Source organism: Lissotriton helveticus, chromosome 11, assembly GCF_964261635.1.
Source record: "Lissotriton helveticus chromosome 11, aLisHel1.1, whole genome shotgun sequence".
In the NCBI taxonomy this organism is placed as follows: domain Eukaryota; kingdom Metazoa; phylum Chordata; class Amphibia; order Caudata; family Salamandridae; genus Lissotriton; species Lissotriton helveticus.
The window spans coordinates 577,370,698-577,442,786 of record NC_136072.1 but is presented as its reverse complement, the minus strand read 5'-3'; positions in this window follow the sequence as shown (position 1 = coordinate 577,442,786).

Below are 72,089 nucleotides of genomic sequence, written 5' to 3'. Positions count from 1 at the left end.
ATTTGCATAGATAAACATGGTCTGTAAAGCCCACACAGACCCATTAAAAGAAAAAGGCAAAGCCAAATATGGCATAGCTTTATCTGTCGTATGAGGCATAAGACCACAAACCCAACAATTAGTGGTATTTACTACTAACTGATGCTGATGCAACAACTGTATGAATGAGTTGTTGACTAATTCTGATGTCCTTGTTTGCTCATGTTCAGGCAACGTATAAAACTGATGCAAAGAAACAGTAGTGAAAGAAAGCATGGTTTGGGAGGTGGGTGCAGAGGTCTGTTGTGTAACATAGACAATCCAACCCACACAAGCTAATGTGATACTTAAAAACATCAAAAAGCACAATATTATAAAACATTTGCTAAATATCAATGTACAAAATCTTATCTTAAGATCTATTCTCTCAACATCTCTTTCAGTTACAACAGACTCCATCCTCTAACGTGCTGCTCGCTGCAATTTTCCTTCTTCACTGAAGTGTGCGTCCAGGCGTCCTAGACGTCCCTAGAACCGCAGACCTTTCATCAATACGCGGGCCACCCCTTAAGTCTTATACCGCGACCCTGCAGCTGAACCCGGATGGTGGCTCAAAAAAGAAAAAGAAAATAGTCTCTTGTCTGAAAGAGTGTAATTCACAAAAAAATTAAAATTTTATTTGTCCTTTTTAGACCTTAAGTTGTATCGTTCTTTACCTGGCACAGTTTGATCCTGAAAGAGTGTCTCTGGATAGGTAGTATCAAGTCTCAAACACGGCGGCACAGCTTCTTGCAAGACTTCATTATCCGCACGTTCTGACTGAGTCCATTCCAGATGTGCATCGCTAATAGGTACAAATCTTGGAACCCTTTCACTCTCGGAATCGGCAACACCTTCCCGGACCCACTTATCGTACGGTAAGGGCAAAGGTATTTTCTTGCAATGGGTACCATGTACCCAGTTTTTCTTGCCGAACACCTTAATAACAGGACTTGGTATGGACCGGTTCATCTTGGTTCCAAGTTCTTTGACCTCTGAAAATTCCTGGTTAGAATCCAGTCGCCAGGTTGAATCGTGTGGCTTGCGTCTACAGAAACTGAAGGCAAAGTGTCATGGACCTGTTGGTGAAGAACACGCAATTTAGCAGTCAAATCATGTAAGTAGTTAACCAACATAGGGTACTCGATATCACTGTACTTCTTAGGCCTCGGCACACCCCAGACATTCGCGGGGCATCCAAAAACAATCTCGTATGGGCTAAGTGCCTCGCGAGAATGTACTGTCATCCTCGTGGACAAAAGTGCCAATGGTAAGGCATCGGGCCATGTAAGACCAGAGCTCGCTTGCACCTTGGCCAACTTCAGCTTCAGCGTGCCATTATAGCACTCGACCAGGCCTGCTGACTGGGGGTGATTTGCAGCGTGAAATTTCTGTTTAATACCCAGACCCGCACATACTTTCTTCATAATCTGACCCACAAATTCACTTCCATTATCACTCCATACCATACTCGGCAAGCCATATCTTGGAAAAAATTCTTTGAGCAAAACCTTGGCTGTAGACAAGGCAGTATTATCCTTTAGGGGGTAGGCCTCTATCAATCTGGAAAAGGCACAAACAACCACAAGGACATACTTCAAGTTATTGCATCTTTCCATATGAATGTAGTCTATCTGAAGCACCTCGAACGGATACGTTGGAGGAGCAAAATGACCCGCTGGAATTGGGGTTCCGTTTCCAGGATTATGCATCAAGCAAATCATGCAGTGTTTAACCAAATTCTCAGCACACTTAGGAATTCCACCATTCTGCCATACCGGAGCCAACAACTTACATATCACTTTTGAACTAATGTGAGCCAGCCCATGAGCCATAGTAACCACCGGGAGCACATATGCATCCGGCAACGACCATCGCCGGTGCTCTGACAACTCAACCCAACAGCCTGTTGAATCCAACATTCCCGTACTCTCTTTCCACATACTCAATTCATTCTCAGTAGCTTCTGCCTGAATCATCTTAACACTTTCTGTTGTATCTTCACACATTCCTCCTTCCACAACCCATCTGGCAGGACCTGCAACATACATCCGACTCGTCACATCTTTCGCTGTTTCTCTCGCTACTTCATCTGCAAACGCATTCCCTCGACCCACAACATCCGTAACCTTCTTATGCGCACTACACTTTACTATCGCAATTTGGGTCGGCAAAGTAAGTGATTCAAGAAGTTCACTCACTAATTGTCCATGCTGAATTTTCGTGCCATGGGAAGTAAGAAATCCTCTCTCTTTCCACAAACGACCAAAGCTGTGAGCCACGCCAAATGCATATTGGCTATCAGTAAAAACATTCACTCTCTTTCCTTTTGATAACACACACGCTCTAGTCAATGCTATCAACTCCGCTGCCTGTGCTGAATTCTGTGCAATACGTGCTGTTTCAACAATCGTGTGCAAAGTTGTGACAGCATATGCTGCAGTCGTCTCTCCATTCAGAAGCTTAAAGCATGAACCATCTACCCATAGGGTACCATCAGGATTCGTAAGAGGAGTATCTTTCAGATCAACTCTACCCTTCGTTTCCGCCTCTGTCCGGAGAAAACAGTCATGCTGTTCCTGAGCATCTGTCTCTTCAAAAATTGGCAACAATGTAGCAGGATTCAATGTGTTGCACCGCTTGATGTGCACATGACTACCCAAAAGCATCAACTCATAACCTGACAAACATGCACTGGTAAGATGTTGAGTCTTCGTTCTGTTCAATAGGGTATCCACTGCATGTGGAACCATCACAATCAATGTATTATCCAATACCAAACCAGCAGACTGTCGTATAGAAACAACCGCTGCCGCTGTAGCTCTTAGACAACTAGGCAATGCCCTAGCTACCGGATCTAAAGTGGCTGAAAAATACGCACATGTGCGCTGCTTGTCTCCAAATTATTGCGTCAACACTGACAATGCACAACCTTCTCTCTCGTGTACATAAAGTGTAAAAGGTTTACTATAGTCGAGGGTACCCCACACTGGAGCAGAACACAATGCATCACGCAATTCAGAAAAACTCTTCTGACATTTGTCAGACCAAGGAGGAGGGTGTGGTGTGTCCTTAAGAGTAAGTGCCAACAAAGGTTTCGCTAACAAAGAAAAATTTGGAATCCACTGTCTACAATACGAGGTGATGCCTAAGAAGGCACGCACCTCTCTCTGTGTGAATGGCACAGTCATTTGGGCAATCGCTTGAATACGTTCTGGGTCAATCGTCTTCCCTCCTTTGACAAGAGATGACCTAAGTAGGTCACTTCTTGTCGGCAATACTGCAACTTCGAAGGTGACACTTTATGATGAAGGTCAGAGAGGTGTCGCAACAAAGAAAGAGTAACCTCTTTACAAATCCCTTCATCATCAGCAGCAACCAACAGATCATCCACATACTGGATAAGAGTAGCACCAGAAGGCAATGCAAAAGTATCAAGCTGAGTTTTCAAAGCCTGACTATAAATGGAGGGACTCTCACAATAACCTTGAGGAGCGCGTTTAAACCAGAAACTGCGGCCTCCTAAAGAGAAGCCAAAAGTATCCCTACTTTCCTCAGCAATCGGAATACTGAAGAAAGCGTTCTTCAGATCAATAACAGAAAACCAAGCAGCTGAGGCAGGAATGATAGTCAATAAAGCAGTAATGTCTGAAACAACAGGAAACTGTGGCGCAACAATCTTATTGACCTCTCGAAGGTCAATCACAAACCAATACACAGGTTGCTGAGAAGAGTCAGTACGCTTAAGGACAGGCAGAACAGGACTATTACACACATTGCCTCTCGTTTCTTCAACCACACCTTTCTCAACCAAATCGTAGATAATCGCTAAAAGAGCTCTTTCGCCATCACTGGAAATTATGTACTGAGGAATGCGAGGTAATTTAGCATTCGACTTAAGGGTAACAACGTAAGGTGGAATCTGCAAGAGACCAACATCATTTGGACCTGTAGCCCAAAGTGTATCAGGGAGAGAACACAGTTCCAGTGGAAGGTGATCCTTAGACAGATACATCGGGGAAATCACTTTCTTACCCACTGTAAGATGTTTTCCCAAAGGAGAACAATGTAATGTTGCATGCAATCTTTTCAATAAGTCCAAACCCAACAAATTCTCGCCACAGCCAGTCGTTAGAATAAGGGGAGCCTCTAATTCACAAGGACCAATAGAAAGGGGCAAAGGACAAGAAACTGGGTTAAGAACTGGGGCGCCAGAAAATCCTACCGAAACATTAGTCAAGCCAGACAAGGGTGCGCCAGGGGAATGTCTGACAAAATATCGAGATTCACAATATCGACGTACAAAAATATTGGAGCAAAAATATCGAAATCAAAAATATCGGGTTCCTATACTTAACTAGATATATACACAAATAGCGATTTTTTAATATCGATATACAAAAACATCGTTTACTTTTATATCGACTACATTAACATCGGAAAACAAAAATATCGCTATCTACAAAAAATAATGACATTAACTATAATATCGACATCAAAAATATCGTGCACTTCAATATCGGATTATCAGCTATATCGACTTTTTATATGCATCTGTTTGCATAATTAATTAACGTTTTATATGTGTTCACATCTAAATAAACACACAATACTTAAATTAATACTATAGACACACTATTAATTTGTCAAAAATGTCCTATTGGTATAATTATATCACCTACACATATAAAAATATTCTACACTACTTTGTATAATTTTATAATTTGTTTTTGTTTTTCACTTCTATTACAAAGTAATCACAACTGAAATTCAAATATACTAACTAACCAATCACAAACCTAATTTTTTAAATAAACCAATAGCAAAGTAATTACTACTGACACTCCCCTATATAAACAATTAAAATCTAAGCACAAACTACTTGCCAAAAGTCACTGAAGGAGATTCATCTCTATCCGAATTGCTGCACAACAACTAGAAGAACCAGACTATCAACCTACTATCACATCTTCTAAGTAAGTAAATAAAATAGAAAGTGCATTATTTGCTAATACTACTTACTTACCTGCTAAATACCCAGTGCCCCTTTGCTATTCATACTACTTAACATGCTAAATAATTATATGAAACTATTTTTTTTAGATACAACGAGTACTGAATATTCTACTCAAAATAACTGTGAACAAACCCTAGGAATACAGATTCTAATAACTATGTAAGTAATTTCACATTGATTCATTATGTGCACATAAATGTAAACACACAGAAATAATGACTTTTGCCCCACATATTTCTTTTTTTCTGTAGATTCTACTACTGAAAACTGCACTACTAATGAACTAAGGACATCAGTACTATTTCTCCAATACATTTTACTACGTAAGTATTATGCAACTGAAATAAATGTGGAAAAACAATACTAACATTTAGAACTGTTCTAATTATGTTCTATTATATATTGTTTATTTACAGAGCAAACACAACGAATAGATATACAGACATAATACAGAACTCCACATTCTGAATAATACAGATAATAGTCACAAAGTAAGTATATTAAAGAACATAATTACCAGATAATCTATTAAAAAACATACCAACATGGTGATTATTCTAATACATATGTTCCTTTTTTATTTAAGATAACACTACAAACTACTCTCCAGAAGCTGAAGAAACAACTATACTGGCAAAGACCAACCTAAAAAAATATGTAAGTATCTTCACAATGTGAATCATGAAGATACACTTTTGTAGTAGAAATGAGCTCTAACATTGCAAATGTACCGAAACATTAATTAATAATATACTACTTTCATGTTTTTCATAACAGCTACAACAACATCACAAACAATTATCCCCAACTAAAGAAGCAAGCAGCTCCTAATTTTGCTGTAAATTCAAAAACACGTAAGTATAAACATTCCTACTTATCACTAACATAGATTATTTATCACATTTAATTTGACATTAACTATTATATATACATTTTATAGATATACAAAGTACAAAATGACCGAAGGAGCCGAATTTGTGACCAGCCAGAAAGGAAAACTATTACTATGCTACATGGGTTACACTTATACACAAGAAAAGCAATATGGCATGCAAGTTAATTGGAAATGTTGTAAATATTATTCTAACAAGTGCTATGGCAGAGCAACAACTAAAGAAGCTACAGTACTGTATACGAGGGAACACAATCATCCACCTAATGTTACTGAAATAGAAGTTATAACAGCTTTGGAAAATATAAAAGAAGCTAGTACAGGTTCCCAAAAGCAAACAAATGTCATTTTAAAAGAAGCCATTCCTAAAATCCCAAAAACTGCCACAACTCAAATGCCAAATATCCTCTCCTTAAAAAGAACTATAGCACGAACTAAAAAAGCTACTACTTCTACAACACCATCTCCCAGAACATATCAGGATATAAATTTAACTGCTAACCAAATAATAACTTTAAATAAACAACCATTTATAGTTTACGACAACGAAAACAATGACAAAAGGCTTATAATTTTTGGTACCAGTATGAATTTAGTTAAACTGCAGCAAAGCCAATATTGGATGATGGATGGAACATTTAACATCTGTCCCAAACCATTTTTCCAATTATACACAATACATGGCCTCTACCACAACTGCAACATACCTTTGCTATATGCACTATTACCAAACAAAAATAATTCCACATATATGGAGTTAATAAATATAATTAAACAAAAAACTAATGATTTTTCTCCTGAAAGTATCATTCTTGATTTTGAGCAAGCAATGCTCTCAACTATCATAAAAATCCACCCCCATACCTGCATTCAAGGCTGCTATTATCATTTAAACCAGTGTTTATGGAGACACCTTCAAAAAACTACCCTAAGTGTCGAATATGCTACAAACTCATCTTTTGCTTTCCAAATTAAAAAACTCATTGCACTTGCTTATGTACCTGAAACAGACGTAGCTGAACACTACAACATTCTTATAGACAGCCCCTTCTACAAACAAAATGAAGCTAAATTAAGTCCATTTCTGGACTACTTTGAAGACACCTGGGTAGGCAGACTCCACAGATCTGGCCACAGACGAAATCCCAAATTCCTCATAACCTGGTGGAACGTTTACAGAAGTACCCTTAACGGAGATTCAAAAACTAACAATGCAGTGGAAGGTTGGCACAATGCATTTGTACAATCAACTGGCAGAACCAAACCTACTCTAGAACATTTCATTAAATGCCTACAGAAAGAACAGAGCTACCAGGAATTTAGAATGGACCAATCTGTCACTGAACTTGTCCCTAAAACATCAAAGCAAAATAAACAAATGCACAAGTACCTGGAAGAACAAGTTAAACTTTACCCTAGTACAAAAGGCATAGAATACCTAAATATCATTGCCAAAACACTACTCTAATTAATTCCCAAAATGTTATAAAACACTAAAAGTATCACCTAAGTATGGAAAAATATGTAACGTGAGCTTCTAAAGTATTTAATGTATGCAATATATAGAGATATTATTATAATATATGCACACATTAAAACTAAATAACAAGTAAAAAACTATTCCATAATAAAAATAACATTACCCACCCACACAAAATAAGAAAGCAAGGACTTACCAATCATGTTGTCAATCCAATAACCTCCTTGTCCACCAAAGTAATCCAGGTAGTGCCAAATTAACCCAAAAAAAAATGTAAAAATACAACTGTTCCAAAATTAAGACATCCACGTTATCCAGAGCCATCGAATAAGCATAAAAAACCCGAAAAAATTGAAAAATAGAAAGAATCGCTCCAGCAAAACCGAAAAATGTAAAGAAGTGTTTGTAAAGCAGTGTTGAATTAAACAAACAAACACTTCCTTTAAAAAAAAACGGAACTTCCGATGTAGCGTACACCTATGACAAAAACATAGAAAACAGACATTCCCACCCACATTAATTAGCTAGTAATTAGGTACAAACATATTAAAATAGATTATTTCACTTGTAGATATACCGTAAAAGACTAAAATTCACTCTATATATAATGAGTTAACTAACTAACACTACGTGTATATACCATAAGTAATTATCTGTTTTCGAAATCTAAAACATACCTCCCTCACATTCAACAACACAAAATATAAGGTCACTAATCTCAAAACATCATTAAAATACACATAAAACATATAAAATAAACCTTACCTGAAGCGACGTGAAGTGTCTCCCAACCGCGATCAGCCCTTCTTCCAAATAACCCAAAACGACCTAACCCGGTTACAAAATAAAGCACCCAAATGCAATAAAATAGTCCCAAGTATAAAATATAATATATATACTTCACTAAATATGCAAAAATGAACAATAATTTTATATTATTGTAAAGAAATATTTACTTTAATCCTACAATGATTTGATTAACAAATATGTAAATGAATGTAATAAATACATATTATGAAAAGAATAATATTTATATTAACAATGTCTAGAAATATAACTACATTGTCAAAAATTATAATAATAGAAAAATGTGTTAAAAATATGTGACTTACATAATAAATATTTTATGTATTGAAATAAAGTGTAAAAAATACTTTTGTTATTTCTACATTTCTTTATGAAATTACAATATGTAAAAGAGATAATAAATAATATTCATTTTTGTACAAAAAGTATGAAAATAATAATGCTTCTGTATAGTTGCTTATCATTGTGTTTATAAAATATGTTTATAAAACCAAATGTAATAAAAAGAATTTTGTAATGAAATAACATTTTATTTGTGAAACATAAATATAAATAATGTTTCTACAATCATGTTGAACTATTTGTATCATTATCTTACTATAATGTAACAATCTTATCAGAAATTTTGCACTGTATATTAAATGTGAGTATATGTTGGTCTCTAATAATTTAATTATTACTATACCAAATCCAGCGTACATTAAATTAAAACTGACCCTGAACCCAAAAAATACCCCTTTACCCAAAAACCCAAAACTGACCCTGAACCCTAAAAATACCCCTTTACCCAAAAACTGAAAACTGACCCTGAACCCTAAAAATACCCCTTTACCCAAAAACCCAAAACTGACCCTGAACACTAAAAATACCCCTTTACCCAAAAACTGAAAACTGACCCTGAACCCAAAAAATACCCCTTTACCCAAAAACCCAAAACTGACCCTGAACCCTAAAAATAGCCCTTTACCCAAAAACTGAAAACTGACCCTGAACCCTAAAAATACCCCTTTACCCAAAAACCCAAAACTGACCCTGAACCCTAAAAATACCCCTTTACCCAAAAACCCAAAACTGACCCTGAACCCTAAAAATACCCCTTTACCCAAAAACTGAAAACTGACCCTGAACCCTAAAAATACCCCTTTACCCAAAAACCCAAAACTGACCCTGAACCCTAAAAATACCCCTTAACCCAAAAACTGAAAACTGACCCTGAACCCAAAAAATACCCCTTTACCCAAAAACTGAAAATGGACCCTGACCCCTAAAAATACCCCTTTACCCAAAAACTAAAAACTGACCCAGAACCCAAAAAATACCCCTTTACCCAAAACTGAAAACTGACCCTGAACCCTAAAAATACCCCTTTACCCAAAAACTGAAAACTGACCCTGAACCCAAGAAATACCCCTTTACCCAAAAACTGAAAACTGACCCTGAACCCTAAAAATACCCCTTTACCCAAAAACTGAAAACTGACCCTGAACCCAAGAAATACCCCTTTACCCAAAAACTGAAAACTGACCCTGAACCCAAGAAATACCCCTTTACCCAAAAACTGAAAACTGACCCTGAACCCAAGAAATACCCCTTTACCCAAAAACTGAAAACTGACCCTGAACCCAAAAACTACACCTTTACCCAAAAACTGTAAACTAACCCTGAACCCAAGAAATACCCCTTTACCCAAAAACTGAAAACTGACCATGAACCCTAAAAATACCCCTTTAACCAAGAACTGAAAACTGACCCTGAACTCTAACAATACTCCTTTACCCAAAAATAATTATTATTATGTAATTACAAAATAATTATTAATTAACAATAACAATAAAGTTAATATATTAGCACATTAGCTGTAAAGAAATAAATGTAATTATTAATATTATTTTTTCCAAATTAATTTACAATAAGTAAAAAATATATATTAAACTAAATGAAGCTAATTAATATAATTAACTAATTTATATTAATTAATTACCAATTAATTATTATTTAAAAATATGAAAAAATATATATTAATTAATTAACTAATTAATAATAATTAATTAACAATTATTTATTATTTAAAAATATATACAAAATTATATTAATTAATTAACTAGTTAATATTAATTAATTACCAATTAATTATTATTATTTAATTACCAATTATTTATTATTTAAAATTATGTCCAAAATTATATTAATTAATTTACTAATTAATAATAATTAATTACCAATTATTAATTGTGTACTATTATGTACGATAATATATTAATTAATTAACTAATTAATATTCATTAATTACCAATTAATTATTATATAAAATAATGTACTAAATTATATTAATTAATTAACTAATTAATATTAATTATTTACCAATTAATTATTAATAAAAAGTTTTTTACAAATATATATTAATTTATTATTTATTTTAAAATTACTTCCCACCCTTATCCCCTATAAACCCAATAACCCGCTCCTAAAACTATATATGTTTTTTAAAAATATTTTTATATTAAATATATTGTAATTTTTTAATATAGACCTTTTTATCAAATTTTTATTTACAATTATTATATTTTTTCCTACACTATTTATTTTTTCCATTACTACACGATATTTTGTATTGTCGATATTTTGTCATACGATATTATTTTTTTCGATATTTCTACTTACTTACCTATTACGATATTTTTGTATCCGATATATTTGCTTCCCAATATTTTTTAACTTCGATATTTTAACTTCGATATTTTGTCTTTCCGATATTTTATTTTCGATATTTTGTCTGTGTACCGCGCCAGGGAGTTTAGAGTGCATGATAGAACTCTTTGCTGCACCAGTATCCAAAAGAAAAGGTTCTGCCACACCTGATGTAATCACTTCAACATAAGGTCCACACTGGTCTACTGGAACTGACACTACTCCCTCCTTTTGTCCATGGCTGTCCTAACTATCATTAAAACCAGCACTCTCACTTCCAACATAATAATCATCAGTGTAGTACTGAGCGGACTGAACGGTCGGAACATTCTGTTGGTCAAAATAATTTATAGAATTCTGAGGGGAAAAGGAACGTTCATTCTGGGGAAACGTACCACGTCCCCTACCCCAAGGTACTTGTTGGAAACCACCACGACCTCTCAAACCAGACATACCATTCGCACACTGTAGCAAGATCGGGCAACTATTCTTGAAGTGACCTTACTCTTTACAATAAGCACACTGATTAGGGCCTAGCAGGAGTCGCGAAGCAAAAGACTCAGGCTTCTGCAACAGTTTCTGAAACTGTGGGGGTTGCTGAAACTGACGCTGATTAGGGCGAGAAGGATAAGCCTGCTGCAGAAGAACTTTCGTTTTTAATTCTCTAGTCTTCTTCTCTACTTCATCCTTCTCATCTTTATCTCTATTCTCATAGTATTGTGCAGTAGCCAATATCTGGGCCGAAGAGGAAACATCCCATGAACTCTCAGAATCTTTTAACTTAGTAGAAAGTTCAGCAAGTAAATTCAAAACAAACTTATCTACAAACAACCTCTGACCACCTTCTGTACTCATGTCCTGACCACTATGATCAATGAATGTTTCCTCGAACCTAGTGAAGAAATCAGGCACACTCTCATCTTTCTTTTGTTTGCATGCTGCTAACTTGTCCCAAATCACCCGCAAAGGAGGCATCATAGTTTTCATTAAATTAATAATCCTACCAGGTAGTTCTGCAACTAAGGGTTCAGGTTTGGCACCTCCTACCTGCCGACAATCTGCAGCAGTAATATTAACCCATGTATCTCCTAACTCTGGCACTTGATCCTCATGACGGATCTTCGCCCACAAGTGTTGAGGAACTACATTACCCATCAACATATCTATGTCAGCTAAATTCATAACACATGCATCAACTGTCTGAGACAACTCCTTGTAATAACCAGCAGGATTTTTATGGGGGTCAGGCAAGGTCTGCTCTTCCAAGGGACATGCACCCACACTCACTGAAAATGAGCCGGTGCAGCCACAATACCATGAGCGGCATCAGCCAAAACTGCCTCTCTCCATACAGGGGGGACCTCTCTCATAGGATACTGCTTCACTTTTCTCCTAACAGAAGGGTCAGGTTCGAACAATGACTGAGGTGGAAGTCTAGACCTAAAAGTGAGTAGTGTCTCTACCGCTTCCTCAACATCGGAACCCACTATCGTTCCTTTAACAAATTCAGACTGAACATTAATCAATTCCAATGGAATTGAACCCAACTCATTATCTTCCCACTCCTGACGAAGGAAGGTACACATGACATCAATAACATACTTTTGTTTTGGTGCCTCCCACTGTAGGAAGATATTCATAACCACTTGTGGACCGTACTTGGAGGCATTCGAAACCCATCTACGAGCAAGGAGATCTAACACTGCCCGCTCTTCGGGACCAGTAAGCTGACTACGTCTCTGCTAATGTTCAGAAACAGGGGTCATATTTAGTGACCCAAAGAGAGGAGACAAAAGACTAGTGACAGTCTCAGTTATTCGTTGCCGAGCAGAAGGAGAAGAAGTTGACATGAGGACAGGAGACAAAGTGTTTTGAGGCAAAAGAGACGTAGGGACAGAAATAAGAGAAGTCGAAGATAAAGGAGTGTAAGGCAAAGGAGTTTGAGGCAAGGCTGGTGGCAAAGCTGGCGGCCCTGGAGGGGGCTGCGCCGCAGAAGGAAGAGCCACCTGTGAAGCAACAGGTGGCGGAACAACAACAGGGGGTTGAACGACAACAAGGGGTGCAACAATTGGAGGTAACGGAGGTGCAGTAGCACCCTGCACATGAGGGGGTGGTATTCTCCGTAAATGTGACATCAAATTATCCTTTTCAGGGTCTTCAGTCACATTTGAAAGGGGAGGTGGCAAAGCCGGGTAACATTTGTCAATGGCCATGCAATGTTGTCTATCTGACACTTCAATCGCACGATCTTCTTCATCTTCCTTAAACTGCCTAGCAGCTTGCATTACCGACATATTCCTTTCCTTCCTATCTCTCTTAGCTTGCTTAATTTCTCACTGTTTGGCTTCCTTACGCCAAAGGCGAAAAGAGTCAAACATCGCCGGCCGGGCTTTCTTCTTAAATAGCGCAACTTCTAGGTTATCTAAAACACCTGATTCAAAACTACCATGTTGGGGCCATCGTAAAACACCATCTTTCCTTGTATAACGGACCCATACTTCATTATAGGTAATGGGACCCACACCATGCTTTGAATAGAGCTCATAGGTTGGAGTTCCAACCGGAGGTATCAGACACGAGTCCTCCAATCGGGAATCCTTATTACAACTACAACAAAACCATTTCCTAATTTTGCCAAAACAAGGCATTTTGAGCTCGCTAGTCTTGCTTCAAACTTCAAGGGGTTATCCAAAATGATACTCTCATAAATATACGAACCCCTCGGCTTCGACTATTGCAATGGCCGAATCAAAACCAAGAAACAAAACAAAGTTGTGGGAGCGACCCACTTATACTTAACCAAAATGTCTGTCACGCCACCAGAAGACCGTCTAACGTCTCGCCTTACAAGAGGGTCCAAGACAGGGCGACAGTCAGGGCAGCAGTCCTTCGCAGCCGTCGGAATGGGGAAGCCTCGCAGAAAAAACCTTCGGTCCACGTCGACATGCAGGGGTCAATGAAGTGGCGGCCGTCCTCCAGAATTTCCTCACGGGGCTCCTCACAATCTTCGGGCTTGGACCAGTAGCGCTGAAGTCGCCCCACGTTGGGCGCCAGTTGAAGAACCGGGGTTTAACCCAGCGGCGTCAGGGACACGCCTAAGATCTTCGAGTTCACCTGTCTTGGTATTCACAGACACGGAATACTTCTGGATGGCGTCAGAGACCAAGTTTATTAGCTGCAGCTAGTAACAGCGATCCTAGAAATACATCACGGTGTAAATTCTCAGGAGACTGCTCATTTTACTAAGGCAAGACGTCTCCTTTTATACCCAATATTCACATTATTAATGTACACCCACTGCACAAAATTCTAGCCAATAAGATACATTTTCAAACAAAGTATCACATAGCAAAAACTCAATTTATAGTTTCCCAACCCAAAAGTTAATTATTAGGAATGTCCCGAATTCAATCTCCACAAGCCGGACAAACCTATAATTGAAAGCATAACCCATGTAATGAAGAAACATAAAAAAAAGAAACAGTAACAGATGCTGAACAAGATAAAGCACGTGCAAGGAAACTAAAAAGTTAACGGTGTCCTGAACATTGATTGGCAATCTCAGATAAAGATCGATCAGGGAAATTGGCTTTGCGAGGTCAGTTTCAGGTGAAGAGGTCAGTTTCTTATAGTTCATTTCAGAGTCAAAAAGAAATCTAGTTAATGTATACATGAACTAAGAAGGCCAGGCCACTTCGTTCGCCAGGTTATCTTTACAGGCCTACGTGAGGGCAACACAAAATGGTGGCACAGAACAAAATGGAGTCAGACTCGAGAATTACAGAACCTCAATGTGAGTGGCCATATGGGTGTGTGAGTGGGAGTGTGAATGGATCTCTGGGTGTGTAAGTGGGTGTGTGAGTGTGTGGTCTGTGTGTGAGTGCATGTGTTACTGGCTGTGTCGGTCTCTGTGTGGGTGTGTGAGTGGTTTTGTAGGTCTCAGAGTTGAACAGAGTATAGGCCTCTATTATGAAACAGCCAATCAGAAGTTAGCCAAAATGCCTACATGTCAAGAATGAGCAACAGTAAATAGAATGCTACAATGAATGTCCTCAATTTTTTGAGGACAGACCACTATTCTGCCATTGATGAACTAAAAACATACAGAAACTCCGGCGGCAGACCGTATGGGCTGCACCTCAACCGCCGATCACAAAAAGTAAATGGTGTCTCATGCACAATCCTTCCGCCACTTACCGCCGTTTCGTGCCACTGTAATCCAGATCACAAACATATACGCTATAGGAAGGTGCACAAGGAATAATTCCACATCCAATGTAATTTTCAGAATGTCTTCTTTATTGTTATTATTGACAATAAGCAGTAACATCAGCCAACGTGTTTTGTTCCATACACTCTTGGAGCTTAAAAAAGGTTCACAATAGTGTATAGAGAAGTTTTTCTAGAATATAGTTTTCAAATTGAGTATCCTCAATATCATACATGGAACGTCCTCCACATTGGATTTCACAGTTATTTAATGGGCTACCGCAAACAACATCTGGCTTCATCTGGCCCTATGTTCAATACCATAATACGTACCCATTTCTTATTGCCTTGCGGTCTGGTTCTTTTTTAAGTAAGAAGCACTGATGAAGTTCCAAGCGTATATGGAACGAAATGCGTTGTCTGATTTTGTATTAATGTTTATATTGAATAATAACAAACAAGAAGACAATCTGTAAATTACATTGGATGTGGACTTATTCCTGGTGCACCTTCCTATAGCGTATACGTTTATGATCTAAAAACATGTCAGGCATGCCCACATTGGGTCATGAATGTACCACAATAATGCCTCAAGTAGCAAGAAAGTCACCATGATACCGTGAATGCCCAACATATATCAGGGACGAACCATTTTCTTGCCAGGGATAGCAATGATGTTTTCAGGAATGTCAAAAATATGTCCAAGATGTGTTGTAACATCACCTCTTGCCTAAACCATTAGCCCAGATTTCTGAGCAACCCTGAAGTGGAACACACATACACATACTGAGCCCAAAATATGTAATGGATTGACTACTAAAATCCCTCAGGGGTGGGGGTAGGGGTGCATGCAGGAGTCAGATGACCGAAGCGGTCACAAGCCAATGCTTGTGTTCATTTTGCTTGCCAGCTTCCTACCAACCAAACATAACATCAAGTGGGAAATACTGACAGGCTAAGTAATTCCCAAGAAAAGGCTTCTGGTTAGCCACATCCAGGAGTAATTTTGTCAACCAATTGATTACATTCCTCTGGGCCTGATCTTGTAAATTATGTTTACGCCTTACCGGTGGAAATAAATGTCGCCCAATAAATCATGTTCCTGGAAACCAGCCTGCATACAAACCTCCGTCCACTCATTTATTGCTAAAACACAGGTCAAATGGAATGCGTTGTTCTCAGTAAAGACTAATGAAAGCCATCTTTTGAGTTTATAGAATAAAACAACTGCTTCCACGTTCACAAAGGTCTGTTAAAGACACTTTATCACTGCAATTTGTGTTCTGGCAAGATGGCACTGCTTATTAGGTCGGCGTATGAAGACAGCATGTCGGAAATAATATGTACAGATCCACGGAGTGTATGTGATGTGTTATTAATTTATGCAGTTTTATGTTGCACAATCATGGTGATTGAGCTTTAGATAACTTTACAATGAAGAGGACAAACATTTCATGAAGTGTCCCAAAAACTCTGCTACGCTACACGGAGTTCCGCCAGTGGCAGGGTTTGGTAGGTCATGCACGCTTTCGTTGATTTTTAGCCCCGGGTATTTGTCCCATGCTGGGAAATCAGCGGGATCGCCACCTTGTGCAATGCAAGAGGGCACTGCTTCTTTCTGCCGCTTGAGCAGAATTCCTAATTGAGCAGCTACTTCCCCAATGCGAATGGATGGTTTCTTAACACGAGCAGTTGCGATCTTTCGCGACCACCCGCATAGAGAAATCTCACCGGAAGGTGGTCTAGTGCTGGACGTTTGCATTCACTTTCCACGAGCGAGGAAAAAGCTCTGCGAGTTTTTCACAACTCCGTGTGCTCTGTGAAGCACGGAGTGCGGAAAACTCCACAAACAGAGCAGAGTTCACTGCCCAGGCCTAATTACAAGTAGAAGTAAAGCAACCACAATGATAACAATAAAAATGAAAAATAATGAAAGTGAAAAATGTTATTTATTATTGTTGAGAAAGAAGAGGAGCATCATGACTTGGCCTCTGGAGAGTGATGACCCCATCTCATACATCAATAGTGTTAATCAGCAGATTGCCATAGTTGGTTCATTCACATATATACCGTATATTTAGCAGCACAGAATTGGAAGAAGCTGTCAGTGGAATCATGCAGAAAAGTCAGGTGTAAAATGTCAGCAAAAGTTTTGGAAATAGGAGAACATCTCTTTCTCTCTTCCTTATTCTCGCTCACTTGCGCTATCTATCTATCTATCTATCTATCTATCTATCTATCTATCTATCTATCTATCTATCTATCTATCTATCTATCTATCTATCTATCTATCTGTCTGTCTGTCTGTCTGTCTGTCTGTCTGTCTGTCTGTCTGTCTGTCTGTCTGTCTGTCTGTCTATCTGTCTATCTGTCTGTCTGTCTGTCTGTCTGTCTGTCTATCTATCTATCTATCTATCTATCTATCTATCTATCTATCTATCTATCTATCTATCTATCTATCTATCTATCTATCTATCTATCTATCTGCTGGTGGGACTTGTTTGATATATATATATATATATATTCACTGAAAAAACCATAGGTTATAGACCATATATAGTTAGGAATTAGCATTTACAAAACCTTGAAAATTCACTGAAAAAAACATAGGTTATAGACCATATATAGTTAGGAATTAGCATTTAGAAAACCTTATTTTACTCACACAAAACCATTGAAATTCCATATATAGTTAGTTGCACTAACTATATATCGCGCACCCGCAATCCACTGCTGATGATGTCACATATTACATCATTCATGACATGGTCAGTGACATCACTGATGACATCACTGATGACATCTCAAATGACATCACTGATGACATCATCTAGTGTCTGTGTGTTTTTGTAAAGTTTAAATATGTTTTACATATTGAAGAATGAGTGGATGTATGGAAGACTGAGTGTGTGTGTGGCTGGCTGGGAGGTGTGTGACTCTGTGCATATCAATGTGTACTTGTATCAGTGATTGTATAAGAGAGTAAGTATGTGTTAGTATATGTGTGAAAAGTATGGTGTTCTGTGTTTAACTGTATAGATGACTGTATAGATGAGGAAATCGAAGTGTGATTGATTCTTCACAGGACTGACTAGGTGTATGAGTGCATATGATAGTGTTGTAATAATGAGTGACTGTATGTATGAGTGATTGTATGGGTGAATGAGTGAATGTGTGTGTAGACGTAGGAATCAGTGAGTGCGTATGTAGTAACTGGTATTGGTGTGTCATGATGTCATCAGTGATGTCATTTGAGATGTCATCAGTGATGTCATTTGAGATGTCATCAGTGATGTCACTGAAGTATGGTGTTCTGTGTTTAACTGTATAGATGAGGAAATGGAAGTGTGATTGATTCTTTACAGGACTGACTAGGTGTGTGAGTAACTCCATGGATGAGTGGCAGTGTGTGAGTGTCTGCATAGGTGTATGAGTGCATATGATAGTGTTGTAATAATGAGTGACTGTATGTATGAGTGATTGTATGGGTGAATGAGTGAATGTGTGTGTAGACGTAGGAATCAGTGAGTGCGTATGTAGTAACTGGTATTGGTGTGTCATGATGTCATCAGTGATGTCATTTGAGATGTCATCAGTGATGTCATCAGTGATGTCATTTGAGATGTCATCAGTGATGTCATCAGTGATGTCACTGACCATGTCATGAATGATGTAATATGTGACATCATCAGCAGTGGATTGCGGGTGCGCGATATATAGTTAGTGCAACTAACTATATATGGAATTTCAATGGTTTTGTGTGAGTAAAATAAGGTTTTCTAAATGCTAATTCCTAACTATATATGGTCTATAACCTATGGTTTTTTCAGTGAATTTTCAAGGTTTTGTAAATGCTAATTCCTAACTATATATGGTCTATAACCTATGGTTTTTTCAGTGAATTTCATAGGTTTTTTAACAGCTAATATCTGTAGCTGTAAAATGTATTCTTCTTTAAATCCAAAAATATATTTTATATGTTTATTAATAATTTTTTTTTTTAATATTTTTTTTTCTTCGTTCCCGCTTCGCGAATCGGGAAGCTTCCCGTTAGCTGACCTTGATGCCGCGAAATAGACCGCGAGCCGGTAAACGTTTCTTTACCGCAACTGCCGCGTTAGAAAACAACATCATGACGCCTCCCGTCCGCATGACGTTTCGCATTCTCGCGTGATACGTCACATGACGTGCTACGTTAGCGAACTGGTACGCTTACCGAGTCGCAAAGCACAGGTTTCTGGAAGCAAACCGAGAGGCCCTGCAAAGCGCTTAACGTAAACACAGCAGGTCATGTGACTTGGTAATAACACTTTTCATTGGTTCATTTCACTTTTGGTTTCCTAATGATGTAAGACTAGGTCATATAATCTAAAATGAACACTTTTCATTGGTTGAGAACTATTGTTTTTCCCAAATGATGAAAATCCCTCCTTCTTTCCTCACCCTGACTTTCATCATTGTGAGAGAAAGACCCTTTGTTACCAGTGAGCAATGGCTTCTTTAGTAGCTTCAGCTGGTGCTTCCCCACCACCTCCACCACATCCAAGGAAGAGTGGACCACCTGCTCAAGTTATAATTCAGCAAGAAGAGGAAGAAGAGGAACAGGACGACGAGCACGAAGAGAGGCACTTTTTGCCTGAGGAGCCCAGGACGTCTCACCGGAAAGAAAACTTCATTTGGCAATTTTTTAAAATTCCCAAAGGTCAGAAAAAAGTAAAGATACGTAACTTGCCTTATATGTCAAGATAGACTGTCCAGAGGGACCGACAAAAAATACAGTTTCGGAAACTACACAATGCATCGCCATATGACTAGGTGGCATCCTAACAACTACAGTGCTGCACAGTTTCGTAACGACCTAGATAATCTCCCTATTATGGCCAGAAGATCTGTTGTACCGGAAGTAACGGGACCAGAGGGCAGGGAGATGGTGCCAAATATTCAAACGAGATTTCATGAAGTAAAACACGTCTGCGTACATTGCAATGGATTCATTTGCTACGGAGAAAGAAGCATCACTCTGATCAACAGAGCTATTGACTATCATATGCAAGTTTGTACGAAACGCCCCAAATAATAAATACTTTTTTTTTGTTTTGTTGCTCCTGTTGAGCCCTTTACAATGAATCGTTTTCATTGCCCCCTGCAAGAAAACCCCCAAAAAAATATAACTGTTCAGAAAAATTCAAAAAAAGTAAAAAAATGTTCAGAAAAATATTAAAAAAAATATAAAACAACAAAAAAAAAAGTTCTTTTCAGAACTACCTCCCCGTTATTAAAAAATTGGTACAATATTTGGAACTGTGCCAACCTCTATTTCTCGTAGTTCGCTTCCCAGTTCGCTCGCCGGTACGCGAACCGGAAGTGAACCAAAAAATGTTTTTAAAAAAAAGAACAGTAAGTATAAGGGAAGGAAACAGACACTTATGTTAAAAGAAAGACAGCTATAGGGGAGTAAACTAGAGATACTATTACCCGTAATCCACTGCTGATGATGTCACATATTACATCATTCATGACATGCTCAGTGACATCATCAGCAGAGGATTGCGGGTTTTTTGGCAACGTGCCTTATCTACGGTTTAATAACGCTGCCTTTTGCTTTATATAAGTTTTCAAATTGTATGAAATATATACCAATAGGTCGTTATGAACCTTTAGGTAGTGCTTTTCTTCATGAGGTCTGGTCGCTTCCATACACATACAGATGTTTCAAAGATGATCAAGAAGTTTATCTGAATGGAGAGGAATGCACTGAGACGCCAGATCATTCACTAATGTGTAGGCACATACAGTTACACGGTTCATGCAACAAACACCGACCAAATATGGCTTGCGTGTTGCAAGGCACGCCAGTTCCTGCTATCATCCCCACGTTCAAGTTGTTGGAAAATGGTAGTTATTTGATGCTCAATAATGAAGATTGTTCTGGGTTAATTAAAAGTATTCCTTTTATCGTAACAGTAAGTGAACGGGTTATTTGCTGCAGAAATGTTCTATTTCCTCCCACACATGAACATAGGGAGTTTTCAATCTGGCCACAAATACCAACCTTGGGAGCAGATTTCAACGGCATGGCAAGAATAAGAGCTCTTTTGTCTCAGAGAGAGGTGGCCTTGAGTTCGGCCCGTGAAACTTTCGTGCTTCACATAGCGAACACCAGTACAGAGGTGCAGACCCTTTTCAATACAGATTCTCCTTTCCATTTCAGCAAGATCGTTCGGACTATCTTTAACGCGTCCTCCACAAAGGGCCTGGCGCACTTTTTTAAAGTTGTTACCAGTGGTCTCGTGACTTCATTTGAGAAAATCTTTGGAGTCATCCCTGCTTTCTTTCATTCTATTTTTTTCCACTGTGCTTCGTGGATTCCCATTTTTACTTGCATTACCAGCGGACGCTCTTGTGCTTTTTTACATTTTTAAATATGGATGTCCCTCCTGTGCAAGCTCCCGCCCTGCAGCTGCTGACACTGTTCCGCAATCGCATGCTAGAATATTATGGCACAATGCCGTTGGCGATATTAAGCACGGCATATGGATTATCTTTTCGATTCTCCTACTTCACCTGTGTCCAGCCTGTATTTCACTGCCTGACCTGTGATTTCGATTGAGCCATTGATTTGTGTCTCTGCGGACCGGTTTCTCCTGACGTCGACTTTAATCAGCTGATGACTCCTATCATTACTCACGAGTTGGTTTGTCCTGGCGAAAGGATTATGGCTGTGGCATTGATGCATGGACTAATTGGTCCCTGGAATTTACTGGCGGCAACACAGTCTTTCTTGGAACAGAGCTTTCTTGAAAACCCACCGAGCTGTCCTCTGATGGTGATAGAGGATCCGGTGCTGGGAGAGCACGTATGTTCTTTTCCGCTTTTAAATTGGATGGCTGAACTCTTTTCGGATGAAGACGGTGACTTCCTATTGGAGGCTGTTGCAGCTTATTTTGCATACACAGTTATGTCATAGACCTTTTTCATGTTTGATATGCTGAGTACTAGCATTTCATTGACAATTCATTGACTTATTTGTCAAGTTTTTATTATTTAGCTTGCCTATTGGCTTAAGACTCGATAAAGTACTTGGCTGTTTTATTTTTCTTTAGCATTAAATTTTCCTAGTTTTTAAAGTTTTACCTTGCGGACCGTCCACATATAAAGATGCAATCTGCTCTCATGAGATGGCACTTCTATTATCTTATTCAGTTCGTTTCCGGATCATGGGGAGGTGTCATCTAGGTCCTGGATATCTTCACACCGTGTTAAGTTAGCATGGGCTCATTACCGGTTTAAACGCCATTTGTCCTTTTTTGCAACTTCTGCACACGACACTTAGTTGTTGCTTTAGCTTTCAACCTAGTAGTTCATCGTGGTTTACATGGGAATAATATGTTATTGCTCTACTATCTGCTTTGCTTGTTAAACTATATCTGTACAGCGAGTGCTGAAGTTTCAAGAACAACACGATACAGAATTGTTATGAGGTCTGATCTCCACGACTTCATACTCATAACATAAGTGCAGCTTCTGCCAATTCTGGGCATGAGGCGGGTTTTATATTGCTTTGCCGAACACACATACACAACAGTTGATGCGGTTCACATGAAGAGAGAGCTGGTGTATGCTGATGTGATTCCTTCAAATCTAAGACACTAAAGTATGGGCACGCCCTAAACCAACACAAACAGACCTTCTTAGTAAATAATATAATATGTGTATTAGGGAGGGTGAGATATAAGCAGCCGCGGGCCGTGGAGGGAGTTACGGTGGGGCAGGGAGGCGGGGAGGGGGAGGGGCAGGGTGGAGCCCTCTCCACCCTGCCCCTCCCCCTCCCCGCCTCCCTGCCCCACCGTAACTCCCTCCACGGCCCGTGGCTGCTTATAAGTGTTGCTAACTCTTATTCATTTACAGCATGTTAACATACTGTCACCATTCGCTTTTTATGTACTAGTAACTATGCTGGTAATTTTGCTACTGATAATATGTGTACTTGTATTATCTAAGATACTACGCCTGAGAAGACGGCATTAGTAAATAAACATTTCAAATACACATGTGTTCTTCTTAACTCCATGTTCTGGTTTCTAAGAAATATATAACGACCGACTGTTCATGAGTTCCACGTATCCTGAGGTACTATAAGTTCATATTCTGGATTGTCTAAACATTGAGAGTTTGTTATATCCAATGTGACACTGTACCTAGCTTGCTAAGGGGTTTTTGATTACTAAGGTGAGTTTTGGGGCACCCTAATTCGCCGAGGTTCCAATCCTCTGTCCACAGTTCTGTGTGAGAACAGAAACCCTGCGACAGGGGCACCCCCGACCCTTGCTGGAGCTTCATCACACTTGCGATACAACTCCAGCAATGCGCCACCTTTACGGCACAGATACATCACGCATCTGTGCTGTTTTTGCCCCATGATGCGCCGCATTGTAAATGCAGCACACCATAGGTGACGGAACAGCGGCACAGAATGACTAACACTTCCCTGGTGATGCGCCAGTCATCATAAATCTATCCCTATGCTTCTTATCTTGTTAGAGATGAACCGCCATATGTATCATCAAAGTTTTTTGCATTTCCTAAATAGCGAACTTTAAGGAATAAATAGCGATTCTTTACCATTCCTAGTTTGCGATGAGCTATTTGCTAATTACAAATTACCCATTCATTTCCTTCATTTCCATAGGGCGGTTGGACTCACTTTTAGCTCGAACGGCTGAATGGATTTCCACGAAACTTGGCAAAATTGTAGGGACTGGTAGCCCGATGTGCCTTTGCTATGTCTCAAGATATATGCTCCAGTGGTTTTTACGAAAATTAACTTTGAAAAATATATATTGGGCTACATTGGCCTATATATATGTTGGAGCCCAAATGTAGCCCAATGTAGCCCAATGAAGCCCAATGAAGCCCAATGTAGCCCAATGTAGCCCAAAGATGGCCGCCAGAGACAAAAAAAACAAATGTAGCCCAAATATCAGCCAGATGTAGCCCAACTATAGCCCAGTGACAGAATGACCAATCAGCTTCGCAAACCTCCGTTACGCGAAGCGGAGCGCTGTTACAGATATATATCTTTTTTTTTAACGTTAATTTCTCAAAATCCACTGGAGCACATATATTGAGACCTAGCAAAGGCACATCGGGCTACCAGTCCCTAATATTTTACCAAGTTTCGTGCAAATCCATTCAGCCGTTCGATTATTATTATTATTATTTTTTTTTGCCCCGCGGGGCCCTTTTAAAACCTCCACATCAAACCTAGGGGGTCAGCGAGGATCTACTATGCCCCCTTATGGTCATTTGCCCCTTCGCTTTGGCCTCCTCTTGTCTCTCGATCCTACCGAGAGACAAGATTGCGGCCGCTACCGACTGTTTGGAATGTTGACAGACGCCGGAGAACCAATCAGCTTCGCTTCACAAAGCTCCGTTGCGCGAAAAGTCCGCGAACCGGAGCGCTGCCCGGTCCGCTGTTACAGATATATATCTTTTTTTAAACGTTAATTTCTCAAAATCCACTGTAGCACATATATTGAGACCTACAAAAGGCACATCGGGCTACCAGTCCCTACAATTTTGCCAAGTTTCGTGCAAATCCATTCAGCCGTTCGGGCTAAAAGTGAGGCCAACCGCCCTATGGAAAACTCAATGTTAAAAACACGTTTTGGGACCCCCCTGTTTTCTCGACCCCCCCTGGACGAACCCCCCCCCCCAATTTTCAGGGGCTGCTCAGAAACAAAATGTGCCATTTTCCTGAAAATTTCAGCCAATTCCGTCCACAAACGCCAAAGTTATTTGACATAGAATTTTCAAAAATCCCATAGAGAAAAAATCCTAACTATATATACCTACTGGCGACCGCCAGTAGGTAATATATATATATATATATACAATCCGTTGCAGGGTGCACAAAGTGAAGGAGTCTTTACCCGGAGAAGTTTAAAACACAGGCTTTATTTATCGTTCCTGCCAGCAAAAAGTCTCTGCATCCCGTCCATTTCAAATAAGCGCCGGACGCGTTTCAAGACAAACGTCTCTTCATCAGCGGCATGTTGGTTTGAAGCTGCTTACACGTTTACTCACACGCACCTGAATTAAATGCTCACCACTATGGGCGTGGCTTGTTACAGAGCCCACTGGCTCTTGTAGTGCGCTATGAATCTTACTCTTGTGGGCGTGCACGTAGTTCCAATTGTAGACACAGTAAAATCCCAGTGGATGGAGGGGGGTAACTGCCGATGCCCTTTGCCCTGCTTTGCGGTCGATATCCTGGTGAGCGGCTGTCGTCCCGCACCTCGAACCACTCACTCTCCGCTCCTGTTAATCCCAATGCCGCCAGCATCAGGACAGGACCCACAGCTAGGTGGTGAGCCTCCTTCGCGACCGTGGCCAGCCGCTACTAAACAATCCGTTGCAGGGTGCACAAAGTGAAGGAGTCTTTACCCGGAGAAGTTTAAAACACAGGCTTTATTTATCGTTCCTGCCAGCAAAAAGTCTCTGCATCCCGTCCATTTCAAATAGGCGCCGGACGCGTTTCAAGACAAACGTCTCTTCATCAGCGGCATGTTGGTTTGAAGCTGCTTACACGTTTACTCACACGCACCTGAATTAAATGCTCACCACTATGGGCGTGGCTTGTTACAGAGCCCACTGGCTCTTGTAGTGCGCTATGAATCTTACCCTTGTGGGCGTGCACGTAGTTCCAATTGTAGACACAGTAAAATCCCAGTGGATGGAGGGGGGTAACTGCCGATGCCCTTTGCCCTGCTTTGCGGTCGATATCCTGGTGAGCGGCTGTCGTCCCGCACCTGAACCACTCACTCTCCGCTCCTGTTAATCCCAATGCCGCCAGCATCAGGACAGGACCCACAGCTAGGTGGTGAGCCTCCTTCGCGACCGTGGCCAGCCGCTACTAAACAATCAGTTGCAGGATGCACAAAGTGAAGGAGTCTTTACCCGGAGAAGTTTAAAACACAGGCTTTATTTATCGTTCCTGCCAGCAAAAAGTCTCTGCATCCCGTCCATTTCAAATAAGCGCCGGACGCGTTTCAAGACAACCGTCTCTTCATCAGCGGCATGTTGGTTTGAAGCTGCTTACACGTTTACTCACACGCACCTGAATTAAATGCTCACCACTATGGGCGTGGCTTGTTACAGAGCCCACTGGCTCTTGTAGTGCGCTATGAATCTTACCCTTGTGGGCGTGCACGTAGTTCCAATTGTAGACACAGTAAAATCCCAGTGGATGGAGGGGGGTAACTGCCGATGCACTTTGCCCTGCTTTGCGGTCGATATCCTGGTGAGCGGCTGTCGTCCCGCACCTCGAACCACTCACTCTTCGCTCCTGTTAATCCCAATGCCGCCAGCATCAGGACAGGACCCACAGCTAGGTGGTGAGCCTCCTTCGCGACCGTGGCCAGCCGCTACTAAACAATCCGTTGCAGGGTGCACAAAGTGAAGGAGTCTTTACCCGGAGAAGTTTAAAACACAGGCTTTATTTATCGTTCCTGCCAGCAAAAAGTCTCTGCATCCCGTCCATTTCAAATAAGCGCCGGACGCGTTTCAAGACAAACGTCTCTTCATCAGCGGCATGTTGGTTTGAAGCTGCTTACACGTTTACTCACACAGTAAAATCAGCCTGTGTGGGATTAACAGGAGCGGAGAGTGAGTGGTTCGAGGTGCGGGACGACAGCCGCTCACCAGGATATCGACCGCAAAGCAGGGCAAAGGGCATCGGCAGTTACCCCCCTCCATCCACTGGGATTTTACTGTGTCTACAATTGGAACTACGTGCACACCCACAAGGGTAAGATTCATAGCGCACTACAAGAGCCAGTGGGCTCTGTAACAAGCCACGCCCATAGTGGTGAGCATTTAATTCAGGTGCGTGTGAGTAAACGTGTAAGCAGCTTCAAACCAACATGCCGCTGATGAAGAGACGTTTGTCTTGAAACGCGTCCGGCGCTTATTTGAAATGGACGGGATGCAGAGACTTTTTGCTGGCAGGAACGATAAATAAAGCCTGTGTTTTAAACTTCTCCGGGTAAAGACTCCTTCACTTTGTGCACCCTGCAACGGATTGTTTAGTAGCGGCTGGCCACGGTCGCGAAGGAGGCTCACCACCTAGCTGTGGGTCCTGTCCTGATGCTGGCGGCATTGGGATTAACAGGAGCGGAGAGTGAGTGGTTCGAGGTGCGGGACGACAGCCGCTCACCAGGATATCGACCGCAAAGCAGGGCAAAGGGCATCGGCAGTTACCCCCCTCCATCCACTGGGATTTTACTGTGTCTACAATTGGAACTACGTGCACGCCCACAAGGGTAAGATTCATAGCGCACTACAAGAGCCAGTGGGTTCTGTAACAAGCCACGCCCATAGTGGTGAGCATTTAATTCAGGTGCGTGTGAGTAAACATGTAAGCAGCTTCAAACCAACATGCCGCTGATGAAGAGACGTTTGTCTTGAAACGCGTCCGGCGCTTATTTGAAATGGACGGGATGCAGAGACTTTTTGCTGGCAGGAACGATAAATAAAGCCTGTGTTTTAAACTTCTCCGGGTAAAGACTCCTTCCCTTTGTGCACCCTGCAACGGATTGTTTAGTAGCGGCTGGCCACGGTCGAGCACCAGGAGGCTCACCACCTGGTTGTGGGTCCTGTCCTGATGCTGGCGGCATTGGGATTAACAGGAGCGGAGAGTGAGTGGTTCGAGGTGCGGGACGACAGCCGCTCACCAGGATATCGACCGCAAAGTAGGGCAAAGGGCATCAGCAGTTACCCCCCTCCATCCACTGGGATTTTACTGTGTCTACAATTGGAACTACGTGCACGCCCACAAGGGTAAGATTCATAGCGTACTACAAGAGCCAGTGGGCTCTGTAACAAGCCACGCCCATAGTGGTGAGCATTTAATTCAGGTGCGTGTGAGTAAACGTGTAAGCAGCTTCAAACCAACATGCCGCTGATGAAGAGACGTTTGTCTTGAAACGCGTCCGGCGCTTATTTGAAATGGACGGGATGCAGAGACTTTTTGCTGGCAGGAACGATAAATAAAGCCTGTGTTCTAAACTTCTCCGGGTAAAGACTCCTTCACTTTGTGCACCCTGCAACGGATTGTTTAGTAGCGGCTGGCCACGGTCGCGAAGGAGGCTCACCACCTAGCTGTGGGTCCTGTCCTGATGCTGGCGGCATTGGGATTAACAGGAGCGGAGAGTGAGTGGTTCGAGGTGCGGGATGACAGCCGCTCACCAGGATATCGACCGCAAAGCAGGGCAAAGGGCATCGGCAGTTACACCCCTCCATCCACTGGGATTTTACTGTGTCTACAATTGGAACTACGTGCACGCCCACAAGGGTAAGATTCATAGCGCACTACAAGAGCCAGTGGGCTCTGTAACAAGCCACGCCCATAGTGGTGAGCATTTAATTCAGGTGCGTGTGAGTAAACGTGTAAGCAGCTTCAAACCAACATGCCGCTGATGAAGAGACGTTTGTCTTGAAACGCGTCCGGCGCTTATTTGAAATGGACGGGATGCAGAGACTTTTTGCTGGCAGGAACGATAAATAAAGCTTGTGTTTTAAACTTCTCCGGGTAAAGACTCCTTCACCTTGTGCACCCTGCAACGGATTGTTTATATATATATATATATATATATATATATATATATATATATATATATATATATATATATATATATATATATATATATATATATATATATATATATATATATATACATATATATATATATATATTTATATCTGATCAGTAGGTAGTTATAGTTAGCGCCTAGTTTTCATAGACAAACCATTTTTGTTTTACTAATAACTTTGGCACCATTTGATGAATCTGCATGAAATTTTCATAACTAGTTTGCCACTCACTTCAACTAATATCTGGAAAGTTTCAGGTTGATGCGTCAAGCGGGGCAGAGAAAAAGGGGGTGCCCCAAAATTCTTTTCTCCATGCAATGTCCCATAGAAATTCTCTTCATGACACAGCCCAAACCTCTGAACAGAACTAGACCTAGTTTGGCAGAAAGCTAGATCTTGGTCCAGAAAGAGTGTTTTTTGTAATTTGGAGTAAATCTGTACAGTAGTTTTGGAGTTATTAAAGAAAAAAGATTTATGTATGTTTAGAGACAGTGATTCTCTGTGGATCCACTGTAGTTTATAGTGGATCCACTCGCCACCAGCAATGCCCTGATTGGCTGACTTCATCCTGAGAGAAAAGTTGCAGCTGCAATTTTGTGATTCGGGACACGGTTACTGGGGAAAATAAAGTAAAAGTAGGACATAGGGGTAAGGATAGAGGTATCACGACCCCATGGAACTGATAAGGGGTCTTTGAGGGACCCCTCATGGGCAAGAAATTGTCCCAAAAGGTTTTTGGGGGGACACGCATTGGTCTGCTGATCCACCGCGGCACTCAGTGCAACCCCCAAGTGAATCTGCGACGTAAATAAAACAAACAAAAGGGCTAGCACAGCACACCTCTTATCACTTAATATTTATTTGAACATCAATGACATTCTATCGGTATATATAATTCCAATAAGCTTTAGGTGAGAAGAGCTGACAACATCTTTAATCAAACAAAAGGATCCAAGAAGCATAATGGTCTTGATATTCTTTTATTCCAAATATAACTTCAATGACAATTCTCAGCACATGACTTGCCGACACATGTTTCGTCTTACAAAAGACTTTTTCAAGGCAATGCGAATGTAAATCACGGGCATCCGGTCTGATAGTGGGCTGAAAGACTCTAGTATGTTGTCGGTGTAGTAAGAGAATCACAGGAGTCACCTTGGTTTCTGAGTATAATGGTGCTCAAGATTAATCCACCTATTAGAGGCCACCGTCTACATTTAGCACGGAAAGCTTTGCGTTGGATATATACTTTTTAATCCTCGGTGGCCTCTAATAAGTGAAGTTATATTTGGAATAAAATAATATCAAGACCATTATACTTCTTGGATCCTTTTGTTTGACTAAAGCTGTTGTCAGCTGTTCTCACCTAAAGCTGATTGGAATTATATATACCCATAGAATGTCATTGATGTTCAGATACATTTTAAGTGACAAGAGGTGTGCTGTGCTAGCCCTTTTTTTTGTTTCATTTACTCATGCACACTTTGTGTGTATTTAACACCGTTGGGTAGTTGGTGTTGTGAGGGCAATTCTGAGCATCCAAATTCAGACTTCTTTGAAACCTTCTATTCTACACGTATATAAATATATATGCATTACTTTTCGAATGTGCGGACGTTTCCCTATTAGGGAACACTACTACCCATGTTTTTTTATTTTTTTTATTTTTTTTATTTTTATTTTTTTTAACTTTTTATTAAAAATAAAATGACAAAATACAGAAACAAGAACAGAAACACAAACAAGGCATTACTTTACAATACAGTGTTGCATCGTGCGGGGGGCGGGAGGTGCATTACAAAGCGAGTTTAGAAACACAGCATATGAGTGGGGGGAGGCAAAGGGACAAGAAGCAATCAAGATGTCTAATTCGTCGTGGAGGAAGCGTTGGGCCGGGGAGACACCAGTTCCGTATCCAAGTCCAGGAGGGGAGGAGCACATATCTCACCACGATAGACATTCCATTGAGACCATATCTTCCCCCATTTACGAGGCGTACCTCGAGAAACATATACTGTTTTTTCCCTGAACATGCACCAATCCAAATTCTGTTTCCATAGCAGAACCGTCGGCGGTCTCTGGGCACCCCATAGTTGTGCGATGTCTCGCTTGGCAATAATATTACCTAAGGTCACCCATCGAAGCTGCGCCACATTATAATCATTCGGCTCGCAAACGTTCAGCAAACATCTCCTCGCCTCGGGCATCGACCGCACACCCGTGACCTCATTCATAACTTCATGCACACGCGACCAATATCGCATCACTACAGGACACTCCCAAATGATATGGAGAAACGTTCCCACGAAACCACAGCCACGCCTGCACAGTCCATCCTCAGAAAATCCCATGCGTACAAGACGGGGGCCGGTCACATATATCCTATGGAGAATTTTTAGCTGGACAAACCGGAGGCGCGCCGAGATCGCCACTTCCCTGGGGGAAGAGATCGCAGCCTGCCAATCTTCGTCATCAAGTTCCAGCCCATCACTAGTCCATGCCTCACGAAGGCGACACAACAGGTCAGTCCTAGAGTTGATCAACTTTTTATATATAAGCGAGATCGTGCTGTCAGGGACGTACCCATCTAATATCCTATCCTCAAGCGGGGATGCCTCTGGTATATCCGTGCCCAAGGGAAAGACAGACAGTACCGCGTGCCGAACTTGCGCATACCGGAAGAATTCTCTATCATTCAACTCGTATTCAATTTTCAGCTCATCAAACGTCTTGACCCTGCCCTTGATCCACACGTCATTCACCTTACTGATACCGATGACGTCCCACTTATCAAACCCCTTCGACCGCCAAAGGGAGCCAAGTTTGTCCGATGCGTACAACGGGGTCGCACGAGTAAACCTGTCCGCCCAGCCCAAAGCCGCCGTAGCACGATGCCAAACCTGGACTGCCGTTCTGGTAGGGCCCGTGAGAGTCCCACCAGGAGATTTTGCATAGAGAGCTCTATCGTAGCTCCCACTGGGCAGCAGCCACCTATCCATTGCAAAGGCCGGATTCGGCGAGGGCCCGTAGGTACAATGATTAATAGCCCCTAACTGTGAGGCCCAGTAGTAGCGGCGGATATCAGGGAGCGCGACGCCACCGGCGTACCACGGGAGCGTCATCTTAGCGATGGCAATACGAGAGCGGCCCCCCCACAACAGTTGTCTCTGCAAACTTTCAATCTCTCGGAAATAACTAGCAGGTACAGCGTCAAGTGTGTTTTGCAGCGCATAAAGGAACCGGGGTAGCGACATCATCTTAAACAGCGCCGCCTTTCCCAGGGGAGAGAGAGGGAGTCTACCCCAAGCAAGGACATCAGCTTGGAGGCGCCGGAGAGGGGGCAACAAATTACGTTCATAACGAAGCCTCGGGTCTAGGGTAACAAAGATTCCCAGGTATTTAAATCCCTCCCGCGCTACCGCAATAGGACAGCCACGGGGCAAAAGAGGAGCGTCTCCCGAAAGAACATAAACACAAGACTTCGACCAATTAATGACAAGGCCAGAATTCTTACGGTAGGAGGTCAACACGTCAAAAAGAACGATTAGCGATTTTCGCGGCGACGTAAGGTATAACAGGATGTCATCCGCATATAAGGATACGCGGTCCTCAAACTCCGGAGTCCATCTAATGCCCTTCAAGGACGGCTCCCACCTTAGCCAAGCCGCGAGCAGCTCCAAGGCGAGGGCAAACAAAAGAGGAGACAAAGGACAGCCCTGGCGCGTACCTCTTCCCAGCGCAAAGGAAGCAGAGACTCGACCATTCACGACCACTTGAGCCAAGGGGTCAGTGTAAAGCAGCTTCACCCAGTTAATGAAAACCGGACCAAAACCAAATTTAGCAAGGACCGCCCACAGGTATGGCCACTCTAACGTATCAAACGCCATAGTGGCGCCCAGGGACGCCAAGACGGCCGGTTCCTGCAACGTTTCCGCCCGCGCGAGGACGCCATGTAATCGCCGGAGGTTAAGCGCAGTATTGCGGTGTGGTATAAAGCCGGATTGGTCCGGATGAACCAGGTCGCCTATAACAGTAACCAAGCGATTGGCAAGCAATTTGGCCAAGATCTTCGGTTCAGCGTTAATCAGCGATATCGGCCTATAGGAGGCGCAGCGGTCGCGGGGCTTGCCTTCTTTAGGAATCACTACTATGGAGGCTAGTCTCTGATCAGGAGGGAGGGTACCCATCTCTAGCGATTCCAGGAACATCGATCGTAAATACGGGGCTATCGTGTCCGGAAGTAGTTTGTAGAGCTCAATAGGAAGCCCATTGGTACCCGCGGCCTTCCCGGAACGAACCGAACGAATGGCGATCGACACCTCCTCCACCGTGGGCAGCGCCTCGAGGAATTCCCTCTCAGGAGCAGACAAACAGGGCAGCGCAATGTCACGCAAAAGCAAGTGGGAGTCCTGCTCAGATCTATCAGACACAGGGGAATATACTCCCCAGAAATAATCAGCGAAACATTCAACTATTGCAACAGGATCAGTAAGAAGCACTTCATTCACATCCACAATCACAGGGACCACCCGACTTGCACTCTCCCTCTTATCCAGCCAGGCAAGCAACTTCCCAGCTTTATCACCAACATCATACAGGCGTCCCTGCTGTTCCCTGCTCATTACTTTCGCAGCATCTGTGACCAACGCTCTATATTCAAATTGCTTGAGACCCAACAGGTGTAGCCCGGCCGGGGTAACCTCGGACTCCAGTTCCCCCTCCAGGGCAGAAATTTCACCCTCAATACGGACAATTTCTGCTCGGTTACTCCTCTTAATGTTACTAATCAGAGAGAGGGCCTGGCCTCGGATAACAGTTTTATATGCTTCCCACAACGAAACCGAGGAGGAAACGGAGCCAACGTTGTCAGCAAAGTCGTGGTCAAGTGTCTTAATCAATTCAGCTCTAACCTTGGGATCACGGAGGTACCAGGAGTTAATCGGGGCCACATGACCCTCCGTCCCCAGCTGCGCATCCACAACCAACCACACCGGGGAGTGATCCGATATACCTCTAGCGAGATGTCTCACCTCCCGTATAGCGGAGGCCTGGGAAGAGGGCATCAGCACATAGTCCAGTCTCGAGAGACTGCCGTGTGCCCCAGAGTGAAAGGTATACTGTGATTTCCCCGGGTGAAGAAAGCGCCAACAATCAGTGAGCCCCAGAGTATCAAGGAATTCGCCCAACCAGGACTGAGCTTTGGAAAGTTCCCGGGGAGGATAACGATCACACATCCCCGAAACTACGGAATTAAAGTCCCCGCCCACCACAAGCAGACCCCCCGGGACTCCCAGGAGCACTCTTCCCAGATCAGCATAAGTAGTAGTCTGGAGGCAGGGTGGTATGTAGACAGAGACCATGGTTATGACCTTCCCCTCCCAGCGCCCAACAATGGCGGCGTACCGTCCCCTATCATCAAGGATGATCTCGTCAATAGCGAGAGGGAGGGAGTTACGGACCAGTATGCCCACCCCCTGGATCCAGAAGTGAAACCCGAGTGCGCCAGGAGACGATAACCACGCCTATTCAACGCGTGGCACGTATTGCCAAGCAAGTGCGTCTCCTGGAGCAGAGCCACATCAGGGGATAGACGTCGCAGCAGCTGCAACACCACACCCCGTTTAATCCTATCCCCCAACCCGTTAACGTTAGAACACAACAGTCGAAGTCCCCTACCCCCATCCCAATAGTGAACCCCGCCCCCACTCCACACCCAGTGCGACAACGTACAACAGAAGCTCGTCATTACTGTGCCTTGCAAAGAACTATAGAACACGAACTCCAACCCCCCCATCCCCCCCAAAAAACCCGGTATATCACACCCCCCTCCCCGCACCCCTGCGTGAGACTAAAAAGCCACCCCAACTTGCAGTGTGCCTGTCGCCCTAGTACCCAACTAATCTACGAAAAGAACCCCGAAGGAGGAAGAGGCACCCACCCCCCACCCACACCCAAAGGTGACCAGGTGTCAGCAGCAATAATCACGGCATCAAACCAAAGTTAAAAGTCAATGCGATGGACAAGGGGCCGGCCACGATCCCTATTCCTGTTCCGCCGGGCCGCCCTCCGCACCTACGAGGAAGAGGTGTGGCGCCGGGGGCCAGGGCGACTGACGCTGGAATCTGGGGACCACGGTTCGATCCCCGACTCCGGCGGCAGGTTAGCCCAGCACCATGTGACTCTGGGCAATAGCTCGCTTAATCTTCCCGACGGCCCCCAGCGCCTAGAGACCCTTACGGGTGATTGTGCGCTTTACAAATGTGGACTTTTTACTTTACCCCCGGAAGGTCCAAAGTTCTCAGAGTGACCCTGCCCCATAGTCAGCGAGTCAAGTCAGTCACTTACGGCCCCAGGATGGTCGAAGAAAAATGTCCATTCGTTGTAGACCACACGCAGTCTGGCCGGAAAGAGCATAGCGTACTTCATTTCTCTGTCTCTCAGCCTCTTTTTTACCCCTTGGAAACCAAGTCGCTGTTTCTGGACCTGCTGGGTGAAGTCTGGGTAAAAACTGACTGTAGCATTCTCGAAAGCAGTCGGGCCAGACTGGCGTGACGCCTGTAGAATCGCATCCCTGTCCCGAAAGTTGAAAATCCTAGCGATGATAGGACGCGGAGTGGCACCCGGTTTCGGCGTGCCTCCAGGGATCCTGTGCGCACGTTCCACAGCAAAGAACTTGCTAAGGCCCTTGGGTGCGAGATGATTCAATACAAGATCCACCACCAGTAGGTCCACCGAAGAGGCCCCGGATGATTCCGGGACACCAATCAGACGGATGTTATTCCGCCGGGCACGGCTCGCGAAATCCTCCAGGCGTCTCGAGAAATAATCCTGGGCGGATCGTAGGTTGCTGACCTCGGCCTGCAAGTCGGAGACATTGGTTGTGAGGCTAGACGTCTTAAGATCAAGGGACTTAACCCTCTCGTTGGTCTTCGCAAGATCTGCCCTGATCTGATTAACATCTATAGCGACCGTGTCTAACTTGTGTGACAGGGCCTCATATTGTTGCCCCAACGTAGTCTTCATTGCAGAAATGGCGCCCATAACGTCCCGCAGCGACAGGTCCTCACCAGTCGAGGAGTCATCTGTAGCAGTAGTTGGGGATTTAGTCGGTCCTCCCGGCGAGCCCTTAGCGAGGGTATATCTATCCATGACGTTTGTTTGCACGGAACTCCCTCGGACACCCGGCTTGGTCTTGCGTTTTTCACCCTCAGGCTTGGTGGCCATTTTAGATCTGGAGCCTCGGAGGGAAGCCTGGTACCGGGTAAAAATGGCTACAACCAAGTCTCCAGCGTCAATGAGAAGGGTGAGATAAGCACCTCTCGCCAGGCAGTGAACCGAAGTAGGCCAAAGTCACAATTTCGAAAAACAGTAGAGTGGAAGGCGATCGGGACAGGCCATCAGGCTGAGTCAAGGAGGTCCTCGGGCGAGAAACGAAACCGAAAATAGACAACCGAACCGACAAGACTCGAGCAGTCCGTTGTTGTTCAATTACTGTCCGGCTGGCAAAGAAGCAGAGCCCGGGGCAATGCCATGGAGCAGGCCTGAAAAAGTCAGAGATCCGTATCTTCGGCTCCCAAAGTCCAAATCAAATTCTGTAAACTGATAATTGATCAGCAGGGCTGTGCCAGTAACAACCCGTCGTCCAAATCAGGATAGAAGTCAGGATAAACGGTGGAGGTGGCGAGGGTCCGGGGAGCCCTGTGCTCACGCGACCATCTTGGTTACGCGCGAAGCTCCTCCTCCTATACTACCCATGTTTTTGATGAATCTGCGACGCATCTGTGGATCCAGCCCCTGGATAAAAAAATGCACCCCCTCACACACTATCTCGCACCCCACACAACCACTCACAGATCCATTCATCCACTCTCACGCCCACTTACACATTCATACAACCACTCACAGACTCAGTGAACCACTTACAGACCCACACAAGCACCCATAAACCCATTCTCCAAGCCACATACACACCCATACAGCTCCTTACACACCCACTCACACACCGATACAGCAAAACCACTGAAACACCCATTCAGACACCCATACAGCCACTTACATACCACTCACAGACCCATAACCACTTACACACCCACTCATCCCACACTCATAGACCCACTTACACAAAGATTATTATTATTTTTTTTTATTATTTATTTAAAGACACAACCTCTCATACAGCCATTCACACACCCATATAGTCAATTCAATTTCAAAATATTTATTTGGATTAAGAATCCATAAAAGATGCATACAAATATAATACAATACAGTAGTCATGATACACATAGGTTTATATGTATTAACAATTCCATTAAAAAATAGACCATGTTAGGTGCAAAATTATTACATTACTAGAATACAAACCGAGGTCACATAAAATTCCAGCATCAATGATCAATGTAATATTCTGTCTTAATATGATGTGGACCTTTAGTGAGTCTCAAATTAAACTTTCTAGCTGAATATGTTTTCCTTTGTTTTATTACAGAAGAAATAAACGAAGAAACTGCAAAGCACAAGTCCACCACGTTTAATTTACTTAGGTGATTAAAAGCATCCTTAAAATAAAACAATTTATGTCTTACAAATAACGGTTTTAAAAAGCAATTTCAAATGTTCTGATAGAAATTTACAGAACAGGATAAAGTGCTGAGTAGACTGCACATATATGCCATCACAAGGGCATGTGTGTAAGTTTTCACTCCATACACCCATTCTTGGAAATGCTACAAAAAAGTGGAAGGTACATAACCAAAATCTTGTATGGTAGACTTTGTTCTAAGTGTTATTTACAAGAAATAAATAACTTTGGATAAAATGTTTCCTTGGTCCACTAAAATATCTGTGAACTGTTGATTCTGGAATTCAGGCTAGATTCTCTCCTGGCCTTTATGTAGCCTATTTAAAACAGCTTCAATTCCTTTTTACTACAATATAAGAAAATAGCTGTAACATCCAAACTAAAATTTGTATATATTTAATTTTAGAGGCTTTGCACGTGAGCCAACCAAGGGATATTTTCTCTGCAATCAAGAGCCAAGAAGTGTTTAATTATCTCTTTAGTAAACTTGGTTCCAGACTTACTCCAGATACTGTGCCAGGTTGAATGCACACTCATGTTAATAGTATCCTCTAAATAAGAGACACCTAATTCACTGGAGAATGAAAGTAGAAGTAAATCATGGTACTTTTATACAATTAAAATATCTTTTATCGGCTTAATACACATTTTTGCAGCAAATCTGAAAATTGCTTCAGAGGTTCTCAAATTTAAAATTCCAAAATTTCAGGTTAGAACTACAAATACCAGTATTGTAAAACATGTAAGCCCACATTAGCAAAACTTTTAGTTTCAGCTGATGCCTGACCTTTGACAAAATGTGTTTTCTTCTTTATTTTACCCATATAGTCACTTACACACCCAATCAGAGCCCAGAAAACCACCCACATACTCAGTCACACATCCATCCAGTCATTGAAACATACACTCAGATATTCAGAGAACCACTCACCCACAAAGGCACTCACACAGCCACATACACACTCACATAACCACTCAAACACCCATGCACACACCTGTACAGCCACTAACACACAACTCTGAGGCCCACAAAACTACTCAAACGCAGTGGCAGCTGGCATGTCTCGTGGGTGGCGGGCGGTGGCAACGGGGATGTGGGGAAGTGTCGCATGGGGATCAGAATAAAAATTAAACTTACCATGAGGACGGGTCCCGAGCCTTTTCTGCTCCTGCTCTCCTGCCTCTGACTCTGAAAGGAACAGGAAGCAGGCAGCCAGGCTCCCTCCCCTAAGCCAATCATAATGGATTGGTCTGAGTGCCGTGACACGGTGCTCAGCCAGGGGCTGGAGGGGTGGGCATGTTCTCCATGCAGGATGTAATGCAGCCTGCATGGAGAACGGGTAAAGTGTGCATAACCGGTTTCTGCGGACCGAGAGGGCCGACCAGTCATTGCGCACTTAGGAGCGGGCAAACAACTCCTCCCCGGCTCCGAGAGCAGAGAAACTCTGCCCACCCACCCGCTGCAAAGCAGCAGGACATGAAGCATAAAATGATAATAACTTTGTTAGTTTTATGTTTCTCACTGCTTAAAAGCAGTGGGGCGATGCTGCTCCACCGTAGCGGAGGAGCCACTCCTGCTCACACACCCACCCACTCAGAGACCCCCACAGCCAGTAACACATGCACTCACACCCTGACCACACACCCACTTACACAGCCACACACCCATTCACACTCCCCCTCACACACCGATGTGTCCACTCCCATGCCCATTCACAGACCCACACATCCACTTACACACTCCCTCATGCACTCACCACACACTCACACACCTACTTAAACATCCACACAGTCACTCACACACCCATACAGCCACTCATATACCCACTCACAGACCCACACAGCCACTTGCACACCCACTCAAACTCCCACCCTGCATTTACATACCCACATGCACAATCATGAAACCTCTCACACACCCACTCACACAACTGTACAGCCACTCACACCCCCTCATTCACCAACCCATCATACACTCTCTCACACCCCCAAGGGGGCACGAGTTATAGTTACCTTAGGGCACGAGTTTTAGTTTCTTGAGCTAACTATAACTATAAATGCTGAAATTATATGGATTTGTGTCTGTAAAATCTGAACCTAACTATAATGCCACCATAACCTTTATTTTTAATGAATTTCCACTGTTTTTTATGATATTGCTTAACTATAATGTCCCTGTAACCTTTGTTTTTTTCAGTGAATATACATACATATATATACACACACACAAATATGTATTCATATATGACATTTACTGAAAGGTTTTGAAATAAGGACAAGAAATTGAAAACAAAATGTGAAACATAAAAAGCCTTAGACTATATTGGTCTCCTTTAGCAAATAGCAAAGACCGTGAAAGGTCACTCAATCTCAGTGGCAAGCAGGTAGCAGTCTCTCTTGGACAGCCTTATGATATTGTTTCGATTCACAGATACATTAACTGGCTGGTCCTTTTTGATGTCCAGTGTCCACTAAGAACATGTACAGCTATTTGGGGAAAAAGAAATGAGGAGGATTTCTTGATGGGCGGAGGTGACTTTTATGGACAGATTGCATAAGTGCCATAACTTGGTTAAAGAGTTTAAAGAGGGGATGTATATTAATGTATGATTATAAGGCAGAAAACAGTGGAAAGTCCTATAGGAATAGGATGGAAAGTGATTTTTTAAATATAATAATCACAATCTTAGACTTTTTGTGAAAAAAAAGGATTGAAACACGTGGAGAGTGGGTGAAGAAGACCTGTTAATTAGAATCTGGTAGTCCATGTTGTCATAGAACACCAAGAAGTCTTTGGTCACTATATTTGGATGTATGACGTTACAACGCATGCTTTTACCACGCATGCTGTTACAACGCAGTTTTTACAACGCAAACCTTCACAACGCATAGCGCTTTGGGGTGCTGGATAGTGAATAGTTTAATTTACTATTCCAACTTCAGTCCCCGTGGACACTAGGGAAGGTGTTGGATAGTAAATTAAATCTATTCCCTATCCTAGAGCGCCCCCCAGCGCAATGCGTTGTAATGGTTTTCGTTGTAAAACCTGCGTTGTAAAAGCACTGCGTTGTAAAAGTTTTGTTGCAAAGGATGTTTCCCCTATATGTACTCCCTGGCCTTCTTTCACGATATAAAGGGCTTCATACGAAAAGATGAGTAATGTACTGCCACACCGTTTCACAGTCTAAAACCTAATTACCTTGAAAAAAATATGAGTGCTCAAGCAGAAAATCTTGCAAATGTGAAAGTATGACTTTTGAAGCATTACTGGAAGTGTGGTAATTCTTCTAAAAATACTTTGAATGAGCGGCTGAGAGGTGGTTGAGCTTCTTCAAAAGAGAAACTACTATGTTGTCTCAAAGTAAAGTGGGGACAGTTCCTACTGTCATAAATAGATTATCTAATCTCTAAATGGGTATGTGAAAAAGTGTGGCATATTCTTTAAGACCTCTAGCAGGTGATAAATTTGAAGGAAAATTAGCAAGCTTCCAATCCCATTGACACTTCACAATAGTATCTGAACTGGGGATGTCTAATTAAAATTTGGGCAAGGGAAAATCATAGCAGGCAGCTAAGGGAAATGGCAACGCATTTGACAGAACAGTTGCAGACAGCAGCCTGTCTTATTATATTAATTTTATTAATACATGTATTATTCAGATTAATACAGAATGACTTGAATGTGTGACTTTTGCAGACATGGGAGAGTGAATCAATTTAAACAGAGTGATTTATTTGTGTGATATATAAATTCTTTCAACCACACACTTTTTTTGCTGCTAAGAACCAGCGGGGGCTCCTCCACTATGGCGGAGAGGGTAGTACTCCCACCAGCAGCCTCAAAATTTGAAAAATAAAAAGATAGTAAAATGGGTTTATTATCGTTATTTTTTTCAAGATCTAAGGGCCAAATCTTGGTGGCGGGGCCATGGGGATGACAGTCATCAGGGGGGGGGGGGTTGCACTGCTGTCAGTGTGATGGCCCGTGCTCCTATTGGAGCACATTCCTTTCCCTGCAACTTTAATCTTCTACATTTTTTGTTTGGAGGAACTGCACACCCCTTTCCATACAGTACTTTTTACTTTCACCACTTGCAGTTCACTACCCAGGGTGGGTGTAGAAAAGTGGGACTAGTAAAATCACCGCCACTCAGGTAATCCCTTCCAGAGAAATGAGGGGCAGTAAATACCTCACCATCGACTGGTAAATGTCTTAACTCTTCTAGTGAAACTATAAGGAGGAGTATCTGAATTTTCTACATTTTGAAATATCTAATTAGCACAAATCTGTTGACTCCTTTCAGGCTGAAAATTATTCTGTCATTGCTTGACAACTTCAAGACTGTGAGAAGTGCTGAAGAAAATTATCACTGGTGTCCCTGCCCAGGCACAGAGCCCAGAGCCCCCTTTTGGACTTGCCTATGATTCCAACCCCCTTTTTGGTAAAAATCTGGTGCCACCAAATTTCTCTCATATATCCCAGTCTGATTATATAAGTGAGCCATGCACTTGTGAATGAGGCCTCCTGCATCTGCTGAAAATGGGCGGATGCCACTCCACCCAGCAGCCCTGATTCCTGAAGTAGGAGCAGACTGAACTGTTGCTAGGGCATCCTGCAGAGATCTCCTTGATTTATACAAGCACTTCTTGTTGCTTCTGTAGGCTGCATTGGCTGCTGTTAAATAACCAGTGCTATCACTTAGACAACTTCTGTAAAGAATGATACCCCTTGTCTGTTCCACTAGAATGACACCTGAAGGACTGAACATCCTTCAGACTCGCCAATAATTAATAAAGAATATCCTCCAAAGTTCCAGACCTTGATTCATCACCTTGTGAAGGCATTTGTTTTTTCACTATCCACCTGTAGTCTTTGAGGTAGACCTGTTCACAGACTGTCACCACAGCTCTTGTTACCAGCGCAAAGATCCTCCAAAAATCTTGTTGAACAAAAATATCTGGATCTATATAATAACCAGCAACTCCGTGCGATCCTCCCCAGCATACAGTTACAAAAAGAAAGCAGAAGAAGCACTGGCCCACGCAGACAGTTTGACACCTAAATATGATTTCTTAGATCACTTTCCATTTTTCTGTCATGTGGACAGGATATATCATTAGAGACCACTAAGGTAGGACTACCAATTTATACTACATAGGATCTAGTTGCAGTGCCTGTGACAACTCAAATTCCCCTTTTGGCCACAGGGTAATGAAGGAGTATAAAGCGAGGCATAAAGCCTCTCCCAGGACACTCTATTTGCGCAGGTGCAAAACTCTGATTGCAATGAAACTGATGAAGCAGCAACTTATGGAAACTAGACTAGTTGTCTATGGCAGACCCATATTACACTGAGTAAGTGACCAAGTAAATGGGCAAACATCATATCAAATACCACTCTCTTAAGGTAGGATTGTGAAGCATCGCCAATGATGATGCCTGAAAACATGCAGAGGTCCGACCCCTCCTCAAGAAACCCTTCGCAACTCTCCTATTACAGGCGGCGCACCTGCTGGTACTCAACGAGTGGTGGTATGGGGATAGGGGAGACCCAGCCTATGCAGTGGGCTTTGAGTCTGTACACGCCCTTTTGTACTCCGCACCACATCGGAAGTATCTTCAGTCCACCACACAGGTGGTCTTTTATGTCTGGAAGCGAGCACTGGGTAGGATGGGGTGGTGGAACGTGCTGACTCAGGAGACTCCCCTTTGGCGAAATGGTCGGTTTCCTGACCTGAATGCCCTGCGGGGATTTGGAGGCTGGGACGAGATAGGAATTTCCTCATTAGGCGATGTCATGGCAGGATGTACCCTGAAGTCCTTTCAGAATTTACAGGACGAATACGGGATGCCACGCTCCCAATTCTTTAAATACTTGCAGTTTAGGCACGCGCTGATACCCTACCTGACTGACATAGGGCCTCTCCCTGTCCGCTCGAGGCCAAGGTTTTTATGGGTGAGCTCCTAGACAAAAAAAGTCACGCATCTATCAAATGCTGGTGCACCACTGCTCCACCCACCTTCACAGACTTAGGGCTGCGTGGGGAGGAGACGTAGGGGACTTAGAGGAGGAGGACTGGGCAGAGGCAGTAGCTAGCCCGAGGGGTGCAGCAATCTCCACGCGCTTACGCCTGATTCAATTTAAATACCTACACCGTACATACTTCACCTGAGAGCGCCTTTGGAGGGCGGGCATGATCAGCTCCCCCGATTGCCTTCGCTGTGGAATGGAAGAGGGTACACTAATGCACACGGTCTGGGGTGCTCGGGATTGCAGAGATACTGGAGTGGGGTGTTTGCCTGTATGTCAGAGGTCTTGGGGTGGGAGTTTCCACACACACCGAAATTAGCTCTGTTGCATGTGATGGAGGGGATAGGGGGCAATAGGTACAAGCGCCACTTACTATTGTTGGGCTTTACGCTGGCAAAGAGAGACATAGCCAAGGCGTGGAAGGCGCCTCAAGCTCCGCCGTTAGAGGCATGGAAAAACTGGATGGATTTCTGTATGGGTCTTGAGCAACCTGTGTTTATGGCCAGGGGTGCCCTCGTAAGCATTATAAGATCTGGAAGAGATGGGCGGATTATCGAGGGTTGGACCTGGACCCGCCGCCTGAGAGGGCTGCCCTTCCGACGATTTGACAGGTGCACATGTGTGGAAAGGAGGGAGTGTTTCGCTGGACTGGGCATGTAACTTTCAGATTTGTCTGTGTGAATAAGTGGCAAAGTCGGCACAAACGGAGGAAGGGGGGGTGTTGTTGGTTTAGGAACAAAATGTATAGGATTATATTGCTGATATATTGATGTGTGCAGAAGATTCCGGGCCTCAGAGCTATGCATTATATGTGACTCAAGACAAATAAAATCTGTAAAAAAAAAAAAGAAACCCTTCGCAAACCCCAACGACCTCCACAACTATCACCCCATCTTGCTTCCCCTGTTTCCTGCCAACTTCCTGGTGAAGGAAAAAAACCTCAAACTCACTGAACACCTGGAGAGCAACAACCTTCTAGACCCCTCCCAATCAGGATTCAAGGCCAAAATCTGCTAGACAACCTCGCCAACCTCGGACTCAAGCAGCTGGTGACCACCCCCACCCACTACGCCGGCCACACGCTTGACCCCGTCTTCACCTCCAGCAAGGACATCTCCTTCAGCCACGCCACCGGACTGCACTGGACGGACCATAGCTGCGTCCACTTCACCTTCAGAAAGAACACGATCCACCACCACCAGCAACAGGTTGCACGCAGATGCTGGAACAAGATCACCGCCGACCAGCTCGCCGCATCCCTGAGCCAGGACCCTCCCGCCAGCTCAGCGAACCCCAATCAGGCCGCCAACTATCTCACGACGTGGATCAGCAACTGCGCAGACGACCTCACCCCACTGAGGACCCCGCCCAACAGACCCGGCAGTAAGAAAGCACCATGGTTCACCGACGAACTCAAGAGATCCAAGAAGAACTGCCGAGCCCTCGAGAGAGCCCGGCGCAGAGACCCGACACCAGACAACATGACCACCCTCAAGCTCGCCACTCAAAAACACCACCAACTGATCCACACCACCAAGAAAACAGCTTTCAAGGAACGACTGGACAACAACGCCCACAACAGCAAGGAACTCTTCAACATCGTCAAAGAGCTCTCCAACCCCAGCGCCGGAAACAACGACATCACCCCATCGCAAGACCTCTGCAACTCCCTCGCCTCGTACTTCCACAACAAGGTCGCAGACATACACAACAGCTTCAGCACACAGCCAACGCACCCCACGACCGCACCAGCGACCACCACCACCACCCTCCGCGCCTGGACCCCGATCAACACCGAAGAAACCATAGGCACGATGAACTCCATCCACTCCGGATCCCCATCCGACCCCTGCCCCCACCACGTCTTCAACAAGGCCGACTCCATCATCGCTCCCCATCTACGGGACTTTATCAACGCCTCCTTCAGCACCGCAACCTTCCCGGAGAGCTGGAAGCATGCCGAACTCAGCGCCCTCCTGAAGAAACCTTCAGCGGACCCCACCGACCTCAAAAACTACCGCCCCATCTCGCTCCTCCCGGTTCCTGCCAAAGTCATCGAGAAGACCGTCAACATGCAGCTGGCCGCCTTCCTCGAGACGAATGGATCCCTCGACCCCTCGCAGTCCGGCTTCCGGGCCAACCACAGTACCGAGACCGCCCTCATCGCAGCCACTGACGACATCCGAGCCCTGCTCGACAACGGAGAAACAGCGGCCCTCATCCTCCTTGACCTCTCCGCGGCATTCGACACTGTCTGCCACCGCACCCTAGTGCAGCGCCTCAGCAACGTCCGAATCCAAGGGAAGGCACTGGAGTGGATCATCTCCTTCCTCGCTGGAAGGACACAGAGGGTCCGCCTCCCACCGTTCAGATCAGAGGCTACCAAAGTCATCTGCGGCGTTCCTCAAGGTTCCTCGCTCAGCCCCACCCTCTTCAACGTCTACATGAGCCCCCTTGCGGCCATCGCACGCCAACACAACCTCAACATCATCTCCTACGCCGACGACACCCAGCTGATCCTCTCCCTCACCAACGACCCCGCCACCGCCAGAGCCAACCTACATGAAGCGATGAAAGACGTAGCCGAGTGGATGAAGAACAGCCGCCTGAAACTGAACTCAGATAAGAAGGAAGTCCTCATCCTGGGATCATCGCCCTCCGCCTGGGACGACTCCTGGTGGCCCCCTGCCCTGGGTACCGCACCCAAACCAACGGACCACGCACGCAACCTGGGCTTCATCCTGGACTCCTCCCTCTCGATGACCAGACAAGTCAACGCCGTCTCGTCCTCGTGCTTCAACATCCTACGCATGCTCCGGAAGATCTTCCGGTGGATCCCCACCGAAACCAGGAAGACGGTCACCCAGGCCCTCGTCACCAGCCGACTGGACTACGGCAACTCCCTCTACGCCGGAACCACCGCAAAACTCCAGAAAAGACTCCAGCAGATCCAGAACGCCTCAGCACGACTCATCCTGGTCATCCCCAGACACAGCCACATCTCCGGACACCTGAGAGACCTGCAATGGCTCCCCGTCAACAAGAGAATCACGTTCCGACTCCTCCCCCACGCACACAAAGCTCTACACAACCAAGGCCCAAGATACCTCAACGACCGCCTCAACTTCTACGCTCCCACCCGCCAGCTTCGATCGACCAGCCACGCCCTCGCCGCCGTCCCACGCATCCGAAGAGCCACTACGGGAGGAAGATCCTTCTCCTACCTGGCCGCCAAGTCGTGGAACTCCCTCCCCACCCACCTCCGCCTGACCCAAGACCACCTCGCCTTCAGGAAGCAACTCAAGACCTGGCTGTTCGAGCAGTAGCGGACCCCCCCCCCCCTCCCCAAGCGCCTTGAGACCCTCCGGGTGAGTAGCGCGCTATACAAATGCATTGATTGATTGAAAAACAACACTGAGATGGCCTGATCACTGCTACACATGACATCCGCACCCAACTCGACAGAGAGGAATCTGCAGCCTTCTCGACGTCTCTGCCATTTTTGACACCGTCTCCCACCGCATACTGAAGAACCAGGTTATTTAATACCCAGCGGCGCCAGGGGCACACCCAAAGTCTTCGGGTTCCACCTGTCTTAGAATACAGAGACACGGAAACTTCTTGGTGGCGTCAAAGATCAAATTTATTGGCTGCAGCCAGTAACAGAAGTCCTAGAAGTCATCACGGTATGAGTTCTCAGGAGACTGCTCAATTTTACACAGCAAGTCGTCCCTTTTTATGGCAAAAATCACATTCCAGACAAATACCTAACATTTACAACCTGTCCAATCACATGTATTCACACCAAAGGTATCGCATGACAGTAAAACCCACTTTTCAGTTGCCCAGCCCATGATCAATCATCGGTCAAACCCAACTTTCTTCTTTAGACAGGTCGAACAAACCCATAATAAAAAAGGCCACAACCCAATCATAAATAGACCATAAAGAAAGGAGCAGAAACAGGTGAGAGTAGGATAAGGCATATTTGTGTGCAATAAAACTTTACGATGTCCTGTGCTCTGATCCTTAATCTTGATCAGCTAAAGGGCAGGAACTGGTTTAACAAGGTCATTTTCAGGCAACAGGGTCAGTTCACTCAGGTCAAACAGAAGCCAGCACGAACTGGAGCTAAGGTTTACATGTACTTAAAAGACTTGTTCGGCCACAGTCATCGGCCTATGTGAGGGCAACCACAAAATGGCTGCCATACACAAAATGGAACCCAAGGGTTCAGAACGAAATCCCTAAATACATAGTGAATCCATCAGTCTAACATGACGAAAACACTCATACTTGCCGCACTAACTAGTTACGGTTCGCTAATATCAAATTCATAACGAAACCATGACCTTTATGGAACGGGTTCAGAATTCACGGAACCTCAGACCCTCCTTTTGCCCTTACATAGGCAATAACCTAAACTCACGTCAATCTGATCCAGGTCTATATTCATCAGATCATCAAGATGTTGCTGGAGCATAATCCTATTACTTAGTACCTCTCTTGGGACAGGTCTCCTTGCACACGTAGTAGCACAGAGGCCACATATAGCAGGAGCGCACTGCACACAAAGACAGAACAGGAAAAGAATCGCTAAAGCCATCCCAATTATCATCAGAATCTTCCATCCCCAGGTCGATAACAGTTCCCAAAACCATCCAATCAACGACCAATCTCCTTTATCCACATTTATAGACTCAGAGATCTTATGTAACTTAGAAATGGCCTGGTATACTGTAGGAGCATTGTCTGCTATGAAAACGCAGCAACTCGATTGGATCACTTTACATACCCCACCTCGATCTGCAAGTATGACATCTAAAACCATTCGATTCTGTAATGTCATAAGGCGATCCGCTTGAAGCTCAGCGGTCAGATTACTAAGGGCACCAGCAGTTTCATTTATGGTGGATTTAACCACTCTCGTTAATTGCCGTAAGTTTCTACTGTTTGCCATAGGTCCCCAAAACGGTAGGAAACCCTTGAAAAAGTCTCCCACTTCTTGTCCAGTGGTATCTTCCTTACTGAAGACACCCCTAACGACTCTCGTTCTGTGGTAATCTACGGCAGCAGTGTACGTAGGAGGCAACAAATATGCAACATAACATGTTCCCGAAAAATCAGGGGGCAACCATGTATATGCTCTATCATAGCAGACAAAATACGTGCCCTTAGCTGCTAAAAACGGTGGGGAAGTTTGAGACGCAAAGACATACGTCTGAGTACAAACACTCTTCCCTAACTGAGCGCTTGGATTCTTGCCCTTCCCCTGCAGACAAAAATGACCACTATGGGGTACAATACAAATCGGAGGTGACCTTTTTCGTCTCTACTTCTCACCCAGACTAATACTATATCCGGTTGCATTCCAACCAACATATGCTAGTAACTCATCCTTGGGAATAGTCTTATACGTTTCGATATCTCTACTCATGTTTAAAACTCCTTTCACCAAAGCTTGGTTACTCGTGTTCTCTCTTCCAAAACGCGGAGGATAAACCTCAAAGGCATAAAGGAACATAGTCTGAAAAGCCCACAAATACCCGTTCTGACTAAACGGTAAAATCAAATAGGGAAAACCTCTATCCGTAGTATGCGGCATAAGACCACACACCCAGCAATTAGTGATGTTCACCACCAACTGATGTTGATGCAATAACTGTATGAATGAGTTATTTACGAATTCTGACCCTCTAATCTGTTCGTGTTCAGGTAAAGTATGAAAAGAATGCAAAGAAGTAGTAGCAGGTAAAGTCGTAGGTTGAAAAATGGGTGCAGAAATCAGTTGAAGAGAAAATACAAACCAACCCACCAAAGCTAACGTCATGCTAAAAAACATCAAAAGACATGCGATCAGAAAACATTTGCTATGCATAATTTTACACAGTTTCTTCTTAAAGTTAATTTTCTCAACGGCTCTCTCAATCTCAAAAAACTCCATCCTCTAACTGATGCTGTTCACGGCGGTTGGTTTTCTTCTGCTAAGGAATGCTTCTGTCAGCCCAGGGAACTCAATTAGACCAACCAGAACCGTTGACCTTGCGTCTTCGGCTTGCACTCTCTAGTCTTTACACCATGACCCTACAGCTGTACCCGGATGGTGGTTCACAAAAATATACCAAAAAAGTTTCTTGGCTGAGAGAGTTCAATTCCTGAGAGAGTTCAGTTCCAAAAAAAAAAAAAAGGAATTCATTTATTTTATTAGTCCATTGCTTCTAGGACGTAGATTATAACGCTCTTTTCTAGGCCTCGTCTGAAACAACAGTTCAGGTTCAGTAGTGTCTAATCTTTGAGACACAGGCACAGCTTCTTGAAGGACATCGTCATCCTCTTTCCCGGAGCCTCTCCACACCAACTTAGCGTCGCTAAACGGTGCAAACTTCGGCACCCTTTCAGTCTCTAAATCTGCAATACCTTCATGGACCCACTGGTCGTACGGAAGAGGCAACGGCGCCCTCTTACAATGTACGCCGTGGATCCAGTTTTTCTTCCCGAAAACCTTTACTGAAGTCCTCGTAGATAGCAGGACTTGGTACGGTCCATTCCAGCGGGGCTGATCATTCTTAGTCCGCTGAATATTTTTCACCAGGACCCAGTCACCGGGATTGAGGATGGGACCTGGGTCCGCAGAAGCTGGCGGCAATTTATCATGAACCTGTTGATGTAAGACACGCAATTTAGTCGTCAAGTCATACAAGTAGTCCACTAGCATAGGGTATTCGATGTCACTGAACTTCGTTGGCCTCGGCACTCCCCAAACGTTTGCCGGACGGCCAAAGACAAGGCCTATCCGGGAATGTACTGTAGTTCTAGTCGACAAAAGTGCCAATGGTAAAGCATCAGGCCATTGAAGACCAGTGCTCGCTTGAATCTTAGCCAGCTTTAACTTTAACGTGCCATTATAGCACTCAACTAAACCAGCTGATTGGGGATGATTCGCAGCGTGGAATTTCTGGTGAATTCCCAACCCTTCACACACTCTCTTCATGACCTTCCCCACGAATTCACTTCCGTTATCACTACATACCATCCTTGGCAACCCAAACCTAGGGAAATATTCTTTGACCAGGACTTTGGCAGTGGACGAGGCAGTAGTATCTTTTAGGGGGTATGCTTCTATCCATCTAGAAAAGGCGCAAACAACTACAAGGACATACTTTAAATTATTGCACCTTTCCATGTGGATGAAATCCAATTGCAAAACCTCGAACGGATACGTCGGAGGAGCAAAGTGACCAGCTGGAGTTGGGGTTCCTTTGCCAGGATTATACATTAAACACACCATAAAATTCTTGACCACATTCTCCGCACACTTGGGAATTCCAGCATTCTGCCATACTGGAGCCAACAACTACAAATCCCTTTCACACTGATGTGAGACAAACCATGTGCCATAGTAACCACTGCAAGCACGTACGCATCTGGCAACATCCATCTTTGGTGTTCTGACAATTCAACCCAACAACCAGTCGAATCCAATCTACCCGTAGTTTCTCTCCAAACATTCTTCTCACTTTCAGTAGCTTCAGCCTGTATCGATTTCACGCTCTCAATCGTATCTTCGCACATTCCAACATAACCAATTCATCTCGCAGGGCCTGCCACATACATTCGACTCATCAGATTTCTTGCTGTGTCTTTCGCAACTTCATCCGCAAACGCATTACCACGGCCAACATCATCCGTAACCTTCCGATGAGCACTACACTTCACAATCGCAACCTGCTTCGGCAAAGTAAGTGACTCCAAAAGCTCATTCACCAACTGTCCTTGCTGAATCTTAGTCCCAGGGGATGTCAAGAATCCCCTTTTTTTCCACAAGCGTCCGAAACTATGGGCAACACCAAACGCGTACTGGCTATCGGTATACACATTCACTCTCTTTCCTTCAAACAAAACACACGCTCTCGTTAATGCAATCAATTCCGCTGCTTGTGCTGAATTATAGCTCACTCGTGCAGTTTCAACAACTGTACTTAATGTTGTCACGGCTTATCCTGCAGTTGTGTCACCATTCGGAAGCTTGTAGCATGAACCATCAACCCATAATGTACCATCAGGATCCGGAAGAGGAGAATCTTTTAAATCGATCCTACCCTTCGTCTCCTCTTCCGTCCTCAGTAAACAATCGTGCTGTTCCTGACCATCTGTATCCACAGACGTTGGCGACAATGTTGCTGGATTTAATACATTGCATCGCTTAATATGCACATGACTAGCCAAAAGTGTCAACTCATAACCCGACAACCTTGCACTAGTAAGGTGTTGAGTTTTTGTCCGATTTAATAAAGTATCCACTGCATGTGGAACCATCACAATCAACGTATTATCCATCACCAGTCCAGCAGACTGTCGGATAGAAACAGCCGCAGCCGCTGTAGCTCTTAAGCAACTCGGCAACGCTCTAGCTACCGGATCTAAAGTTGACGAGAAAAACGCACATGGACGCTGCTTATCACCGAATTGTTGAGTCAAAACTGACAATGCACAACCCTCTCTCTCGTGGACATAGAGTGTAAAAGGCTTACTGTAGTCGGGAGAACCCAACACAGGAGCAGAACACAATGCATCACGCAACTCAGAAAAACTTTTCTGACAATCGTCAGACCACGGAAGAGGATTTGGTGTATCTTCACAAGTCAAAGCCAACAGAGGTTTCGCCAATAGAGAGAAATTTGGAATCCACTGTCTACAATACGACGTGATTCCCAAGAAAGTACGCACTTCTCTCTGTGTGCTTGGTACAGTCATTTGCGCAATCGCTTGAATTCGTTCTGGGGTCAACCTTCTTCCCTCCTTTGACAAAAGATGACCTAAGTAGGTCACTTCTTGGCGATAATACTGCAACTTAGAAGGTGACACTTTATGATGCAAGTCCGACAGATGTCGCAACAAAGAAATAGTAGCTTCTTTACAAGTTTTCTCATCATCAGCAGCCACTAACAGATCATCCACATACTGAATAAGAGCAGCACCAGTAGGCAACACAAGAGTATCAAGCTGAGTCTTCAAAGCCTGGCTATAAATAGAAAGACTTTCGCAATACCCTTGGGGAGCTCTCTTAAACCGGAAGCTTTGGCCTCCTAAAGAGAAGCCAAAAATCTCTCTACTTTCCACGGCAATTGGAATGCTGAAGAAAGCATTCTTCAGATCTATAACCGAAAACCAGGCAGCTGAAGTAGGAATCAAGGTCAACAAAGCAGTAATATCCGGAACAACTGGAAACTGTGGCACAACAATCTTGTTAACCTCTCTAAGATCGATCACAAACCTGTAAACAGGTGGCTGAGAAGAGTCAGTGCGTTTCAGGACAGGCAAAACAGGACTGTTACACACATTACCTCTCGTTTCTTCAATCACATCTTTCTCAATCAAATCATAGATGATCGCTAAAAGCGCTCTTTCACCATCGCTAGAAATCCGATATTGGGGAATACGCGGCATTTTAACATTCGCTTTAAGCGTTACAACATAAGGTGGAATCTCCAAAAGACCCACATCATTAGGACCAGTAGCCCAAAGAGTATCAGGGAGAGAACGCAATTCCGGTGGAAGCCGATCTTTAGACAAATATATCGGAGAGATCACTTTCTTACCCAATGTAAGCTGTACTCCTGCAGGACAACAACGTAATGTTGCATGCAACCTTTTCAACAAATCTAAACCCAACAAATTCTCACCACAACCTGTCGTTAAAATGAGAGGTGCTTCCAACTCACAAGGCCCTATAGAAATAGACAAGGGACTAGAAACTGGGTTACGAACTGGGGCGCCAGAGAATCCTACTGAAACATTAGTTAAGCCAGACAACGGTGCGCCAGGGAGTTTAGAGTGCATGATAGAACTCTTCGCTGCACCAGTATCCAAAAGAAAAGTCTCTACCACACCCGATGTGGATACTGCAACATAAGACCCACTCTGATCTACTGGAACCGACACTACTCCCTCTCTTTGTCCATGGCTGTCCTAGCAATCATTATAATCAGCATTCTCACTCTCAACATAATAGTCATCAGCATAGTACTGAGTCGACTGACCAGATGCAATTTACTGTTGATCAAAACAATTCATAGAAATCTGTGGGGGAAAGGAACGTTCGTTCTGAGGAAACGCACCACGTCCTCTACCCCTAGACACTTGCTGAAAACCACCACGGCCTCTCGGGACCGTCATACCACTCGCGCGCTGTCGCAACACAGGGCACTCATTTTTATAATGGACTTCCTCCCTACAATACGCACACTGATTCAAACCCAAGGGGGGTCTTGGAGGAAAATACCCAGCGTTCTGTGGCGGTCTCTGAAATGGGGGAGGTTGCTAAAACTGGGGGCATTGCTGTGACTCTTGCTGATTCAAGCGAGGCAGATACGCCTGCTGCAAAAGAACCTTTGTCTTTAAGTCTTTGGTCTTTTTCTCTACTCTTTCTTTCTCGTCCTTGTCCCTATTCTCGTAGTACTGTGCAGTCGCTAATATCTGGGCCGACGAGGAAACAGCCCAAGAACTCTCAGAATCCTTCAACTTATTACACAGTTCAGGAAGTAAGTTAAAAACAAACTTATCTACGAACAATCTTTGCCCACCTCCCGTACTCATATCCTGACCACTATGATCTATAAATGTTTCTTCAAATCTAGTGAAGAAATCAGACACACTCTCATCTTTCTTCTGCTTGCATGCTGCTAACTTGTCCCAATTTACTCGTAACGCTGGCATCATCGTCTTCATTAAATTAATAATTCTACCTGGCAATTCCGTAACCAAAGGTTCAGGTTTAGCACCTCCCTGTTGTCTACCATCCGCAGCAATAATATTTGCCCAAGTATCTCCTAATTCTACCACATGATTCTCATGACGAAACTTTGCCCATAGAGGTTGAGGTACCACATTACCCAACAGCATATCTATGTCTGCCAAATTCATGATGCATGCGTCAACTGTCTGGGACAATTCTTTGTAATAGCCAGCAGGATTCTTACGGGGATCAGGTAAGGTCTGCTTAAGAGCCAAGACCTCTGCTCTCTTCCAAGGGACATGTACCCATACTCGCTGAAAATGAGGCAGAATAGCTGGATTAGCGTTTGGGTCCCCTTCCTTCCAAACTGGGGGAACTTCTCTCATGGGATACTGTCTCGCTTTTCTCCTAACAGCGGAATCAGGTTCGTGCAATGTCTGAGGCGGAAGGCTAGATCTAAAAGCCAGTATCGTCTCTACGGCATCTGTAATATCAGATTCCACTATCATCCCTTTAGCAAAATCAGACTGAACATCAAGTAGTTCCTGTGGGATCAAACCCAAATCATTATCTTCCCATTCCCGACGCAGAAACATACACATTACATTAAAAACATACCTTTGCTTAGGCGGTTCCCACTGAAAGAAAACATCCATAACCGCTGGCAAACTATACCTTGAGGCATTTATAATCCATTTACGAGCCAACAAATCCAACACAGCCTGTTCCTCGGAACCAGGAAGCTGACTACGACTCTGCTTACGTTCCGAAACAGGGGTCATATTCAGTGAACCAAACAATGGAGACAATAAACTAGAAACAGTTTCTGTCATTCGTTTTTGAACAGAAGGAGAAGAAGCAGTCATAAGAACAGGAGAATAAGTGTTTTGAGGCAAAGAAGGTGTAGGAATAAGAACAGTAAGAGTCTCAGATGCAGAAGCGGAAGGCAAAGGAGATTGAGGCAAAGCTGATAGCAAAGCTAGCGACCCTAGAGCGGGTTGCGCAGGAGAAGGTAAAACCATCTGTGGAGTACCAGGTGGCTGAGCAACAGCAGGAGGTTGAACAACAAAGGGTTGAACAACTGGAGGTTGCGGAGGTGCCGTAGCACTCTGTGCATAAGGGGGTGGTAATCTCAACAAATGTGACATCAAAGGATCCTTCTCAAGATCTTCAATCGCTTTCGGAGGAGAAGACGGCAAGGCCGGATAACATTTATCTATGGCCATGCAACGTTGCCTATCTGACACCTCAATTGCTTTATCTTCTTCGTTTTCTTTAAACTGCCTAGCAGCTTGCATTTTTGATACATCCTTTTCTCTTTTATCTCTTTTAGCTTGTTTAATTTCTCGTTGTCTGGCTTCTTTACGCCAAAGGCGAAAGGAGTCAAACATTGCCGGCCAGGCTTTCTTCCTAAATAATTTAGTTTCTAAATTGTCTAAAATCTCTGTATTAAAGCTACCATGTTGGGGCCATTGTAAGACACCATCTTTTCTAGTGTAGTGGACCCATACTTCATTGAACGTAATGGGGCCCACACCGTGTTTAGAATACAGCTCATAAGTCGGAGTTCCAACCGGAGGTATCGGACACAAATCTTCCAATCAGGAATTACTGTTGCAACCACAACCAAACCAAGTGCCAAATTTGCTACGATTAGGCATCTTCGCTTACTAATCGAGCTTCAAACTTCAAGGTATTATCTCTACCAATACACTCGTAAATATACAAGACCCTCGGCTTTGGAAATTTCAATTTTCAAATCAAAACTAAGGACCAAACAAACTAAGAACCAAAGGACCAAAAACTAAGGACTGGGAGCGACCCGCTTATACTTAACTGAGGTAATCAGTCACGCCACCAGAAGACCCGTCTATCGTCTCGCCGTACAAAGCATCACAAATGGGTCCATGACAGGGCGACAGTCAGGGCAGCAGTCCTTCGTAGCCGTCAGGAAAGCGGGAAGCCTCGCAGAAAAGACCTTCAGTCCACATTCGACATGCCAGGGTCGATGAAGTGGTGGCCGTCCTCCAGAATTTCCTCACGAAGCTCCTCACGATCTTCAGGCTTGGACCGGTACCGCTGAAGTCGCCCCACGTTGAAAGCGCCAACTGAAGAACCGGGTTATTTAATACCCAGTGGCGCCAGGGGCACGCCCAAAGTCTTCGGGTGCCACCTGTCTTAGAATACAGAGACACGGAAACTTCTTGGTGGCGTCAAAGATCAAATTTATTGGCCGCAGCCAGTAACAGAAGTCCTAGAAGTCATCACGGTATGAGTTCTCAGGAGACTGCTGAATTTTACATAGCAAGTCGTCCCTTTTTATGCCAAAATTCACATTCCATTGTAACAAAGAAATGCCACCACCCTCGTATCTTAATGAAAAGAATCTATCTAATAAAGACCAAGTGCAACCTCATGAAACTTGGTGCGGTATTTTTATTTATACCAGTTATTCTTGTTTTTTGAATTTATTTTTTGAAATAATTTTGTTAAAGGCAAAAAAAGAAGAAAAAATCACACATTTAGACAATTATACAATATTTACAAATCTAACTACAACACGCTGAATCAAGACAATATCACAAAAAAAACACAAGACATTCTATATACAATATGCATCTTCATCATTGTTTCGAAAATTAATTAATAAATTGAACAAACAAAGCGATGTGAAAAACAAGAGCAGGGACCAACGTACAGCGTCTCCAAAATCAATCATTCAATGATATAACTTGCTCTTGTGAGTGTGCCGACGCGTTTCAGGTTCGAGTATTGAATTTTCGAACCCTCATCAGGGCTTTGTTATTCGTCTGTGTGGGGTACAAAAAATAATAAAGTTTTGTTGAAAAGCCTATACACCTCAATGGACTGCCTCCTTATGTGTCAGAATTCTATAGAGAAATACCTATATTTTACAGGCAGGGCATCTTTTCATCTATGGCTCCTTTAGACGTGGCTTCAAGCTTTTGTTTCTAAAGTGGACAAAGCGTGAATTGTATTAAACACTTTTTTTGGGGCTCTTAAGGACAGTGTAACACATGTTTATGCGCCTTATTTACCTCACTGCACAGCGTCTGATGCCTTGCGAAGGGAGGGGATTGTGAATGCACGACCAGCCTAATCAGAGAGAAAGAAGCAATCGGTATGCTATTCATTTTACTGATGGAAATATGAATGTCATAGTTCTGTTTACCTCATACCTTAAAAGTGCTTGTTCTAGTTCTGCAAGGGGTGTTGTCCGTTAATATTTGCACGCCGCTTTTGTGTAGGGTGACCTGTTGTACAAAAAGGGGGGCTGGTAAGTATCAGGGGAGGAGGGCGCCAAGTTAGATAATTTGGGCAACCATCTCGTGTCTTTTCATCAAGATCCTACCTCTTCTGAATAATCAATGCCGGTATTCTTTCCGGGGCGCTCACGGAGTTTCAGTCTGCTCGTTGCGCACTGAACGGGAGAAAAAGGGAAACACGGTCAGGAAAGGGATTTATCTCTAAAATGACTGTTACCGCAAGTGGCTCAGAGCGGGAGAGCGTACATACCTTGAAAAGTACGCCGACCTCCTTCACTTGCTGCCTTCGCCATCCACTTCTCGCTGGAGAATGTAACAGTGACGAGTGGCCATTTTGGTTATTTGGCGTGTTTGCTTTGCAAGAATTATGGGATATGTAGTCCCTTAGTGTAAATCTCATGCGCAATAACGTTAATAGTTGCTTACAGCCAGGAAAACAATGACACTGCGTGTGCAGACCCTATCTCACTGTTAGAAAGTTATTAAAAGTTATTAAAAACTGGTCATTCAAATGTGGGCGTGCTTTTGGGCTGGAGAGGTGGCATCTGGAACATTTCATGTGTTTGATTGCATCTGTCAGCATCGCGAATAATCAACCAATCAGAGCCATGATATTTCGGACATACTGTTAAGCCCTGTCAATGTACTATTAAATTTCAAGATAAGATACGCTTCCTTTTGAAGCAACACTCTGTCAGCCTCTGCTGGGCGCTGTACTGAACTCATTGCAAAAAGTACTGTCCATTTGAAATCATGTTCCCCATGCGACATCTCTTGGAAATATTCCACCATGGGGGCAGTTTGGACCTTCTTTTTAATTCGGGACCTATGCTGGCTGATGCGTAGGTTCACTTGCTGATTTGTCTTGCCAATATAGATTTTTTGGCACGGGCATACTATTGCGTACACAACATTTTTAGTTTTGCAGTTGGAGAAGTCCAAGTGTTTCCACTTGACTCCATGATGTTCAAAATCTTTTCCCTTAATTGTGCTGGAGCACGCAACACAGTTACCACACCTGTGGTGCCCTTCTACCGGCTTCATATTCCAACAGGACAAAATGTCATGTTTTGGTTTAGGCTGTGCCAGCTTAGCTCTTACAATTTGCTGGCCAATACTTTTGTTCTTTTTGTATGCAAAGATTGGGCGAGGGAATGGACATTCTAACCCATCTAGGATGTGCCAATTGTTTAGAATCATTTGTCTCATTTTATGTGTGTCAGGGCAGAAAGTGGTAACACAAACCGGACGGTCCAGTAACTTCTTTTCTTTTGGTTGTATTAGACATTCACGGGGAGTGAATCGTGCTCGCTCATAAGAATGTTTCAACAATTTTTTGGGGTAGCCTCTATGGGTTATCTCCTCACAGAATATCCGTGCATGGTGGTCAAACTCACTGATCTCTGTGCAATTTCTGCGTATTCGCAATAGTTGCCCGTAGGGTAGATTTGCTTTCAAGTTTCTTGGGTGGTAGCTCTTGTGATGCAAAATGGTATTTTTATCGGTCAGTTTATTATGTAAGGACGCTTTTAAAACACCCTCACTGCAGCTGACCTCGACATCCAGGAAGGTCATTTTGATGGCACTTGATTCAATGGAAAACTTGATGTCATTGTGCCTTGTATTGATCCAGTCATGGAACGACAACAGATCGGTCTGGCTCCCCTGCCACAGGAGCCAGACGTCATCTATATATCGCCACCACTGTCCAATATTTTCAGTGTACAAATCTCATCTCGAGATGAGATTTGTACACAACAACAATCCGTACATTGAAAATATTGGACAGTGGTGGCGATATATAGATGACGTCTGGCTCCTGTGGCAGGGGAGCCAGACCGATCTGTTGTCGTTCCATGACTGGATCAATACAAGGCACAATGACATCAAGTTTTCCATTGAATCAAGTGCCATCAAAATGACCTTCCTGGATGTCGAGGTCAGCTGCAGTGAGGGTGTTTTAAAAGCGTCCTTACATAAGAAACTGACCGATAAAAATACCATTTTGCATCACAAGAGCTACCACCCAAGAAACTTGAAAGCAAATCTACCCTACGGGCAACTATTGCGAATACGCAGAAATTGCACAGAGATCAGTGAGTTTGACCACCATGCACGGATATTCTGTGAGGAGATGACCCATAGAGGCTACCCCAAAAAATTGTTGAAACATTCTTATAAGCGAGCACGATTCACTCCCCGTGAATGTCTACTACAACCAAAAGAAAAGAAGTTACTGGACCGTCCGGTTTGTGTTACCACTTTCTGCCCTGACACACATAAAATGAGACAAATGATTCTAAACAATTGGCACATCCTAGATGGGTTAGAATGTCCATTCCCTCGCCCAATCTTTGCATACAAAAAGAACAAAAGTATTGGCCAGCAAATTGTAAGAGCTAAGCTGGCACAGCCTAAACCAAAACATGACATTTTGTCCTGTTGGAATATGAAGCCGGTAGAAGGGCACCACAGGTGTGGTAACTGTGTTGCGTGCTCCAGCACAATTGAGGGAAAAGATTTTGAACATCATGGAGTCAAGTGGAAACACTTGGACTTCTCCAACTGCAAAACTAAAAATGTTGTGTACGCAATAGTATGCCCGTGCCAAAAAATCTATATTGGCAAGACAAATCAGCAAGTGAACCTACGCATCAGTCAGCATAGGTCCCGAATTAAAAAGAAGGTCCAAACTGCCCCCATGGTGGAACATCTCCAAGAGATGTCGCATGGGGAACATGATTTCAAATGGACAGTACTTTTTGCAATGAGTTCAGTACAGCGCCCAGCAGAGGCTGACAGAGTGTTGCTTCAAAAGGAAGCGTATCTTATCTTGAAATTTAATAGTACATTGACAGGGCTTAACAGTATGTCCGAAATATCACGGCTCTGATTGGTTGATTATTCGCGATGCTGACAGATGCAATCAAACACATGAAATGTTCCAGATGCCACCTCTCCAGCCCAAAAGCACGCCCACATTTGAATTACCAGTTTTTAATAACTTTTAATAACTTTCTAACAGTGAGATAGGGTCTGCTCACGCAGTGTCATTGTTTTCCTGGCTGTAGGCAACTATTAACGTTATTGCGCATGAGATTTACACTAAGGGACTACATATCCCATAATTCTTGCAAAGCAAACACGCCAAATAACCAAAATGGCCACTCGTCGCTGTTACATTCTCCAGCGAGAAGTGGATGGCGAAGGCAGCAAGTGAAGGAGGTCGGCGTACTTTTCAAGGTATGTACGCTCTCCCGCTCTGAGCCACTCGCGGTAACAGTCATTTTAGAGATAAATCCCTTTCCTGACCGTGTTTCCCTTTTTCTCCCGTTCAGTGCGCAACGAGCAGACTGAAACTCCGTGAGTGCCCCGGAAAGAATACCGGCATTGATTATTCAGGAGAGGTAGGATCTTGATGAAAAGACACGAGATGGTTGCCCAAATTATCTAACTTGGCGCCCTCCTCCCCTGATACTTACCAGCCCCCCTTTTTGTACAACAGGTCACCCTACACAAAAGCGGCGTGCAAATATTAACGGACAACACCCCTTGCAGAACTAGAACACGCACTTTTAAGGTATGAGGTAAACAGAACTATGACATTCATATTTCCATCAGTAAAATGAATAGCATACCGATTGCTTCTTTCTCTCTGATTAGGCTGGTCGTGCATTCACAATCCCCTCCCTTCGCAAGGCATCAGACGCTGTGCAGTGAGGTAAATAAGGCGCATAAACATGTGTTACACTGTCCTTAAGAGCCCCAAAAAAAGTGTTTAATACAATTCACGCTTTGTCCACTTTAGAAACAAAAGCTTGAAGCCACGTCTAAAGGAGCCATAGATGAAAAGATGCCCTGCCTGTAAAATATAGGTATTTCTCTATAGAATTCTGACACATCAGGAGGCAGTCCATTGAGGTGTATAGGCTTTTCAACAAAACTTTATTATTTTTTGTACCCCACACCGACGAATAACAAAGCCCTGATGAGGGTTCGAAAATTCAATACTCGAACCTGAAACGCGTCGGCACACTCACAAGAGCAAGTTATATCATTGAATGATTAATTTTGGAGACGCTGTACGTTGGTCCCTGCTCTTGTTTTTCACATCGCTTTGTTTGTTCAATTTATAAATTAATTTTCGAAACAATGATGAAGATGCATATTGTATATAGAATGTCTTGTGTTTTTTTGTGATATTGTCTTGATTCAGCGTATTGTAGTTAGATTTGTAAATATTGTATAATTGTCTAAATGTGTGATTTTTTCTTCTTTTTTTGCCTTTAACAAAATTATTTCAAAAAATAAATTCAAAAAACAAGAATAACTGGTATAAATAAAAATACCGCACCAAGTTTCATGAGGTTGCACTTGGTCTTTATTAGATAGATTCTTTTCATTAAGATACAAGGGTGGTGGCATTTCTTTGTTACAATAGTTTATATGGTCCAGCTCCCCCCTCAGTCCCACTAAGGACCTAACTCCTTCGGTTTCACAAAAATCACATTCCAGACAAATACCTAATATTTACAAACTGTCCATTCACATGTATTCACACCAAAGGTATCGCATGACAGTAAAACCCACTTTTCAGTTGCCCAGCCCATGATCAATTATCGGTCAAACCCAACATTCTTCTTTAGACAGGTCGGACGAACCCATAATAAAAAAGGCCACAACCCAACCATAAATAGACCATAAAGAAAGGAGCAGAAACAGGTGAGAGTAGGATAAGGCATATTTGTGTGGAATAGAACTTTACGATGTCCTGTGCTCTGATCCTTAATCTTGATCAGCTAAAGGGCAGGAACTGGTTTAACAAGGTCAGTTTCAGGCAACAGGGTCAGTTCACTCAGGTCAAACAGAAGTCAGCACGAACTGGAGCTAAGGTGTACATGTACTTAAACGACTTGTTCAGCCACAGTCATCGGCCTATGTGAGGGCAACCACAAAATGGCTGCCATACACAAAATGGAACCCAAGGGTTCAGAACGAAATCCCTAAATACGTAGTGAATCCATCAGTCTAACATGACGAAAACACTCATACTTGCCGCACTAACTAGTTACGGTTCGCTAATATCAAATTCATAACGAAACCATGACCTTTATGGAACGGGTTCAGAATTCACGGAACCTCAATACTCATCAATAGACTGCACCAAATCAGACTCAAAGACAATGCTCTTAGATGGATTGCATCCTTCCTCATTGGGAGCACACAGAGGATCCCTCTCCTTCCCTCACATCACAGCCCAAGCACACCGTCTGCGGCATTCCACAAGGCTCATCCATCATTCCTACCCTCTTCAACGTCTACATGATACCACTAACTGATATCGTCACAACACCACAACATCAAAATCATCTCCTATGCCGATGACACCCAGCTCATCCTCAAACTCTCAGGGGACCCCATCACGACAAAAAACAATTTTCACACCTGTTTGAAGAAGCCTGGATCAAAGACAACTGCCTGAAGCTCAACACGGACAAAACCGAAATGCTGGTTTTTGGCAGCTACATATCCCTCTGGAACGACTCCTGGTGGCCATCGTAACTTGGACCCACCCCCACTCAGAAAGACCACACCTGCAACCTCTGCAACACTCTAGATTGTGAACTCTCCATGGAACAATAGGTCATCGCCTTTTCATCAGCCTGCTTCCACAAGCTTTGCATGCTTTGAAGAACTTTTAAATGGCAATTCACTAGCACCAGGAAAACAGTGATGCAGGCCCTCATCACCAGCCGCCTGGAAAATGGCAATGCACTTTATGCAGGCACCACCAGCGAACTCTTCAGAAGACTTCAGAAGATCCAAAACGCAGCAGCCAGACTGGCCCTCAACCTGCCCAAAGGACCCACATCACCCAGCACCTGAGAGACCTAGCTTCTGGCCCATGCCTACAAAGCCCTCCACAACAAAGGACCGGTATACATGAACCACTGCGTGAACTTCCACCAACAACAAAGAAACCTCCGCTCACCTCACTCTGGCACAGACACCATGCCGCTGACGCACCGTAGGTCGATCCTTCTTCCACCTCACCGCCAAATACTGGAACCCCTTCCGCTCCTCCTTCGAACAGCTCTCTCATTGGCAGACTTCAGGGAGGGACTTAAGACCTGGCTCTTTGACTGAGACCCGAAGCCCAGCACCTGCATACCCTCATCAGTGATAAGCCATGATATATAAGTACAGTATGATTGATTGATTGATTTTCTTTTTTAAATATATCAACATGATTCACATTTCATCACATTTTTATAAAAGCATTGACTAAAGTGCTGCATGTTTTTCAGGTAGATCTTAAGAGAAACGCATAGCATATGGAATACTTCATAATCTAGCACATTACTCGAAAGCAACATTTCTTAGCAGCAGCAATCCATACTGGAACCTATGATAAGAAAAAAGTTCCCCTCTTTGTACAGACTACTTTCATGCAGGAACAACTGAGATTTCTATTGACCAGATTTGGGATGGGCATTGATCAACTTCTGCTTAAGTTCCTGAAAAGGCTTCTAGAGACAGAATGAAATGTAGCCTGTGTGATAATGTATCAACAAAGAACTCTGATTTTTTTGAGTTTATATTGCTCTGCATGAATGAGGTATTAGGGTCTGATTTACAGCTGATATTAGACATTCGCTAAAAAGAGTCAGATGTCCCATCTGCTTTATGTGCAGAGTGCTGATGTCTCTTCTCTCTTAATTGGGTGGATGGGACATCCACTGCTTTTTGGCAGATGTCCTGCACCCACGAAACTCTAAATCGGATTATGAACCAGAGTGAACATATCATTGATTGATTGATTGAGTTGAGTCATTCCCCAGTTCTCCGGGCCCTGAAAGCATTCCCTGTCTTCCAGCTCACTAGAGGCTTTCTTGGCCACTGTATGACCCTCCAGCCGTAGACAGCTGGTATATTGACTAACACAATGTGTTTCCTTTCGGGCTCTGGGTTAACCTCTGATCCATCCTCATCATAATTAAGAGAAAGCCAGGAAAAGAGCAAAGAAAGAGCGTGGCCAGGCAAATAGAAGAGAGGTTGTACAGGATTCAGAAAATAGATGCTCTTAGTAAACAAAACTATGCAAAGCTGAAGAAATACATTATATTCTGCCAAGCTAGGATCTGGCCCTAAGTCATTGGCTGAACGACTGAGTTACTGAACTTTTCATACATGTATCTGCCATTCTTGTCACTCTTACCCCCACATCAATGAGAATCTCTGGAGTAGAGGAGAAGGCTGTATAGTTTTGCTATACCGAATGATTTGTTGTCACCAGAAGATACTATTTCTTCAACAATTACATGTAATATTCACGAAGCTGCCTCAAGCGGGGGGATACCCACTGCATGACGAATTAACTTTTGTACCAAGTAGATGAAGGACTATGCTCCTCGTCCCATCTCAGCTAGAGAATTGTCAATTTTCCACATCCTCTGGGTCACACTGCCTCTAAACTCAGAGAGGAGGAAGAGACTTCATCAGGTTAGGTTGCATGCAGAGGGCGACAAGCCCGGCCACCTCTTAGCGTGGTTACAGAGAAATGAGGCAGATGCAGCCCTAGTGACTGCTATCCAAGCTTCCCCGACAGCAGTGGATTCCAACCAGGATGAAATCTAGGAAGCCATTAGCCCATACTTCTGTGTGCTCTATAATCCCCTCTCGAAGGACCATCAGTACCAGATCCAAGATTTCTTATGCTCTGTCAAACTGCCTGCAGAGACGCTGGAGCAAAGACAAGACTTGAATGGCCCCCTAGTGGAGCAGGAACTCCAAGGAGTCATTTGAGACCACCCTATGTGTAAAACTCCAGGATTAGATGGACTGCCTATTGAGTTCTACAAAGATTATGAGGCAATGATGAACCCCAAATTTCTAGAACTCTATGCCACTGCCCTAACTACTGGATGGATGCCCCTGATCCTCCAGGAGGCACTACTGGTCTCACTTCAGCAGCCAGTGCATGACCACCTCGAGGTTGCCTCCTATAGACCACTCTCAAGGTTGGGCAGTGATTACAAGATTCTAAGCAAGGACATCGTGACATGGCTCTTAGAGCACCTGTCGGTCCTGGCTCACTTGAACCAAAATGGTTCATATAGAATAGAATCATGACCCTGAACATCTGGAGGTTACACAGGCTACTAGACGAAAGCCCGCACCGCTGTTCCTTTGCGGCATGTGTGGTCTTAGACCTAGGAAAATCATTTGACACCCTAGAGTGGAGGTACATGTTTGTGACACTAGATGTGCTGGGCATTAGAGGCAGACAATAGAGCTTTATAAAGCTCCTCTACACAAGCCCATGGCATGAATGAAAGTAGGGCAATGGATACTTACTGGTTGGTAGGGGCATGCATCAAGGGTGTCCTCTTTCTCCCCTGCTCTTCGCTCTGGTGATGGAGCCGTTCATGCAGAATGGAGCATATCTGTTGGGGACACAACTCCTGCAGTCTCCTTATATGCTGATGACGTTCTAATCTACATAAAAGATATCCGCAAGGGTATCAATGTAAACAGCACAGATTTTAGACTCCATCAGATCCACCTGTGGGCTAGGGATCAACTGGGCCAATACCTGTTTATTCCCGATCCACCCGTTGTTACTGCCACATCATGTTGTGGTGCAGGGCCAGATTGGGAAAGTAAACTGGCTCTGCCACATGAATCGGACCTGCCCTGTGGGGAGGGAAGATGGGGGGATGCTTGGAAAACACTGCTGGTTTTGGTACAGGGGGCCAATATTGCAGCACTACTGCAAAACCGGTCCCCTGTATCAAAAATGGCCCCCACTGGTCCTAATCTGGCCCGACCTTTCCGGTCCACCTGAAAAATGCCTGGTGCCCACTACAGCCAGTCCAGCCCTGTTGTGGTGGGATCTCATGTCCATCACTGGGAGCCCCACTTTTCCATTATTTGGGCATCAATATCTACCATTTGTCCCAAGAACTCATAGACAGAAAACTCTTGAAGGTCTTCACCTTCCTCCTCCTCAAATCACCTTTAGGTGATCCCTTCCTCTCTTGGTACAGGGGAGAGTGTCTCTCCCCAAAAATGGTGATGCTCCTGTGCCTAGTGTACTATTTTACAAACTTACCAGTGAGCATCCGCTGCAGTACATTCCGATCACTGCATACAATGCTCGTTGGCCTCATCTGGAATAGGTAAGGTAAGGGAATATTTTTATTTGTGCATGATTAATTAAAATCTTTACAAAAATATAAAATACCAGTAGCAACATTAAAAACCAAACTGTAATTAGGATAAAAAAGAATACTGCATTGCTGTGAGCAGGTCAAAGATGTCCTCAGGTGCTAGTGAAGAACTTCAAACGATGTCAAGTCTTTTTTTTAATGAGTCAAAGAACTTCACGACCTGGCAGTTAAATTTTGTGTTGCTAGAAGTAAAGCATAGTATAACTGCCTGCCTACAGGTCCGTACAGCATGTGACTTAAAAGATGGAAGCAGGAGATTGCGCCTCAGGTCCCTCAGTCTAGGGCATATACATATCACGTGGACAATATCCTCCGTGCCAGACTTGCACAGGCGACATTGTTGCAAAGCAGGAGGTCTCACCCAGGGGGGAAGGTGTGGCAATATCGGGATTACACCGAGGCGCAGTTTTAAGAACTTTTCTTTGACTCGTATTTTCATCCCGATGTTAAGGTATGCTTGTGGCTGTGTTTTACCATAGCCACCCAGGGTTGTCCATCCGTGCGCTCTGTTTGCTAAGACTTTCTTGTCTTCAATCGCAGAGATGATGCATGCTGATTTTTTAGCCAGTTTTTTAAAGGACTGGAGGTCTGTAGACGTTTCCCAGGTGTCAGACAAACCTAGGACTTCAATTGATTCAAAAAGATAAACTCTATGCGGCGACGTGCGGTGCCGTAGTAACTCAGACCATATGTTGGCGTTTAGGGAGTCGGCTATTGCATTACGTTTTTGCACCAGGTTGCTACATACGCACTCCGCCTTTCTAGAGTTTGTTTGATGATGCCGAATTCCAAACGAATCTGGTCAGGGGAGACATATGTAGGAAGGTTGAAAATGGCCCTATAGGAGTTGGCTATGACCGTGTCCAGCAGTTCGGCATCCTTCCCATGAAGTGATTCACTCCCATACGTGAGAGTTGGTTGTAGTTTCGCACGCAAGATTTCAAGAAAGGGTTTTAGTGTGAGATCAGGGAGTTTTGCCTTTAAAGATTTTAATGCCAGGTAGGTCATTGTGGCTTTCCCTCGGATGGAATGGGGTTGAGATCTAGAGTTGTTGTTTGAATCCAAGAGGGCACCCAGATATTTATATGAGGCTACCCTGTCAAGTTTTTCTCCATTCAGGTACCAGCAAGGATTCAGTTTTTTCCTATAATTGACCGTCATGGATTTTGACTTATGAAGATTTATTTGAAGGCCGTTCTTTGCTGAGAAGGCATAGGTTGCGTTCAGGAGGTGCTGTAGGCCTACTTGGGAGCGGCTTATCAACACAAGGTCGTCGGCATACAACAGATTTGAGAGAGTGATGTTCCCTAACTTGGGTGCGTGATTACGGCATTTCTCTAATTCTGCAGGCAGATTCGCTAAAAAGAGATTAAATAGGATGGGCGCTAGAAGGCAACCCTGTTTTAATCCCTTTGTCGTCCTGATCGGCTTCGAGACGTGTGTGCCAGCCCCAAGCTTGATTTTAATCCAAGTATTGGAGTGGAGCAGTATTAAAACATCTAGGAGGCGCTTCGTAATGCCCCAGTTGTAAAGTTTCAGCCAAAGTTTGTTGCGATCGACGTGATCGAAAGCTGCAGAATAATCAATAAATGTAAGGAATAAGGGTGACTTAGCGGCTTTTGCTGCACTCATCACAAGGGACAGAGCCATGATGTTGGTGATGGTCCCTTGACCTTTGCAGAAACCCGTTTGATTGAAGGGAATGATGGCATTTTCGGAGGCCTATGATGATAATTCCTCCAGGATAAGTCCTGCGAAGTATTTTGCTTCAACGTCAAGCAAAGCAATGAGACGATAACTATTTGGATGGCTCTTGTTCCCATGTTTGTAAATAGGACTTATGACGGACCCATGCCATGAGTCAGGAAGCGTCAAAGTGGAGCTTATGTTGGTGAATATTGGGGCCAGAGATGCACTCCAAAAATCTGCATCTGATTTATACAGCATAGATGGTATTCCATTTGGCCCTGGCGCTCCATTAGGTCTCCCTTTTTTTATTTGCCGACTGATGTATGCTGGGATAATTTTCATTCGCTCTTGCTCAGCGTCCTTTGCTAGACTTTCTTCCTCTTTTGGATAGTCAGATTTCGTTGGCCTTATTCCATCACCCTCCCATGTTCCCTGTATGCTCGCAATCTCGTGGTAATTGAGTTGTGCCTCGTTTCCAGGCCTTAGAGGTGTTAAGCCAGGAGACATTGTTGCCGTGACACCTATAGCGTCATTATCATTGAAGTGTGATGATAGGTATTTTGTCCATACTTCCTCAGATATATGAGAATTTTGCCCTAAATGGTCAGGGTTCTGCAATCTTTTTACCATTCTCCAAAACCTGGAGCTGTTTTTCTGCTTCCCCTCGTGGACAAGTTTTATCCAAAAATCGTCCTTTCTTTGCCTTTGACTTTCCCATTTCATCCGTTTAAGCTGTTTTTTAGCTTCCCGGAGAACTGTTTGCAAGCTACAGTTTGCCTGATCCTTTCTCATTAGTCTCAAGGTTTGATTTATTATTCGTTTTTGTACTTTCATGTCCATGGTTAAGTGTTTCCCGATCGAAGACCCCTTTATTTGTCCTGGGTTTTTGGACGCCATACCTATCATTTTCCCCATCATGGCGTCGCAGAAGTTTTGCCAGACGTCCGTCAGCTTGGTGGAGAACCCAGAGATTTGAGAAAAAAGGGTTTTCGCGGTGAGGCTGATGGAGTCAATGTTGCCGGAGTTACACCGTAGCCGCTTTAAGTTTGAACTGACATCTGTAACTGGGCCAGTAAAGGGCGCAATTTCCAGTTTCGAGCTGGGTCTTATTTCAGCCACTAGGGGCAGGTGGTCGCTGAAGTCGCTCGCTCCAATTTTGAAGGAAGAAACCCAACAAAACATGTTCAGAGAAACGAAGATGTAGTCGAGGTGCGAGGAGTGCAAGTTAGAGTGGAAGCTGGCTACTGGAGGGTCGTCGTCGGCATAGCGACCGTTTAAGGCCCTTAGATTGAGTTGTTCCAAATGGGAAAGGAATTTTTTCGAGAGCTTCGTTGGGGTATTCTTTTTTTGTGGTGCCTTGAGGCAGCATGCCCCATGCTGTGTTTAGTTCTTGAATGAGGTCGCTGTCTTGATCTTTGCTGATGAGAAGCATGTTGAAGTCACCGGCCATCAAGAATAGATCAGTCAGACTGGCTTCCCTTATTTTTTCGAAAACTTTCTCCAGCTCTTCTACCGCCTTATGTTTCTGTTTGGGATGAACATAGGTGTTGATTATGATTGTTTCTTGGGGCTGCATTGTTAGCCCAAGTGAGAGCTTTACCACTTGGATGACACTTGGTGGAGAAATGTGAAAGTCCATTGCCTCGATTTTGCCTATTGTTGATATGGATGCGAGGACCGTCATCCCTCCCGATCTACGACCAAAGATTGAATAGGGGCAGGTTCAGACTGGCCTTGGCTCAATTGAAGATCCCAGTAGAGAGAGGAGAGCTATGCACCCAGAACTTTGAGCATTATTACCAAGTGGCTCATACAGTGGCCCACCCATTGACTGGTGAAGAGACACCTAGCAGAGATAGGAATAGTACCCAAAGGGAGACTGATTAAGCTGGTGTGGGAACTATTTCTCCCAAAAGGCAGTGCTACTTTTAGACCTGTCATTCTTAGGGTGGTCTTCCCCCAAAACATTATACCTGCTTACCTCCTCTTTTTGTTGTATCTTTTTGTTGGTCTTAGGACTCTGAGCACTTCACCACTGATAACCAGTGCAAAAGTGCATGTGCTTCACCCCTAAACATGGTAACATTGGTGTATATGCAATTGTCCTATTAAATTTACTTATACATCTCTTGTATAGTGGTATACCATATACCCAGGGCCTGTAATCTAAATGTTACTAGAAGGACTGCAGCACTGTTTGTGCCCCCACACAAGTTGCACGTCATACCTGTCTCAGGCCTGCCATTGCAAGGCCTGTGTGTGCGCAGTTTACTGCCTCTTCGACTTGGCATTTAAAACTACTTCTGAAGCCTTAAACTCCCCTTTTATTATACAAAAGTCACCACTAAGGTGGCTCTAGGTGGCCCTAAGGGCAGTGTGCTGTGTAAGTGAAGGGTAGGACATGTACTTTTATGTTTTGAATGCCCTGGTAATGACAAACAGCTACATTTGTTTTTCTCTACTGTGCGGCCTATTCCTCTCATAGACTAACACTGGGAATTCCTTAATACACTTTTAAGCTATAATTCCTCATTCGAAAGGAGTCACTGCATCATGTGTTATATCTTTGGAATGATTGGCCAGTATTTTAGAAATGCCACTTTTAGAAAGTGGTTGTTTCTCTCCTCTTAACTTAGCTCTGTGTACCTGCAGCCTGTCTCCAATACACATCTAGGGTGGGTGACAGCTACACTTTGTGCACTCCCTATTGACTACCACAAACACAGGAAGGGTGGGAGTTACCGAGAACTCATCTGCATTCTGATAGCTCATCCTGGGCGGGAAGAGAGGGGGGATCTGTCATTTACACCTAAATAGGTAGTGCCCTGCTTCCCACACAAAGGGATGATTACCCAACACAGAAGGGGACCTGTGTACTTCAAAGGCCTGCTTTGAAGTCACCTCCACTTCAAAGGCACATTTGGGTATAAGAACTGGGGGCCTTATCCACTAAATCAGACACTTCTAGATCTACAACTGCACTTTTTCAGAAGGACTGCTGTGCTGTTTAAAGGACTCATCCTTAGACTGCTGACCTGGAAGGCTTGTTTTTCCCTTTTGTTTCCCTGCTGCCTGCTGCTCTCTGACTTTGCTGAAGGAGAGCTGAACTCTGCCTTTTCTCCAAATGTGCTCCAAGGTAATGTTGGCTGGCCTCCTGTTGCTTGAGACTCAGGGATGTCAGTGTCTCTACCCCTGCTCCTGTGCCTGGTTCACAAGTGGACCCGGATACTTGCAACATGGACATTGACACATCTCCTATCTGCATGTAGGAGAACGAACGCATCAACCTGTTTGCAGGAGTAAAATCGGCTCTTTGTTCTTGGAACCAATTCTGCGCCTTAAGAGACTGATGGACTGGAACCATGTATCACTGCCGCATCAGCTTAGAGAGATTGACGCATCCCTCGACTGCGGGATTGACATTGATGCGTCTCCAGACACATTCCGCAGTTACGACCAGGAAAGGTACTTTGTTCACTGGTGCCTGCGCGGGTCCTGTTGCCGTCCAGGGCTCCATCAGGGTCACCCCAAACTCTGACTTTACCCTGGTCCAGCACAACCTCAAGTAACCCCTAAAGTGATATTTGCTTTTAAGTGCTATTTTTTATACTTATTCTTCTAAAATTCATTCATCGAGTTGTACTGAATGGATTTTGCCATTTCAGTCTTGTTTTGTTCCAAATATGATAATCTATATACCTGGGTGGAGTCTTTTTGTGGTGTTAATGTGTGTGTGTTGCACAAATACTTAACACATTGCCTTTTTAG